This window comes from Schistocerca piceifrons, chromosome 1 (assembly GCF_021461385.2).
Source record: "Schistocerca piceifrons isolate TAMUIC-IGC-003096 chromosome 1, iqSchPice1.1, whole genome shotgun sequence".
NCBI lineage: Eukaryota > Metazoa > Arthropoda > Insecta > Orthoptera > Acrididae > Schistocerca > Schistocerca piceifrons.
In genome coordinates, this window is record NC_060138.1 from 114,295,958 (window position 1) to 114,368,046 (window position 72,089).

Sequence of the window (72,089 nt, forward strand, 5' to 3'; positions counted from 1 at the left end):
TCGAACTGTTCGTGCAGATGGTTGTTGTCTTGCAAACGTCCCCATCTGTTGACTCAGGGTCGAGACGTGGCTGCACGATCCGTTACAGCCATGCGGATAAGATGCTTGTCATCTCGACTGCTAGTGATACGAGGCCGTTGGGATCCAGCACGGCGTTCCGTATTACCCTCCTCAACCCACCAATTCCATATTCTGCTAACAGTCTTTGGATCTCGACCAACGCGATCAGCAATGTCGCGATACGATAAACCGCAATCGCGATAGGCTACAATCCGACCTTTATCAATGACGGAAACGTGACAGTACGCATTTCACCTTCTTACACGAGGCATCACAACAACGTTTCACCAGGCAACGCCGGTCAACTGCTGTTTGTGTATGAGAAATCGGTTGGAAACTTTCCTCATGTCAGCACGTTGTAGGTGTCGCCACCGGCGCCAACCTTGTGTGAATGCTCTGAAACGCTAATCATTTGCGTATCACAGCATCTTCTTCCTGTCAGTTGAATTTCGCGTCTGTAGCACGTCATCTTCGTGGTGTAGCATTTTTAATGGCCAGTAGTGTAGGTTATGCTAAGAACAACGCACCCATCCATGCCCGAGGCAGGACTCAAACCTCCGGCGGAAAGGACCGCGCAAACCCTGCCGCCGTTGGATAAGCAGCTGCCAGCAGCAAGTCGTATACTCCTAGCTTACTTATTTGTTACATAGTCTAATTCTTAATTTCTTTGCGTGTTTTTAGGTACTTGCATTGTTTAATTCATAAATTTTAGGCGTATTATAGTACTTGAGAGTTGTAGCATCGCGCTTTAGTGTTTACTTCGTACATTCTCACTTAAATTGCGTGTGAGTTTCGTATAGGAGGTGTAATTTCGAGTTTTAGTTACTGTAACCGTAAATCCAGGCAGATTGTAGCGCAGTCGTTAGGCATTTTTACACGTTAGTTCATAGATTCTTTCTGTGTTATCTAGGCACGGACTCGTGTGTCAGTAACTGTTGTTCAACATCGATTAGAATGGACAGGGACTGTGATTGCTGTGTTCGGATGAGGGCTGAGTTGGCTTCCCTTCGCTCACAGCTGCAAGCGGCGCTGACTTCGGTCGCGCAGCTTGAGCCTGTTGCCAATGGGCACCACTGTGGTGAGCCGGCCTTGGGTATCACGGGGATGTCAACCTCGTCCCGTCTGTCCCCAGATCTGTCTGCCGCTGTGGTTTCCCCGGTTGATGCCCGCAGTGGGGCTGAGCCCTCGCCTGTGGTTGATTGGGAGGTCGTTCCAAGGCGTGGCAGGCAGCGAAAGACATCCCCAGAGGCTGCTCAGAAGGCCTCCCCGGTGCGTCTGAGAAACAGGTTTCAGGTACTGTCTCTGGCTGAGTCAGATGCAGCTGCCTGCCCTGTTTCAGAGGATGATTCTCAGCCTTCAAGGTCCGGGCTATCGCAGAGGGTGGGCTTATTGGTAGTTGGGAGCTCCAGTGTTAGGCGCGTAATGGGGGCCGTTAGTGATATGGCGGCTAAGGAGGGAAAGAAATCCAGTGTGCACTCCGTGCATTCCGGGTGGAGTCATTCCTGATGTGGAAACGGTCCTTCTGGATGCCGTGAAGAGCACAGGGTGCAGCCAGCTGCATGTGGAGGCACGTGTTGGAAATAATGACGTGTGTCGCTTTGGGTCTGAGGAAATTCTCTCTCGATTCCAGCGGCTATCTGATTTGGTGAAGGCTGCCGGTCTTGCTTACGAGATGAATGCAGAGCTCACCATCTGCGGCATCGTTGACACAACCGACTGCGGACCTTTGGTGCAGAGCCAGGTGGAAGGTCTGAATCAGAGGCTCAGACGGTTTTGCGACCGTGTTGGCTGCAGATTCCTTGACTTGCGCCATAGGGTGGTGGGGTTCGGGTTCCGCTGAATAGGTCAGGAGTTCACTACACTCAGCTGGCGGCTACACGGGTAGCGGAGGCTGTGTGGCGTGGACTGGGCGGTTTTTAGGTTAGAAGGCCTCGGGAAAGTACGGGGTGGGCTGCAATCTCAAAGGGTGCATGGCAAATACAGGACGTGCTTGGATCAAGGAACAGTCGGAATTGTAGTAGTAAATTGTTGTAGTTGTGCTGGGAAAGTCCCCGAGCTTGAAGCGCTAATAGAAAGCACAGAAGCTGAAATCGTTATAGGTACAGAAAGCTGGCTAAAGCCTGAAATAAGTTCTGCAGTAATTTTTACGAAATCTCAGACGGTGTTCAGGAAAGATAGATTAGGCAGAATTGGTGGTGGAGTATTTGTGTCTGTCCGTAGTGGTTTATCTTGTAGTGAAGTCGAATTGGTATGGGTGGAGGTTATACTCAACAGCCGAACTAGGTTAATAATTGGCTCCTTCTACCGACCCCCAGACTCCGATGATATAGTTGCTGAACAGTTCAGAGAAAATAAGAGTCTCGTAACAAATAAATACCCCACTCATACGGTTATAGTTGGTGGGGACTTCAACCTTCCCTCCATATGTTGGCAAAAATACTTGTTCAAAACCGGTGGTAGGCAGAAAACATCTTTCGAGATTGTCCTAAATGGCTTCTCCGAAAATTATTTCGAGCAGTTCGTAGTAATAGACGGCAAATCATCGAGTAAAATCGAAGTGATATCAGGTGTTCCCCAGGGAAGCGTCCTGGGACCTCTGCTGTTCCTAATCTATATAAATGACCTGGGTGACAATCTGAGCAGTTGTCTTAGGTTGTTCGCAGATGATGCTGTAATTTACCGTCTAGTAAGGTCATCCGAAGACCAAATTCAGTTGCAAAGCGATTTAGAAAAGATTGCTGTATGGTGTGGCAGGGTCGCAGTTGACGCTAAATAACGAAAAGTGTGAGGAGATCCACATGAGTTCCAAAAGAAATCCGTTGGAATTCGATCACTCGATAAATAGTAAAATTCTCAACGCTGTCAATTCAACTAAGTACCTGGGTGTTAAAATTACGAACAACTTCAGTTGGAAAGACCACATAGACAATATTGTGGGGAAGGCGAGCCAAAGGTTGCGTTTCATTGGCAGGACACTTAGAAGATGCAACAAGTCCACTAAAGAGACAGCTTACACTACACTCTTTCGTCTTCTGTTAGAATATTGCTGTGCGGTGTGGGATCCTTACCATGGGGGCATTAACGTAGGACATCGAAAGGGTGCAAAAAAGGGCAGCTCGTTTTGTATTATCACGTAATAGGGGAGAGAGTGTGGCAGATATGATACGCGAGTTGGGATGGAAGTCATTAAAACAAAGACGTTTTTCGTCGTGGCGAGATCTATTTACGAAATTTCAGTCACCAACTTTCTCTTCCGCATGCGAAAATATTTTGTTGAGTCCACCCACATAGGTAGGAATGATCATCAAAATGAAATAAGAGAAATCAGGGCTCGAACATAAAGGTTTAGGTGTTCGTTTTTCCCGCGCGCTGTTCGGGAGTTTAATGGTAGAGAGATAGTATGATTGTGGTTCGATGAACCCTCTGCCAAGCACTTAAATGTGAATTGCAGAGTAATCATGTAGATGTAGATGTAGATGTAGATGGCGCTTCTAACCGAGCGGCCACTCCTCGCGGCTCACTTTCCGAGAAACGCAGGAAACGGTGGACGGAAAAAGCCTTTCCTTTTTTTGAATTATCAGTCTTCTGACTGATTTGACCCAGCCCCCCACGAATTCCTCTCATGTGCCAACCTCTTCATTCCAGAATAGCACTTGCAGCCTAACTCCTCAATTATTTACTGGATGTATCCCAGTCTCTGTCTTGCCGTACAGTTTTTACCTACTACATCTCCAGCTAGTACCGTGGAAGTTATTCCCCGATGTCTTAAGAAATGTCCTAGTATCTTGTCCCTTCTTATTGCCAGTGTTTTCCATATATTCCTTTCCTCTCCGATTCCCTGCACAGAACCACCTCATTCTTAGCCTTACCAGTCCATCTAAATTTCAACATTCGTCTGTAACACTACACCGTTATTCCACAGTCCATGTTTCACTAATATATCTCTCTACCATTCCACTCCCGAACAGCGCGGGGGGAAAACGAACACCTAAACCTTTCTGTTCGAGCCCTGATTTCTCTTATTTTATTTTGATGATCATTCCCACCTATGTAGGTTAGGCTCAACAAAAGTGCTCCAAACTCAAGTTCTCAGAAATTTCTTCCTCATATTGAGGCCTATTATTCAGATTAACAGACTTCCTCTTGGCCAGAAACGCCGTTTTTGGCAGTGTTGGTCTGCCTTTCACGTCCTTCTTGCCCAGTCCATCATGGGTTATTGTGTTGTCTTGGTAGCAAAATTCCTAAACATTGCCTACTTCATGATCACCAGTTTTGATGCTAATTTACTTGCTGCTCTATTTTGGTTACTTCTCATTACTTTCGTTTTTCTTCGATTTACTCTCAATCTCTGTTCTCTACTTAGTAGACAATTAATTCTATTCGGCAGATCCTGCAGTTCTTCTTCAATTTCACTGAGGTTAGCAATGTCATTATCGAATCTTATTGCTGATGTCCTTGAATTTTAATTCCACTCTTGTGCCTTTCTTTTATTTCTATCATTGCTTCTTCGATGTACAGAATGAACAGCAGGGACGAAAGACCAACCCCGGTCTCACAACCCTTTCATTCCGAGCACCTCATTCTTGGTCTTCTACTCTTATTATACCCTCTTGGCTCTTGTACAAGTTGTATGTTATTTCTCTCTCTATAACGTGCCCTCATTTTCCTCAGAATTTTGAGCATCTTGCACCATTTGACACTGTCGAACGCTTTTCTCAGGTCGACAAATCCTATGAGCGTGTCTTGATTTTTTTTAGCCGTGCTTCCATTATCAACCGCAACATCAGAATTGCCTCTCTGGTCCCTTTACATTTCCTAAAGCCAAACCAATCATCATCTAACATATCCTCAATTTTCTTTTCTATTTTTCTATATATTATTCTTGTCAGCAACTTCGATGCATGAGCTGTTAAGCTGATTGTGCGATAATTTTTGGACTTGTCAGCTCTTGCAGTCATCGGAATTGTGAGGATAATATTTTTCCGAGTGTGTGATGGTACATCGCCAGACTCATGTATTCTACACATCAACGTGAACAGTCGTTTTCTTGCTACTTCCCCCAATGATTTTAGAAATTCCGCCTTATTTGATGTTAAGACTACCAAATATCGTTTAAATTCTGATTCTAATACTAGATCCAATACTTCTTCCCTATCGCCTTCTGTTTCTTCTTCTGTCGCATCAGACAAATCGACCCCCTCATAAAGGCCTTCAACGTACTACACTCCTGGAAATGGAAAAAAAATCACATTGGCACCGGTGTGTCAGACCCACCATACTTGCTCCGGACACTGCGAGAGGGCTGTACAAGCAATGATCACACGCACGGCACAGCGGACACACCAGGAACCGCAGCATTTGTGCACCGCCGCCGTCAGTGTCTGCCAGTTTGCCGTGGCATACGGAGCTCCATCGCAGTCTTTAACACTGGTAGCATGCCGCGACAGCGTGGACGTGAACCGTATGTGCAGTTGACGGACTTTGAGCGAGGGCGTATAGTGGGCATGCGGGAGGCCGGGTGGACGTACCGCCGAATTGCTCAACACGTGGGGCGTGAGGTCTTCACAGTACATCGATGTTGTCGCCAGTGGTCGGCGGAAGGTGCACGTGCCCGTCGACCTGGGACCGGACCGCAGCGACGCACGGATGCACGCCAAGACCGTAGGATCCTACGCAGTGCCGTAGGGGACCGCATCGCCACTTCCCAGCAAATTAGGGACACTGTTGCTCCTGGGGTATCGGCGAGGACCATTCCCAACCGTCTCCATGAAGCTGGGCTACGGTCCCGCACACCGTTAGGCCGTCTTCCGCTCACGCCCCAACATCGTGCAGCCCGCCTCCAGTGGTGTCGCGACAGGCGTGAATGGAGGGACGAATGGAGACGTGTCGTCTTCAGCGATGAGAGACGCTTCTGCCTAGGTGCCAATGATGGTCGTATGCGTGTTTGGCGCCGTGCAGGTGAGCGCCACAATCAGGACTGCATACGACCGAGGCACACAGGGCCAACACCCGGCATCATGGTGTGGGGAGCGATCTCCTACACTGGCCGTACACCACTGGTGATCGTCGAGGGGACACTGAATAGTGCACGGTACATCCAAACCGTCATCGAACCCATCGTTCTACCATTCCTAGACCGGCAAGGGAACTTGCTGTTCCAACAGGACAATGCACGTCCGCATGTATCCCGTGCCACCCAACGTGCTCTAGAAGGTGTAAGTCAACTACCCTGGCCAGCAAGATCTCCGGATCTGTCCCCCATTGAGCATGTTTGGGACTGGATGAAGCGTCGTCTCACGCGGTCTGCACGTCCAGCACGAACGCTGGTCCAACTGAGGCGCCAGGTGGAAATGGCATGGCAAGCCGTTCCACAGGACTACATCCAGCATCTCTACGATCGTCTCCATGGGAGAATAGCAGCCTGCATTGCTGCGAAAGGTGGATATACACTGTACAAGTGCCGACATTGTGCATGCTCTGTTGGCTGTGTCTATGTGCCTGTGGTTCTGTCAGTGTGATCATGTGATGTATCTGACCCCAGGAATGTGTCAATAAAGTTTCCCCTTCCTGGGACAATGAATTCACGGTGTTCTTATTTCAATTTCCAGGAGTGTATTTCCACCTACCCCCTGTCTCCTCTGCATTTAACAGTGAAATTCCCACTGCACTCTTACTGTTACCATCACTGCATTTACCTTCACCGAAGGTTGTTCTGACTTTTCTGTATGCTGAGTCAGTCCTTCCGACAGTCATTTCTTTTTCGATTTCTTCACATTTTTGAAGCAGCCATTTTGCTTTATCTTCCCTGCACTTCCTTTATATTTCGTTCCTAAGTGACACAGAGTGTATTTCCCGGAAATTTTTTTTATTTCCTTCTTACGTCGATCAAATGAAGTATTTCTTCTGTTACCCAAGGTTTCGTCACCGTGCCGTTATCTTCGTTATAAACATGTTTCTCTTTCCAACTTCTGTGATTGACCTTTTTAGAACTATCAATTCCTCTTCAACAGAACTGCCTACTGGACTATACCTCGTCGCAGTATCGATAGCCTAAGATAAATTCAAGCATTCCTCGTTATTCCTTAGTACTTCCGTATCCCAGTTCTTTGCGTATTGCAGAACTCGATTAGTCTTCCTCCTCTCTCGTTCCTACTACCAAGCCCATATTCTCCCGAATCCTTTCTTCTACTCCTTCCCCTACAACCGCGTTCCAGTCCTCCAAGACTATTAGATTTTCCTCTCTCTTTACGTAGTGAATTACGCTTTCAATACCCTAATATACTATCGTTATCTCTTCATCCTCTCCTTGTGACATCGGAATGAATAGCGGAATTATTGTTGTCGGCGTTGATTTGCTGTCGATTCCGATGAGAACAACCCTGTCACTGAAATGTTGACAACGACACACTCTCTGCCATTCCTTCCTATTCGTAACGAATCCTACTCCCGTTCTTCCATTTCTGCCGCTGTTTACATTGCCCTGTACTCGTCTGGCCAGATGTTCTTGTATTCACTTCACTGACCAGATATAACCTTTGTATTTCCATTTTTCAGGTTTTGTACGCTCCTACCAAGCGTCTGACATTCCCCCCCCCCCCCCCCCCCCCCCCCGATTCGTAGAACGGTAGCCTTCCGTTGCTTATCCAGTATTTTTCTCATGGCCACCTCCCCATTGGCAGGCCCCTCCCAAATATACGGATGGGGTAATATTCCGGTGTTCAGCGTTCCAAGCGACTGAGGAAAAAAACTCAGATGGCTCCTGTATACAAGAACGGCAAAAATATGGACCAATAAAATTGCAGATCCCTAACTTCGGTTTGCTCCAGTATCCGTGAACATATTCTCAGTTCCAATGTAACAGATTTCTTTGAGACTGAGAAGCTTATGCCCATGAATCAGCATAGTTTTAGAAAGCATCGCTCGTGCGAATCTCAGCTTACCCTTTTATCACATGATGTCCTGCAACTATGGATGAAGGGCAACAGGAAAATTCCATATTTCTAGATTTCCGGGAAGCATTTGACACGGTACCTCATTGCAGGCTGTTAACGAAGGTACAAGCATGTGGAATAAGTTCATACACACTCCTGGAAATGGAAAAAAGAACACATTGACACCGGTGTGTCAGACCCACCATACTTGCTCCGGACACTGCGAGAGGGCTGTACAAGCAATGATCACACGCACGGCACAGGGGACACACCAGGAACCGCGGTGTTGGCCGTCGAATGGCGCTAGCTGCGCAGCATTTGTGCACCGCCGCCGTCAGTGTCAGCCAGTTTGCCGTGGCATACGGAGCTCCATCGCAGTCTTTAACACTGGTAGCATGCCGCGACAGCGTGGACGTGAACCGTATGTGCAGTTGACGGACTTTGAGCGAGGGCGTATAGTGGGCATGCGGGAGGCCAGGTGGACGTACCGCCGAATTGCTCAACACGTGGGGCGTGAGGTCTCCACAGTACATCGATGTTGTCACCAGTGGTCGGCGGAAGGTGCACGTGCCCGTCGACCTGGGACCGGACCGCAGCGACGCACGGATGCACGCCAAGACCGTAGGATCCTACGCAGTGCCGTAGAGGACCGCACCGCCACTTCCCAGCAAATTAGGGACACTGTTGCTCCTGGGGTATCGGCGAGGACCATTCGCAACCGTCTCCATGAAGCTGGGCTACGGTCCCGCACGCCGTTAGGCCGTCTTCCGCTCACGCCCCAACATCGTGCAGCCCGCCTCCAGTGGTGTCGCGACAGGCGTGAATGGAGGGACGAATGGAGACGTGTCGTCTTCAGCGATGAGAGTCGCTTCTGCCTTGGTGCCAATGATGGTCGTATGTGTATTTGGCGCCGTGCAGGTGAGCGCCACAATCAGGACTGCATACGACCGAGGCACACAGGGCCAACATCCGGCATCATGGTGTGGGGAGCGATCTCCTACACTGGCCGTACACCACTGGTGATCGTCGAGGGGACACTGAATAGTGCACGGTACATCCAAACCGTCATCGAACCCATCGTTCTACCATTCCTAGACCGGCAAGGGAACTTGCTGTTCCAACAGGACAATGCACGTCCGCATGTATCCCGTGCCACCCAACGTGCTCTAGAAGGTGTAAGTCAACTACCCTGGCCAGCAAGATCTCCGGATCTGTCCCCCATTGAGTATGTTTGGGACTGGATGAAGCGTCGTCTCACGCGGTTTGCACGTCCAGCACGAACGCTGGTCCAACTGAGGCGCCAGGTGGAAATGGCATGGCAAGCCGTTCCACAGGACTACATCCAGCATCTCTACGATCGTCTCCATGGGAGAATAGCAGCCTGCATTGCTCCGAAAGGTGGATATACACTGTACTAGTGCCGACATTGTGCATGCTCTGTTGCCTGTGTCTATGTGCCTGTGGGTCTGTCAGTGTGATCATGTGATGTATCTGACCCCAGGAATGTGTCAATAAAGTTTCCCCTTCCTGGGACAATGAATTCACGGTGTTCTTATTTCAATTTCCAGGAGTGTATATACGAATGGTTCAAAGACTTCTGAAGTAATAAAACCCAGCATGCTCATGAGAGACAAGGGTATCCTCAGGAATGCTTGAGGCTAGCGTGATAGGACCCCTTGGCGGACAGGGTGGACAGCAATCTGCGGCTGTTTGCTGTTGATGCTGTGGTGTCTGGTAAAGTGTCGAAGTTGAGTGACTGTAGGAACGTACAAGACAAATTAGAAAAAAATTGTTGTTAGTGTGATGAATGCCACCTTGTTCTAAAGGTGGCAAAATGTAAGAGACTTGCACAGGATATAGTACCATGGGGAGCTGCAACAAACCAATCTTTCGACTGAAGACCACAACGACAACAAGAACAGAAAATCCAAAAATCGTTTATTTCAGAAGACGGTCGCAGATTCAAATCCTGCCTCGGGCATGGAAGTGTGTGATGTCCTTAGGTTAGTTAGGTTTAAGTAGTTCCAAGTCTCGGGGACTGATGACCTCAGATGTTAAGTCCCATAGTGCTTAGAGCCATTTGAACCTTTTTGATAGTTACTCCATTTTACGGCAGACACCGTCTCCAGCTGTTTGTCATCAAGAGTGCAGCTGTACAGTAGTGGATTTCCTTTTCTGTGTATGCGCAATATGTTACATTTATCTGTGAAAGGCTATGGTCGTCGTGGGAATGAAGTACGACGTGCGGATGTGAATTTAACTACACAGAGGAGGCATGGTTCGGCCACAAACTCCTCCGTTCGAAGTTACTCAAATAAAGAGTCCGTTCGTGAGTTAAGACAATCTGCTTTTACACTTGCGAGAAACAGACATGTGACTCAAGTGTACGCTTGTAAATGAGCAATCCGGAATGCCTAAGGCTCCATGGAGAACCAGCGATTTGCTCCTCTGCTCACAGAGAAACAACATGATGCTGCTTCAAGTGGCACAGTCGGAATTTTCTCAGACTAAGCAATGGCTCAAATAAATTATATGCTCTCCAGTGATGTATGTCAGCTGGACACGAGCCTTGCAACGTAGTTGTTGACACTGCTCTATGTGGCTGTAGTAACTTGGACACACGTCTGCTAAACGAATGGCTTGGAGAGTGCGACAGTCAAGTGCATAGTGATGGAGGAAAGCTACTGGAGTGGGGACCACTTATACTCTCTCCAGATACGTGTTTTATGACAGGAGATAGGCAAGTAACATGCAGCCGACAGTGGGAATGATGTGCTGTGCTGCAGCATGTAGCAGTCTAGTCTATTACTAATATTGGAACGACAGATTGCCCTGTGCTACGTCAATGCTACTACAGTGCCCAACTACTGAGTTGATTTGGTAAATGGGTAAACAGCGAAAGAAACAGGTGAAAAAAGAATGCAGACACCATTCCCAGGAGGAGAAACATCTTAATGGTATATCTTCTACAGTATCGAAGAACAGTTAACACAGTGCTGCAAGGAGCAGCGCTGGAAAAATTACTGGGAACATACATAAACATACAAAAATGAATTAGGAGGGTGTCAGGTGTTAAGAGTTACGGAAAATCTGAATTTGGTAGCATTGTCGGAATGCCACTGATGAATCCAGATCGTGCTCTCAGCTGAATTTCATTGAGGTTGTATTGTGACACTACATGAGTGTGAATTGTATTTCCAAACAACTGAACAACATATGGGATGTGAGATGTCACTTGTGTATCGATTTTAGTGTCATTGTTGCAAAGAACCTGCACATACTAATCTTCCCGGTTTCAGAAAGTAGCGCCGGCCGCGGTGGCCGTGCGGTTCTAGGCACTTCAGTCCGGAACCACGTGACTGCTACGGTCGCAGGTTCGAATCCTGCCTCGGGCATGGATGTGTGTGATGTCCTTAGGTTAGTTAGGTTTAATTAGTTCTAAGTTCTAGGGGACTGACGAGCTCAGATGTTGAGCCCCATAGTGCTCAGAGCCATTTGAACCAGAAAGTAGCAAGCTACAGATTTATCTCCGCATTCCAAAAAAGAGGAATGTGCACCACTGATCATGGATTGTCTGCAGCAGAATTTTGCATAGAGAAAATGAGTCAGATAAAAACCCGTTTGCAGGAAGCTGATCTATAAGTAAACGTGGTTCTACTCAGGGTTCTCATCACACCTCACTGCTATGCATCCTGCCTCTGCTTCTATAGCTATAGACACAACTGGGAAATCTACATTCTTAGTCTACCTTAGAATCAGTGACAGATCCTTCTCGACAGCTGAGTAGTCAGTGTGACTGCCATGCTGATGATCAGGATTCAACACCCAATACTACCAGGGATTTTCCTTCTTGAGACACGTAGAACAGGATTTGCTGAGCCTCGTGATGCCATTGGAGAAGCTACTGTAAGGCTCTTAAATCTGAGAACTGCAGTGAAAGTTCTGTGTTGACCACATGCCTCTCCATACAGCATCTAAATAACAACAGGCATCTGTGTAGTCTCCTTAGTAATATGCTAAGCTCTTGGATTCTAATCTATGTCCATTTTAATGGGTTGTATTGGACAAGCATTTGAAAACTGTGCAGTGATCGAAATAAAATAAAGTGATGTTTGAATCCAACCTATGACAATCAGTAAAGAAAAATGTTATTTCAGGCATTTTGTGCTATCTGTGAATCCTGATGCACCTAAAATATTCCTTGTTTTTCATAGTCATTTGTTAATTTCGCGCTGACAATGTGAGAAGTAACTGCTGGAATTAAATCAACCGGCGAACCAGAACAGCTCAAAACTGTGTGAGAAGCCACAGCATCATTGAATGTACGTGTATTGTGTATGTGGAATGAAATCTGATTAGTGTGGAATGCATTCATAACACTATCCAGCCCATTATGTTGCTGGTCGTGGAGGATGTACGCCTTTGGAGAACAATGTTCTTTTTCACACTTCTCAAGCGCCCACCATCATTCAGACAATGTTCACTACCCCGCCCCAAATGGTATAGACAGTACATCTGTCCACCACTGAGCATATTTGGGAAATGATGGGGAAGCATCTTGCCCACAATCTAGGCAATGAATCTTAATGAGATACGGCAACATATGGAATTAGTGAGGAATGCTCTCTCCCACCAAAATGTCACCCAGAAGCTCCATGGCCTACACACTACAGCTAGAGGAAGCTATACAAGACACTGATTTTGATTTTAAAAACCATCTATCCATATTTGCTGATATAACATATACATGTATAATATCAATCAATATTATTCATTATTAGTAACCATTCAATCCATCAACAATATGGGCTTTCTTAATCACTTTTTTCTTGCAGTTCATATTAGAGCATTTTGTGTGGCAGGTCTGTTCTCTGGTATCCTAACGTGCTGATCACACATCATTTATTTCTTTTGCTTTTATCCCTTCTCTATCTTTCTCGCAAAGTTCGCCCATTTACGATGAGTAAAAATCTCTTCTGTGCATTATTTAGTTTGGCTTATTCATTTTGGTAATTAGTCCAACATTCACATCCAAATAGAAGTGCCGGATTTGTTGTGACATTGTGAAATCAATGTTGTTTTTCTCATTTTCTTACGTTTTCATATTCAGTTAATTTTCACACTATATTGTATTCTACTCCATGCCTCTTTGTTTTGAAAACATCTAAATGCAGCGAACCAAATAAATAAAACTGTGATTTCTTGTATTATTTTATTACTGATGAAATTTTTACTGCAAATGACTGTTTCAATTTCTGAAATTTTCATATTATACTGTATTTTGTGTGAATATTCCGAAGTTTGACTTTTGTATATCATATTTTATTTTGACCCATCAGTGTCTTGTCTTCAAGAGGGAATGTCCACAGCACTGTGTTTTTGTCAATTTTTACACCAATTGGATTGCTTTGTTTTTTTAGACCACTTGGATTGCTTCTTTCTATTCTTGGGCTAGTTGGTACAAGTACATAATAAATAATAGCAGTCCTGGGTGTCACACTTGTATAATAAGTTAATAAACTCCTTTCCTATAGAACTTGTTTAATAGTGCTCAGTTTGTATTTCTCGCTAGTGTAGACACAATTATCTATCATTTTTTTGTCATTTTCTCATAGGTAGCTTTCTTGTCTGTCTGTGTGTTAAGTAAAAAATTTGCAGTTGATTTTAAAGTAGCTTCCTAATCAGCTAGAGACTCGAAATTTTAAAGATTTCTCAGAACTGGATGACAATGCAATATTAACTCGCTTCCTCGCTGGTCCGTTTGATAGTGGTGGAGGGTGGTAATGCCTTACATCTAAGCTGCTCTGAATTACCAGCATGTTGTGCAGTCAGGGAATACAATTGCAAATGGGCAAGGCTGAGCAGAAAGATGAGGAAGATGGGGGGGGGGGGGGGGAGGGGGGGCGGAGTAATGGACAGTGGCAGGCAGAGGAGGAGATGGAGAGAGAGAGAGAGAGAGAGAGAGAGAGAGAGAGAGAGAGAGATGGAGACAGACAGAGGAAGGAAGTGGATGGAGAAAGGGGACAGGAAGATACAGCCAGAGGCAAGGGGAGAAGTAGACAGCTAGAGAGGCGAGCATGAGATGGACAAAGAGAGAGCAGGAGATGGCCAAAGAGGAGTGGTGGAGATATGAGCAGAGAGAGGGGAAGGAGGCGATGTGTGAAATATATGTGACTTGTACATATAAGGGCGTAGCTGTCGGTATAGAGCTAGTATTGAAATAAAAACCTTATAAAAATTGTGTTAAATTAACATTGCTCTCTTTTGTATTTTATTTTTTAGGAAAATAGCATTTAAACAGATTGATACAGTACTACGTTACATGACGCAGGTCGTTTTGTAAGTGTAAAATAACGAATTGTATCATTTCAGAGAAATGGATTGTGTATAACTACAAATAGAAAAGAAGTCTCTAGCGCTGTTAAACTTCAACAACGGGTGGGTGAACTTTCGCGTGACTTTCTTGTTAATATCTGAATAACTTGCGGCACTATACTCTCAATTCCTCCCAGCGAACAGCCCAATTAGTTTTACGAGATACCTTAAGTACGTTTGTCATGACGTGATGTACAATAATACTAAAACAAAAAAATAGGAATATGATACTTACTTTCTTATGCAATAAATGCTATCTGTGACTTAAAGTAAATGTAACAGTAGTGATTGGGAATGAAAGTTTTTCTATTTTTTCAGTCAGCAGTCTTCTGACTGATTTGATGCGAAGCGGCAGGAATTCCTCTCTTGTACCACCCTCTTCATCTCGAAGTAGCACTCACACCCAACCGCACGAATTTCAATATTTTTTTAAAATAAAAATAAGTAATATACCACGTTTTTAATTCAGACTTTAGATTTCTAACCCCATCCATGTAGTCGTGAAAATTAGTGACTGTGAATTTTTAGTAACTATGAAAACACCTTTCAATTACGTTCTTTGAGCAGTTCAGATAAGAAGAGGGTAGACGGTTTTGAAATCCGGTGGTACAGAAGAACGGATAGATCGAGTAACTAACGAGGGAGTACTGATTATGGCGATTATTGCTAATATAAGAGATGATCAAACAGTTTCTGTTGGAAGGTATGCCAGTCAGGCAAAATCGCCGTGAGCATTGAGGCAATCGCCCCACCGACACACCAGGTTGAAGATACCCGTTTGGAGGAACACCGCGTACTGCTGCGCGAAGAAGTCCGTAACTTCCTATTGTACATCCTCGCCCGACAGAAATCGTCGACACTTCAAGGCCTCTACCATGGGATCGAAGGCGTGATAATCGCGCGGGGAGAGATCACGAGTGCGGCTGGTCCCGGCGGAGGTTCGAGTACTCCCTCGGGCATGGGTGTGTGTGTGTGTGTTTGTCCTTAGGATAATTTAGCTTAAGTAGTGTGTAAGCTTAGGGACTGATGACCTTAGTAGTTAAGTCCCATAAGATTTCACACACATTTGAACATTTTGAAGAGATCAGGATTGTAAGGTGGGTACTCGGCTGTCTCCCACTTGGAGTTGGTGTAACTGTTGCGTAGCTCCCAAATCCACCGGCCTCTTGTGTCGAATCGCCGTCAGCACGGAACTTGGCGCATCTACATCTACATCTACATTTATACTCCGCAAGCCACCCAACGGTGTGTGGCGGAGGGAACTTTACGTGCCACTGTCATTACCTCCCTTTCCTGTTCCAGTCGCGTATGGTTCGCGGGAAGAACGACTGTCTGAAAGCCTCTGTGAGCACTCGAATCTCTCTAATTTTACATTCGTGATCTCCTCGGGAGGTATAAGTAGGGGGAAGCAATATATTCGATACCTCATCCAGAAACGCACCCTCTCGAAACCTGGCGAGCAAGCTACACCGCGATGCAGAGCGCCTCTCTTGCAGAGTCTGCCACTTGAGTTTATTAAACATCTCCGTAACGCTATCACGGTTGCCAAATAACCCTGTGACGAAACGCGCCGCTCTTCTGTGGATCTTCTCTATCTCCTCCGTCAGACCGATCTGGTACGGATCCCACACTGACGAGCAATACTCAAGTATAAGTCGAACGAGTGTTTTTAAGCCACCTCCTTTGTTGACGGACTACATTTTCTAAGCACTCTCTCAATGAATCTCAACCTGGTACCCGCCTTACCAACAATTAATTTTATATGATCATTCCACTTCAAATCGTTCCGCACGCATACTCCCAGATATTTTACAGAAGTAACTGCTACCAGTGTTTGTTCCGCTATCATATAATCATACAATAAAGGATCTTTCTTTCTATGTATTCGCAATACATTACATTTGTCTATGTTAAGGGTCAGTTGCCACTCCCTGCACCAAGTGCCTATCCGCTGCAGATCTTTCTGCATTTCGCTACAATTTTCTAATGCTGCAACTTCTCTGTATACTACAGCATCATCCGCGAAAAGCAGCATAATACCACAATAAGGGTTTTCGACAGATCTGCTGCCCCATACACATTCTTCATTCTCCAATGGATGTCTACCGATATTTGTTATCTACATCTACATCTACATCTACATGGTTACTCTGCAATTCACACTTAAGGCCTAGCAGAGAGTTCATCGAACCATTTTCATACTACTTCTCTACATTCCACTCTCGAATGGCACGTGGCAAAAAGGAACACCTAAACTTTTCCGTTTGAGCTCTGATTTCTCTCATTTTATTACGACACGATGGGTGTTAATAAAATATTTCGCATTCGGAAGAGAAAGTTAGTGATTGAAATTTCGTAAATAGATCTCGCCGCAAAGAGAACCGCCTTTGCTTCAGTGACTGCCACCCCAATTCGCGTATCATATTAGTTGCACTCTCACCCCTACTGCGCGATAACACGAAACGAGCTGCCCTTCTTTACACTTTTCGATGTCCTCCGTCAGTCCTACCTGGTAAGGATCCCATACCGAGCAGCGATATTCGAGCAGAGTACGGACAAGTGTAATGTAGGCTGTCTCTTTAGAGGGTTTGTCACGTCTTCTAAGTGTTCTGCCAACAAAGCGAAGTCTTTGTTTCGCCTTCCCCATAATATCATCTATGTGGTCTTTCCACTTTACGTTGCTCGTAATTGTAATACCTAGATATTTAGTCGAATTGACAGCCCTTAGATATGTGCGATTTATCGTATACCCAAAATTTATCGGATTTCTTTTAGTGCCCCTGTGGATGACGTCGCACTTTTCTTTGTTTAATGCCAATTGCCACTTTCCGCACCATACAGAAATTCTCTCTAGATAGTTTTGTAATTGGAAGTGATCGTCTAATGATTTTACTAGACGGTAAATTACAGCGTCATCTGCAAACAATCTAAGGGGGCTGCTCAGATTATCACCTAGATCATTTATGTAAATAAGGAACAGCAGAGGGCCTATGACACTACCTTGCGGAACGTCAGATATCACTTCTGTTCTACTCGACGATTTACCGTCTAACACTACGAACTGTGACCTTTCTGAGAGGAAATCACGAATCCAATCACACAACTAAGACGATACTCCCTATGCAAGTAATTTGGTTAATAGTCGCTTGTGAGGAACGGTATCAAAAGCCTTCTGGAAATTTAGAAATATGGAATCGATCTGAGATCTGTTGTCGACTGCACTCATTACTTCATGGGAATAAAGAGTTAGCTGTCTTGCACAAGACCGATATTTTCTGAATCCGTGTTGGTTATGTATCAGTAAGTCATTTTCTTCAAGGTGATTCATAATGTTCGAGTACAGCATATGCTCCAAAATCCTACTGTAAGTTGAGGTCAGTGATATGGGTCTGTAATTCAATGGGTTACTCCTATTTCCTTTATTGAATATTGGTGTAACCTGTGCTACTTTCCAATCTTTAGGAACAGACCCTTCGTCAAGTGAGCCAAGAAAATGATAACAGTATGTTGGTCCTGTCTGGACGCATTTGGTAATAGCGTCCGCATGTCGAAAAGGCAGGAATGTCGGAAAGACAGGAATGCCACACTCATTGCTTGCCTAGGACGTCGATCTTATATTCGGGCATCGGAATCGCGCTACGTTGCGTATATGCTTCAGCATCGCCCTCAAACGGAAAATTTTTGATCGCTCTTTGTACTTGATTCACATGGCAGCAAGACCCATCAGCGTTAGCATTGCAAACGTTCCGCATAAATCGTTTCAATTTTCAACCTCGTACTGATTCGTTACACAGGAAGAATCAAACTCACAGTCTCACAGTTGATGCCCGTTATTACTGACAACGAAAGTCTACTGGAAGTCATCTATATTTGAAGCGACGATATGATAAATTAAATGTTCAGATACCGAGGATCTTGACAGTACACTCACGTTACATACTACAGGCTGTGCCAGGCTTCACACTTCGTTTCGCCTGCTTTGAGGGCAGAAAAGCAAGGAATGAGAAACGGAAGTGGGCTTCAAAAATTCGATTTTTAGATTTTAGCATATTTGAAATGCCTGGTCTTTCCTGCCTGAAACAGTTTTTGTTTTATATAAACACAATTTTTTTGTGAGTTATGATGGTTTTCCTGACGCACTGTGCAACCTGGGGACGGTGACAGCAAGGCTTATGAACGGGTATGTGCAGAACAACCCTATGGTCCTAATGTCACAATTTCTAAATTAGAGTCCATTGAGCATATCAAATACCGACCTTAATTTGAGGAAGAAATTTCTGAGGATGTACGTCTGGAGTTCAGCATTGTATGGTAGTGAAACATGGACTGTGGGAAAACCGGAACAGAAGAGAATCGAAGCATTTGAGATGTGGTGCTATAGACGAATGTTGAAAATTAGGTGGACTGATAAGGTAAGGAATGAGGAGGTTCTACGCAGAATCAGAGAGGAAAGGAACATGTGGAAAACACTGATAAGGAGAAGGGACAGGATGATAGGACGTCTGCTAAGGCATGAGGGAATGACTTCCATGGTACTAGAGGGAGCTGTAGAGGGCAAGAACTGTAGAGGAAGACAGAGATTGGAATACGTCAAGCAAATAATTGAGGACGTAGGTGGCAAGTGCTACTCTGAGATGAAGAGGTTAGCACAGGAAAGGAATTCGTGGCGGGCCGCATCAAACCAGTCAGTAGACTGATGACCAAAAAAAAAAAAAAAGAGCATGTCCAGAAGAGAATGGGGTCCACGTTGAGAAGATTATTGAGAGAAAAGTCAAAAATAGTATTAGAAGATGGTAAGAAGATAGGTGGTAAAAGTCACCTGACAAATGTTGAAATAGATAGATTAGAGAATTATTATGACTTGGCCATAAGAAGAAATGTAGGGAATTTAGAAAACATGAAAGAAAGCTGTATTGGCTATCTTTTTCGATAAGCTTTCCGCAAATGAAAATCCAGTGCACTGTCTTTGCCCGAATGATCCTGACACTTGGTGCAAGTACAAGAAAAGTGCCAGATATAACCACAAACATTATTTACCTGCATCAGTAATGAATGAAATTAAACCCATATTTAGAGACCATTGTAAAGATACCTTGTTGAAGAAATGTCTTCATGGGAAAACCCAAAATTTAAATGAATGTGTGAATTCTGTCATTTGGAACCGGTTACCGAAAACTGTATTTGTTCAGCTTACAACCCTCAAATCTGTCGTTTATTTTATGCTTCATTGATAGTGTAATTAGAAAACTGGATGTTTTGGAATTATTGGGCACAAAATCTAGTGAAAATACTGCAAAATCCTTGGTGAAAATAGATAAAGAGAGAATCCGCAAAGCAGATATTGCTAATTTAAAATGCACAAAAGAAGCCAGACAGAAAAGAAGGGGGACCAAGAAAAGAAAAGACGATCAGTATGACTGAGATGATGCTCAGTATGGTGCAGGAAAATATTAGTAGTAAGTAATTCTTATCGATGACTATACTAGAATTGCAATAGTAAACTTTAAATGGATTTTTCTGAAAAGTACATTCAGTTACCATTATTTGATAAACTAATGGGGTTACAAACATGAAATTTGGTCAATTTATACGGCAGATGGTAATACGTTGTTACAAGTAAATTGAGAACCACCAAACAGTCAGAAACTGTTTTATAATAATTAATGTACAAAAAAGTTCAAATTTTACTAGTGAAAGAATAATTTTTTTCTTCAAAACCATAAGAAGTGTTATGTTCATTTTACTTGTTAATGGAGGCCTATATGTTATATATATGCAGTAAAAATTTCATTGTTTTATTACTTACAGTTGTTCTGAAACGTGTACCTATTCAAAGGTAAAATAGCATTGGCAGAATAGGGATAAAAATTTCCTTCCGTCTCCCCTTAACAACAATCATGATAACGAAGTTTTTGTGACATTCTGTAAATATTTTCCCTAGCCGTCAAAAAGAAACGACACGTTAGGCTACAACCTTCATTGGTGAAAGGAACACGAACTCTGGTTGTAGGATGTTGGTAAGGACATGGACGCTTATTTTTGCAGACGATCCACCCCTAAATTGTCTACAATAAATTCAGGAAACCGAAATATGGGTAGTGAAACGGAGAGTTGAACGTAGATCCCCTCGAATGCGAGTGCAGTGTCTCAAGTAATGAGCCACCTTGCTTAGTTACGCTGATCGTCACTTGGAATGAGAGATTTTGCTATGGAGGCTATGCACACAGGCGTTCAAATACTGGTTATATGTCAATGTTCAGGACTGTTGCCATATTTAACTTTTACGTTTAGTATTATCGTTTGATTATTGCAGAAGAATATTGTGCAACGTTTGATAGCCCCCCCCGCATCCAATATGCAAAGAGCCTGGTATAAATGTTTGTCTGGTGTCTATCACAACTAATTTAATCTCCTCACACTACTGTTTTTGACTATTATTAACAGTAAAGAAGTAACTGACTCTGATTACATTGAAACATGTACTTTAAGAAACCTGTCCTATAAAACAAAAACGAACTTGAAGTCATCGTGTTATAATCTGCATACCTTTTGACATTTGTGTCCGAGGAAACATGATAGGTCCCTCTCACTTCTCATCCTGCTGTCTTTCAGCCCATCGTTTCTGCCTTCCGCAAACTACTCCTTGTTTCTCTCTGAAGAAATAAGTAATAGTTTCAAACCTTAGATAGTTTTTTATAACAAGTGTGTACTTAAAATTTCGCCCTCATAAGGTAAATACAGCCATTCTGTCTGCTTGTAATCTGAATGTCACGCTATAGAATGGAGAATGGTTTGGTGAATCAAGACCGCTGGTTGTAGAAAGATGCTGTAATATGTTGGCACTGTGATTGACGACCTGGCGGATAAGGAAGCAAGAAAACGTAACTTTGGATTTTATTGATCCATACTCACGTTTGACCAAATTAACGAACGATACATAAATTTTCATACTTTTCCTAAGGTATTAAAAACTTTCGAGAGTTATATGTAATAGTGAAAAGAACGTCACAACTACGTCAACTAGGTTTACCGAGCGAAATGGCACAGTAGCTAAGACACTGGACTCGTATTCGGGTCGAGCAGGCCCATCTCACTGTTCGGACTTCATATTGTACGTTGTTTCTCTAAATTATTTAATACTGTAATGTTTCCTTCATAGAGGACACTGCCGAGTTTCTTACACACCCTGTCCAGTCCAAGCGTGTCCTTGGTGGCTCTAAGCACTATGGGACTTAACTTCTGAGGTCATCAGTCCCCTAGAACTTAGAACTACTTAAACCTAACCAACCTAAGGACATCGCACACATCCATGCCCGAAGCAGGATTCGAACCTGCGACCGTAGCGGTCGCGCGGTTCCTGACTGTAGCGTGTCCTTGGGTTGTAAATCCCAATCCTCATCCTGGCCAGGTATCGGTGTGTAGTGACTCCTCCAGAACCACCACAGCATCTAGTTCTCATAACTGAGAATAATTGGTCGGAACGTTCCACAATGGCAGAAATGAAATGAAATGATCGTATGTCATTGTTGGCCGGGAGGCCCCATCCGAGGTAGTTCGGCTGCCATATTGCAAGTCCTTTTTAGGTAACGCCACATCGGCGACTTGTGAGTCAATGACGATGAAGGACACACAACACCCAGTCCCCTGCCGGGAATCGAAACCGGGCGGCCTGCGTGGTAGGTGGTAACGCTACCGCTACGCTACGGAGGAGGACAATGGCAGAAATGGTAGTGTTCACGATGAAAGTCAGCGGAACGGGACGGACTGGGACGTCACCGTCAGTGATTCTCAGGAACAAAATTTTCATGTTGACGTCTTGTAGTATCTTTCTCTTCCTCCAACGTAGCAGTAAATTGTACCGATACCTAAATACTGAACAGATTTTTGCCAGCTGCGATATAAAGGACTGTGGTTCACATTATTCTCTATGCTTTCTTTTGTCTCCTTTTCGAAGACGGAGACGATGCCAGAAAAGTTAGATCTAGTTCATGATTGAAATCAATAAGACGGTTTTTGATAATTGGTCCCCCGTTACCAAATATCCTCACTTCCAAGAATGCCACATGAAAGTGGCAGCGCACGTAGCGTTATTGTAAGAGAAGAAATGTATTTCTACGGAAGTGTATACTCCGAATAATGTTGTCAGACAAGGAAAGTGAAATATGTAAGATAACTGAAAAGATATTCTATGTCTTCTGTGTGTTCTAAAAGAAAACAATTTAATGTTCGCAGAAGCATTTTCACAGAGGACTGTCCCAATACTGAGGCGGCACGGTACATAACTCTACAATTTATAAGAGGCAAATAAAATAGAAGAAAGTATTGCGAACTGTTCGCACGAAGGCAGAAAAAGAAAGAGAAATGAAGGAAAATTATAGTCATTTTTGAACTGTTCACACGAGGTAGAAAAAGAATGAGAAATGAAGGTAACAGGAAGGAGCGTGATATTGTCTGCCATCATCGACAGTCAGTCTACAGGGTGGTCATAATTAAACTTTCCGTGGTTGACAGGTCTCCCTTGAAAAACGATTGATCGTAGGGCAATGAAAGTTTGCGGAAACATTTGTAAGAACACGCAGAGAGAAATAAAGAAAAAAACCATTAAAAGAAACACACATTAGATTCCACATGACACGGTACTATCTGTTAACTGCGTACCATGTTTGCGTTCCAGGTTACAAAAATTGCTCATTGTGACGACCATCTGCGTCCATGACCACCTGGATCCCCACTAGAGATTTCTCTACCGCTGCCCGGAACATCTCAGGTAGGATGTTGGCTACCTCCCACGCTATGCCCATCTTCAGCCTCCAACGCGTGTTAGTGCCCCGTTGATAAACCCTGTCTTTCAGACAACACCACAGTCAGGGATCGCACTGGTTCAAATCTGGTAATCTTGGTGACCACACAGTTTGGAAAGATCGGTGAATGAAACGGTTTTCTCCAAACCTGTTACGGAGTGACCTCACGAACAATATGAGGTGGAGCTCCATCGAGTATCAGAACAACTGAGTCCAAATCACCTCCTTGCAGAGATCATATGTTGGCGAAACAGTTCACAGTAACGCGTGCCCTTCACGCAGCATGCAGTTGGTCTTTGGGGTTGGAGTTCCGAGTACCGGCGCCTAACTGCTAGTCATGACACTAACACTATTAACAACACAAATCCTGCAAAGCACATTCTGAAAACCATTCCGATAAAGTCGGGTACCCATACAGTAAATGGTTTTCCGTCTACGCTGACTCAAATAGCGGAAGTTCAATTAAAACCACCCTGTATTCTCGCCGCGCTCACTCGTGTCAAGCTGATCGATTTTGTGTCTTCTTACACAACTGACCATTAAAATTGCTACACCACGAAGATGACGTGCTACAGACGCGAAATTTAATCGACAGGAAGAAGATGCCGTGATATGCAAATGATTAGCTTTTCAGAGCATTCACACAAGGTTGGCGCCGGTGGCGACACCTACAACGTGCTGACATGAGGTCGCCAACCGATTTCTCATACACAAACAGCAGCTGACCGGCGTTGCCTGGTGAAACGTTGTTGTGATGCCTCGTGTAAGAAGGGGAAATGCGTACCATCACGTTTCCGACTTTGATAAAGGTCTCATTGCAGCCTGTGGCGATTGCGGTTTACCGTATCGCGACATTGCTGCTCGCGTTGGTCGTGATCCAATGACTGTTAGCATAATATGGAATCGGTCAGTTCAGGAGGGTAATACGGAACGCCGCGCTGGATCCCAACGGCCTCGTATCACTAGCAGTCGAGATGACAGGCATCTTATCCGCATGGCTGTAACGAATCGTGCAGCCACGTCTCGATCCCCGAGTCAACAGATGGGGACGTTTGCCAGACAACAACCATCTGAACGAACAGTTCGACGACGTTTGCAGCAGCTAGGAGACCATGGCTGCGGTTACCCTTGACGCTGCATCACAGACAGGAGCGCCTGCGATGGTGTACTCAACGACGAACCTGGGTGCACGAATGGCGAAACGTCATTTTTTCGGATGAATCCAGGTTCTGTTTACAGCATCATGATGGTTGCATCCGTGTTTGGCGACATCGCGGTGAACGTACATTGGAACCGTGTATTCGTCATCGGCATACTGGCGTATCACCCGGCCTGATGGTATGGGGTGCCATTTGTTACACGTCTCGGTCACCTCTTGTTCGCATTGACGACACTTTGAACAGTGGACATTACATTTCAAATGTGCTACGACCCGTGGCTCTACCATTCATTCGATCGCTGCGATACCCTACATTTCAGTAGAATAATGCACGACCGCATGTTGCAGGTCCTGTACGGGCCTTTCTCGATACAGAAAATGTTCAACTGCTGCCCTGGCCAGCACATTCTCCAGGTCTCTCACCAACTGAAAACCTCTGGTAAATGGTGGCCGAGCAACTGGCTCGTCACAATATGCCAGCCACTACTCTTGAACTGTGGTATCGTGTTGAAGCTGCATGGGCAGCTGTACCTGTACACACCATCGAAGCTCTGTTTGACTCAATGCCCAGGCGTATCAAGGCCGTTATTACGACCAGAGGTGGTTGTTCTGGGTACTGGTTTCTCAGGATCTATGCACACAAATTGCCTGAAAACGTAATCACAAGTCAGTTCTAGTATAATACATTTGTCCAACGAACACTCCTCTGTCATGTGAATTTTTTCTTGGTGTATCAATTTTAATGGCCACTAGCGTAATTTTAATTTTATTGCCTGCTTCGTTTTCTTGACACGTCGTGAAGATTACATGAAGACTTGGGTATTTCTCCTATAAGTGTTCTGCGACATAATAACAAAAAATGATTTAGTTTTTATAATACTTGGAGAAAGAAGAATCCTACAGTGTACATAATAAGTACAAAAACAGACGAAACAATATTCACTAAAAATTCCTCTTTTAGTGGCGAAATAGTCTGCTTTAATGATGGAGGAAATGTACATATATCGTGGGCAGAGAAATAACCTCGCTGGGAAAATTGAAAAGGCGCTATGTGTTTCCTTCTAAACATGTATTGATATATTTGTATGTCTATATTTTCTCGAGCTAATAAATAATGCCTGGACGAAAATTCATCGTATTCTTTCCCTTCGTAACACAGTGGAAAATTCACCATTCAACTGCTGTCGAGGATACACTTAATGAATTTCGATTTGGCCATTATCAAATCTCTCATTATTTCTTACTTCGTTCTGACAGTATGTTTTGACTCCTTTGTACCACGGGTGGCAACTCACCCTTTTGGTGCTTCGCTAAACAAGGTGACGTTGCACTGGCGTCCCGTCTAGTGTGAACAGACCACCTTTTCCCTACCGCTGACACCCAGGGCGAATCGACGTGTTTACAGCGCGGGGTATAGGCTGGACAAAGAACAGCTACTTTGCTTTCACGGCCGTAGGGCGCCCCGAATTGCTGAGCCGGCTGGCGACTGCTGCAGCGCGGCCCTCGCGAAGTTTCGGCTGCGGTGAGGGACGCCGGCGGCGGTCGACGCGAGCGCCCCGCTGACGTAAGCGGGGTCGTCCGTCCGGGGGAGGCTGGAGCTGGAGCTGGAGGCAGCCGCCGCTGTCGGGTGAAAGCCTCCAGGGGCGGCCGCGCTATAAAATGGCGGCGGCGCGGTCAGCGGGGCACAGTCTTCCCAGACAGCACAGCCGACGCACGACAATGGCCCTCAAGGTGAGTCGCCGGCCTGCGGTGGCGCGGACACACTGTACTCGAGGACCGGCAGAGCGCACCAGCCTCTACCTGCCGTTTGGCGTTGTTGTAGGGATCGCGTGTTGTGGTTGTTGACGCCACCCGAAAACCTACTGCCCACCGTTATTTCGTACATTCGTGAGGGTCACTTATGCTAACTGTTAAGTCTGTTAATGGACGTACTGACCAACCGTACCTTATATGACTTGTAGGGTTGACACACGTTTGGGACTATTCTTGCCGCTGCTGAGCAGCCCAGGCTCCAAATGGTTCAAATGGCTCTAAGCACTACGGGACTTAACATCTGAGGTCATCAGTCCCCTAGACTTAGAACTACTTGAACCTAACTAAGGACATCACACACATCCATTCGAACCTACGACCGTAGCAGCAGCTCGGTTCCAGACTGTAGCGCCTAGAACCGCTCGGCCACAGCGGCGGGCAGCTAAAGCTCCATAATTTATTTAGCACTGCGGGTTTGTGTGTCTACCACGCCCCATATTGTTACACTAGTAACACTCAAGGAATACTTACGAGGACCATTGGGAAAGGGAGAAACGATGGATTGCGAAATGGAAACCACACTAAAAATCAAAAATGTTTTAATTGAAACAGTTGTTGATAATTCTTCCGGGTTATAAAGCCGTGGTCCATGGAATTCTTCAATTCGTAACGTTTCGTCCAATACTACGTTGGACGTCTTCAGAGGTAATGGCTGGTCCTGCTGAGTCGGCAGCCATACCTCTGAAGATGTCCAACGTAGTATTGGACGAAACGTTAGGAATTGAAGAATTCCATGGACCACGGCCTTATAGCCCGGAAGAATTATCAACAACAGTACCATCCGGTCGGGAAAGCCTTCATTGTATGATTATTTGAAACAGCTACACCTTACAGCTACTTTTCTAGGCAGTTCCATCTCTGACTAAAACATTTGACGTTGTGTTGTACCAAATTACCAATAACCTCGTCACAGAAGGCAGCCTCCCGTGCTTTCTAACTCACTGTATGCACCAAAGTGTTGTAGCCAGCGGTTCATGTGCGCAGAGATGAAAGAGGAGCCAGGTCTGGGCTGTATGGTGGGTGATCAATAACTGCCCATCGAGAACGCTGCAGGAGCATCTTCATTGTTCCTGTAGAGTGCAGCCGAGAACTACTGTGAAGAAGCAACTGCATGGCAGTTAGTCATGTGGGTTTGTATGCAATCGGGCTAAATCTCTCGGTAGGCACGCATACCTGGTATTACATCTAGGCATCTTTGCGCACTCACTGTGCACTCAGATATGAGAAGAGGGACATGACGCTATCTATGGGCACACTAAAAACACTGCCAAACATATTTGTGCAAAGCTTCATCGAATTTTCACTGTAGTTTCCATTTCGTGACCTATTATTCCTTACTTTCCGCATAGCCCTCGTGTACAGGGCGTTCCGAAATTCCCATTTCAAACTTCTGGCACCTGTAGAGGGCCGTCTGTCGTAATATTTTAAATAGAAACCCACGCCCAGAAATGTATCTTTTCCGTTCTACGACTGTTTCAATTCAGATGTATAACTCATCCATTTCTGTTTGAGAAATTCAATTAGGTGTGACGCAGTAATACACGGGAAAACGAAGTTGACACTCTGTGCGATGTCTAATGGGAGCGACTGTATATGGGAAATGCTTTTGCGGTCGCTCCGAGCAGCCACCGCGCCGAGTGTCAACTTAGTTTGCGCATACAGTACAATTATTGGTAACAATTCGAAAGGAAATAGATCGAAACATCCATCTATACTTAACCACATTTGTTTGTATTGACACTTAAACATTACGTGTCTACATTATTCCAATACGAAAAAGAATCCAGCGTATTGTACGTACAGATCAATATGATGCATTACAACAGCGGCTCGATGTGACGCCCACCATCGTTTCTAGAACTCTGTACACGTCATCCTGCCTGCGCTATTGCATACCAGGAAAAGCGACTATGAGACTTATCTCTGTCCCTCAGCGAAAGTGGACGCGTTACATATCTGAACTGAAACCGCCGTAGAAAGGAAACGGTGCGTTTCTAGACAGGGGATCATATTCGAAATATTAGTGACCCGCCCCCCTTTACAAGTCCTAGAAGTCTGTAGCGGGAATTTCCGAACACGCTGTATGCAACGTACCGCGACCCGTATGCAGGTATGTAAGCACATAAAGGCGAAGGATTAGCGTGGCATTCCTGTCTTTTTCTAACGTGCGTACAGTAAATGCGCAAATGTGAACTATGGCGACGTTTTTACCAAATAGTCCAAATAGGACCAATGTGCTGTTACTCTTTTCTTGCCTGCCGAAGACAAACACCGTCAGCTATCCATCGGGGGCAGCAAGTGTGTCGAAAACCGCCGCTGTAGAATGGTACACCAAGGGGTGCTGCTGCGTAGTGACAACACACATCCGCATATCGCAAATGTCGTAACGCAGAAGTTATGCGAACTCAAGTGAGAGACACTCTAACACCGCCCTATAGTCACGGTATCTCTCCATGCGACTGTCACGCCTCCGGTCTCTTAGAAAAACGATTCTGGACTGTAGGACCTTGGAACTGTAACAATTTGCACAAGCTGCGACACGGTCGCGAATAAAACATTGACCCGTGTATATAATAAGTTTCCTTTACTTCACACCCTTGGTCACAAATTTTTTGGCACCAGACTACCGGTTTCGGTCTATAAAGTCCATCATCAGATCTGTTTTATAAACTATTTAATCGCAACTTACAGTAAAGCCATCATTGGTGTAAAAGACATAGGAAGCGTGCTAGGTGTGCCGCCGCTAGAAATCACCCAACACTTATTTCGATAATTTTTGAATGAAGCTTGAAGTAATTAGTTGTGTCACAGTTTGTAACGTTCCGTCCGTCGGATGAGAAAGTTCCCCTCGGCTTTCCCCCAACAGCTTTTTAAATATTTCATCGCTCAAGCACTCAGCACAGTAACCCATACGGTACAATACACATCTCACAGTTCATTCACGTTACAGTGTTCTCAAGTACGACCTTGCCGAACTGGCAGATTGGAATGTCTCACCCCCATACAGTCTCTAGTAATGGGAACAAGGTTACAGCCAGACAATAACTTAAAAGTGCACTGTTATATGACGTCACAGTTTCTCTATGGTCTACAATAAAATTTGAGCGCATTAATGCTGTGTTTGAATTTTATATTTCATTTGAGAACTTATTTAGTTTTCAATTATTTATTTACGTCAGTCTAGATGTACGGCGCAATAGATACAAATGAATACCAAAGCAGAATAAGAGTAGAGTACAATTGGTGATAGAGGATCAGAGATAGTGGAAGAATAGTCTTGGACTTGATGAAGAAAGCACCTTGTCATTCCGATGTACTCTTAGTACATTATGGAAACAACGCCCAGGCTGTGGCTAAGCCATGTCTCCGCAATATCCTTTCTACCAGGAGTGCTAGTTCTGCAAGGTTCGCAGAAGAGCTTCTGTGAAGTTTGGAAGGTAGGAGACGAGGTACTGGCAGAAATGAAGCTGTGAGGACGGGTCGTGAGTCGTGCTTGGGTAGCTCAGTTGGTAGAGCACTTGCCCGTGAAAGGCAAAGGTCCCGAGTTCGAGTCTCGGTCCGGCACACAGTTTTAATCTTCCAGTAAATTTCTTATTCTTAGTAGTTCGAGGAAAGTAAATGAATCGCAATAAACGGTAGCGTGGAGATATGAACGGCATTACTCTTCAATGCGGACGTTAATTACTGTGTCACCTCTCCCTCTCACTATGCCCTGTTTTAATTGGTGTCCAGGAATAGAGGAAGGTTTAGGAATACCATACGCAGTATACCATCAGTGTCACTTAATCAAATTCGTCTTTACGTCAGTGGAGAGGGAAGCATCGCTCCTCTCACACGGCATACGAACTTGATGGCGGTCCAGAAGGTCTTTAAAGTATTGCAACACCTGACGTGTTATCTTGCCAAGAGGCGTACACAGCGTTAGAATGGTTTGCAAGTATACTAGTGAACTGAAATCCAGGTGTAGAATACGATTTCAATCCGAACGAAATTACGCATGTTAATATTTAATATACTGAAGGGTAAATAAATAAATGTCATGTCACTAGGGCCTCCCGTCGGGTAGACCGTTCGCCAGGTGCAAGTCTTTCGATTTGACGCCACTTCGGCAACTTGCGCGTCGATGGGGATGAAATGATGATGATTAGGACAACACAACACCCACTGCCTGAGCGGAGAAAACCTCCAACAGAGCCAGGAATCGAACCTGGGCCCATAGGATTGACATTCTGTCGCGCTGCCAACTCAGCTACCGGTGGCGGACACTTAAGGGTAACAGTGAATATATGACAGTTTGCCTCTTAACTTGTCGATAACCTCACTTTGATCTATTATCACATACTTCATCTGACTTTCATTACCGGTATATGCTATTTAAAAAAAGTGTTAGTCTTTATAAATTTGATACCAGCAGAGAGCCATTGCACTGTTCGATTTTCCACATCTACTGTCCATCCAACTCGGTTGGGACAAAAGGAAAAATTGTTGAATGAAGCATGCCATCTCATACTACTCGTAAGCTCTCGAGAGAAAAGCCTCTCATTCAGAACAGACAGTAGGCTACATTTATGAAATAAGGGTGCTGATGATGGAATGGCGACTGAGCTATCGTTCACCAGTATTCCTGTTGCAGGAAAAGAGATATGGTTTCACAGATGTAATCTCTTGTAGACTACCCTCCGATCAATACCAAATGAACAGCGGAAGTTGTAGCATAACTATTGCAGCGCTTCAGGATTCATCGCGGTGTCCCGTGCTCGTTCGAGACTTTATTGTTAGTATTATACCTCTTGGAAAAAAATTCACCGAGCTCTTCACTGACTTAGAATGTTTGCTTATTTTCTTATGAAAAACGTATGCTTACTACTGCTTCATAAGCACTCTAATGCCAAGGAGAGGGCCGGCCGGGGTGGCCGAGCGGTTCTAGGCGCTACAGTTTGGAACCGTGCGGTCGCTACGGTCGCAGGTTCGAATCCTGCCTCGAGTATGGCTGTGTGTGATGTCCTTACGTTGGTTAGGTTTAAGTAGTTCTAAGTTCTACGGGACTGATGACCTCAGAAGTTGTCCCATGGTGCTCAGAGCCATTTGAACCATTTTTGAAGCCAAGGAGAGGAATAGAAAATACAAAGTGACTCTAACGAGAAACTTTAAACGTGTACATTTCAGTGAATTCGGTTAATATCTTCACTCGGTTAAAAACGGGATGGTTTCATTTCGCCTCGATCTAATATCGCTATGCTTAATTCCTGGAGTAGGTCTTATGGCGAAAGAAGAAGCTTGCACTTCCTTCAGAAGCTCTGAAGTACAACGACGGGCGTCCGAATTGAAAAACGTACATCGAAGCTTGTGAGATGACATTCTGTTGCCTATGTGTAGATGACAGTTGGTGGAATTAGGAAGACGAGATACTGAACAAGTTATAGGCATTGAAAAATAACATTTCAGCAGTAAGTCGGGCAACGCAAAGAAAATAAGTAGATAGATATGGAGATAGTGTGTTGTAATTGCCTACATGCGGATCGCAGGTTATGTCTCTGAAATCCGCAATGAGTGTTATTTTTCGAAGGAGTTACGCTCTTATAAAACTTGCTGACGGACTGAAAATGATGTAATAGATCAAGATTAGAACCACATTTTTCGACTTTGAAAGGGGTAACGGCAGATTTAAGCTACGAGAGGGTTCTGTTGTATAGCTAATTCCCTTAGAGCGTTGCGTCCAAATAGCAAGGTTCCCTGTTCGAGAACCATTCGTTTCACAGCTTTGATCTGCCAGTAAGTATCTTAACAGCGCTCATTCCCCTGCAGAGTGAGGGATTCACTACGGAAACGACTTTAAGGCTATGGATAACGCATTCTCCGCCGCCGCCTTTCTCTTGTGAGCAATATTCCAGTGAAAGCGTTCATGAGGCATTTTGTGAAAACTGAGAAGTAGGACACAGGTGCTGGCGAGTGGCAAGACTAAGGTGGGTGTTATGCCCTACCTGAATAGCCTATTTCGTTAGTGTATTCCAGTTTGCAGGCAATAGTCTGGAGTCAGGCAATTTAAATCATTTGCACTACTTACGGAAATCGCAACAGACAAATGAAATGGTAGCTCATCCGTGAGCGATTAGGCTTTCTTCAGCTACCTAGAGACGGAAGGCGTATTAAGTCTAGCTGGTGGTCAATAGTTTAGTAACTGATTCATTTACTGATGTACTGATTGTGCAAGGCCGCATGAATGAGAAATGAACAACCAAATAGGTAAAATTAATGTTCATACTGGGTTTTCTGTGGCACTAACTAGAATGCGAGAACAAAACATTTTAGTGTCCTCGGTTATGAAAGCATCCTGTCAAGACATAGAAAGATGATTTTGATGGCAAAGTGTTGTCTGAGAAAGTCACATAGCATCCGTACCACAGTAATATGAAGAATTGCCACGTATATAACGTCTTGCCACAAAGTAATCAAATTGCGGGGGCAAAGTACGAGAATTACCCTGTTTAACGACTCGCTCATTGAATTACTGCTTAAACTTAATCAGCGGTGGCACGATACCGTATTGTGCAGTCAGCCCTATGTCGCCTGTCTCGACGTTACCGCTTAAGAAGCCGTGGTTAACGGTGCCAAAACCACAATTTTAGGTTAGCAGGCCTATTGTCTGAGGTCCAAGTCAGCGCTTGCTGTTACCGCCGCGGGTTAGTCTCTGCTCTGTACACCGCCCGCGAACATGACACGCAGCTTTCACACTAGAGCAGCAAATGGCTGTCGAAACTTGTCATTCAATATTTGCCGGCTAACCGCAGGAGGCTGCGTTACGACACGCCCGGTCCACGTGGGGACGCATTGAGTAACGCCCTCGGTGTTCCGTCACTTGGCAGCAGAACTTGGCAGCCTCCCGCTGCGATTTAGTGCCGTAATCACTACGCTACACGGCAGTATTGTCACCCTATAGAGATATTGAGTCAGTAGCTTAACTATGTACGTCACGTTTCAAGTAAAGACCTTAAGGTAATTTATCCCATCATTAGCATGTTTCATGTTTTTCGAACACTAAACTAGAATCGAACAAAGTTAGGATGGTACAGAAGTGGAAAAACATGTATAATGTACGTGACAAATCGTATCCGCAAAGCAGTGAGCATGTTCGTGTTTACTGACTCAGATTGTTGGTATACGTAATCCGTTTCGAAGCTGAAATACACCACTGGCCATTAAATTGCTACACCAAGAAGAAATGCAGATGATAAACGGGTATTCATTGGACAAATATATTATACTAGAACTGACATGTGATTACATTTTCACGCAATTTGGGTGCATACATCCTGAGAAATCAGTACCCAGAACAACCACCCTTGGCCGTAATAACGGCCTTGATACACCTGGGCATTGAGTCAAACAGAGCTTGGATGACGTGTACAGGTACAGCCGCCCATGCAGCTTCAACACGATACCACAGTTCATCAACAGTAGTGACTGGCGTATTGTGACGAGCTAGTTGCTCGACCACCATTGACCAGACGCCTTAAATCGGTGAGAGATCTGGAGAATGTGCTGGCCAGGGCAGCAGTCGAACATTTTCTGTGTCCAGAAAGACCCGTACAAGACCTGCAACATGCGGTCGGGCATTATCCTGCCGAAATGTAGCGTTCCGCAGGGATCGAATCAAGGGTAGAGCCACGGGTCGTAACACATCTGAAATGTAACGTGCCGTCAATGCGAACTAGAGGTGACCGAGACGTATAGCCAATGGCACCCCATACCATCACGCCGGGTGATACGCCAGTATGGCGATGACGAATACACGCTTCCAATGTGCGTTCACCGCGATGTCGCCAAACACGGATGCGACCATAATGATGCTGTAAACGGAACCTTGATTCATCCGAAAAAATGACATTTTGCCATTCGTGCACCCAGGTTCGTCGTCGCAGGCGCTCCTGTCTGTGATGCAGCGTCAAGGGTAACTCTCTTCATGTCAGCACGTAGTATGTGTCGCCACAACCTTGTGTGAATGCTCTGAAAAGCTAATCCTTTGCATATCACAGCATCTTCTTCCTGTCGGTTATATTTCGCGTCTGTAGCACGTCATCTTCGTGGTGTAGCAATTGTAGTGGCCAGCAGTGCATTATCGTTTCTGGAACCGATACATTGGTACAAACAATTATTCTAGCTGAAAACACTATATAAGATTAAATTCTACATCTGATAGTAATTCTGTAGTAAAACTACTTCTGGTGTGTCCTGTAATACACAGAGACTGTACCTGCAACACTTCATAAGTTGATCTTGTAAAGGTAGCCTCATAAATAGCCCTAGCAGCCATCAACGGAGCAATTCAGGCGCTGAGAATATCGTTGCATTTCTAAACTTCGTGCAGCTTACTGTCGGTTCGTACTGGGATTTTGGTCAGTAAAGAAGAGGAGAGGGGAGTTAATTACGGAACCTTACCAAGAGCAGACAGGTATCGTACGCACGGCGTGTGACAGCAATTGGCGGGAAGAAATTATATCAGTGAATCTTGTATAAGTGTCGTGAACAGTGATTTACTTTGTACTAATCTGCATGAATTTCGTTAAAGCGAATTTACTCATGGCAAGACTAATAATGTGCTTCCGGGTGTACTATCAAACTGCTATTTCTATTTTACGTACAATATTTCGAACAGCGAACCACATATCTTCTTCAGACACTGCGAGATTTGCTGTTGCGTGTACTCCAACCAGTTTCGAGTCTAGGGAGACAGTATAGATAAGAGCAAAACTCGCAGCACCTGGAGTATACGGATGGGACGGTTCTAGGCGTACTGTACGCGAAATGAAAGTAACTCGGAAGAACACCCGAAGCACGCCATTAATCAGTCGCGCCGAGAAAAATGAGAAAACACAATGAAAGTACTAGGACAGAATTGCGACTATTGTAAGAATTAATGTAATTCGAGCAAGAACTATTGTTTCAAACGAATGAGAGTGAATTGAGCTATTAAATTGGCTGATTTCGTGAATTACGATGAACCAAAGTAAAATTACACATACTGCACTAATGTATTTCATGCTACAGCCAGGGAAATTGGACTAGAGAACACAAGTCCCTCCCTAAGCGGGAATCACATAAATATGCGAGCACTACGGAAAGCTGACACTGGGACGTATGAAGATCTGAGTCCTCGATGTGTGCTCGGGTAGTCGGCATTGTTAACTGCTCACGACAAGTGGGAAATCCCGGTTCGAGTCCTGGTACGACCCTAATTTTCATATGTTTCCAGTAAACTGTATAGCTGTTGCGGTACCGTATTCGCAGTTTATGAATAGATTTCGCGATGAGATCGCACACACTGGAGTATTTGTAGTTGCATAGCAGAGAAGACAGATACCTATACGTGGCAAGAAAATTTACCACCTGTGGTTCTGGTGTAATAAGTACATTACCTAACCGATCACCGCATTTTATATGTATGTTAAGGCAGGTAGAGGTTCAGCCCGCTTCTCTTTTTTATTCGTATTCTGTGTGGTTACTCTGCTTGGCAGTCAGTAACAATTCGTAGCATTACTTACGTGAACATAGGGGTATGATACTGTCAGAGGCGAAACCGTTAGGCATCAGCACGAAGAATGATCATTACACTTGGTCCTTCACACGTTAAAAGTAATTTCCAGCAGCTCTCCAAATGACCGGAACATTTACACTCATGTGGCTCTGCTGCCACGCCGCTCAATGACGCTCCTGTCCCATTTTCAGATCGCAGTCTTCGCCGCCGTCCTGGCCGTGGCACGCGCCGGCTACCTGGGCGCCCCTGCCGTGGCCTACGGCGCCGCCCCCGCCTACGCCGCCCCCGCCTACGCCACCCACGCCGTCGCCCCCGCGGCCATCACCTCCCAGCACTCCAACATCCTGAGGAGCTACGGCAACCTGGGACAGGTGTCCACCTACTCCAAGACCATCGACACCCCCTACTCCAGCGTCAGCAAGTCTGACGTGCGCGTGAGCAACGATGCGCTGGCCCACGTGGCCGCCCCCGTGGCCTATGCCGCCCACGCCGCCCCCGTCGCCTACGCCGCCCACGCCGGCCCTGTGGCCTACGCCGCCCACGCCGCACCTGTGGCCTACGCCGCCCCCGCCGTCCACGCCGCCCCCGCCGTCGTCAAGGCCGCCGCCCCCGCCGTCGGTCTGCTGGGAGTGGCCTACTCCGCCGCCCCTGCTGTCGCCCACATGACCTACTCCAACGGTCTTGGTCTCAGTTACGCCTGGTAATTCCCATGCGCAATCCTGACCTTGTCTCCATCTCTCTCTCTCTCTCTCTCAAACAAACTTTCATCTGTACATAAACTATTTATACTCTAATAAATGTACTGAAATATAAAATGTTTTGTTCCATTATTGGACCTTATCAGACACTGATGTAATCTGACAGCTCCAAAAAGTCTGACAAATGGGATCATACAACAAAGAAATAGGGAAGACAAACAAAATTATTCCTCTTAAAAATCACAGCCCACTACTGACAGTTTTTATGAATTATGTGTTTTGAAGGTGGAGAGAGGAAAGGGAGGGAACTGATGATATCAGCAGCAACGAGACTACGTGCAGAATCAGCAACGACGAGTGAAAGTGTGTCCCACACTAGGACTCGAACGTGGGATCTCAGACTTACTAGGCATTTGCGTTAACCACTGCCCCACCAGGACACTTTAGTGACTGCAAATTCGTAGACTGTCTTGCCACTCTAGCTGGTCGACTCACATTCCCACCTTGCACCACCTATCCGCATTCCTCACCCACGTCCTCCATGCTCGTTAATTTTAGATTCTCGCTCGAGGTCGAACGTAAATGTGCATCTGCACCGAAGCGAGTGAATTCATCGCCCATCGAGGCGAATCAGTGATATGAATGCGTGGTGTCAGCTCTTTCTGTTAAATCCTGCCTAGTCGTCGAATATGGAGTGTCTAGGGAACCTGCTTCCTCGGATCGCTAGACAACATTCAAACAAACCGTATTGATACGCCCGCTAAAATCGCTGGGCAAAACAGGTGGTTAGGATTGTGGAAAGGGCCAAGTAAGGTGTCGGTCAGTTTCACCTCAAAGTTTTAATTTACTGGAATTTAATAACACATTTACAACCAAAGCGACAGATAGCCGAACGTTTAAAACTACGAGTTTCAAACTCCAAATCTTTCACGGCAGAAGGCCTCCAAACAAGAGATCTTAAAAATCAACAAGGTAAATTTCAAGTGACTAACGACACGCAGTTACAGTTACAAATAAAATTATATATATATATATATATATATATATATATATATATATATATATATATCACAGATAGGCTGAAAGCCTCAAGGCAAAAGTGGATAGATAAACATAAACAAAATGCAATATAAATAGCTGAATCCCACAATAAAATTTTCAAGATTTTAAAATAAATTACCATAAACTTTCAAAGGCAGAAGGCCGCAATGTTTTGCTTGAAGGATAATTTTAAGAATAAATTTTTAAGCGGCTGAAGGCCCACAATTGATTTTCCAAAATTCAAAAAATGGTTCAAATGGCTCTGAGCACTATGGGAGTTCACAGCGGAGATCATCAGTCCCCTAGAACTTAGAACTACTTAAACCTAACTAACCTAAGAACATCACACACATCCATGCCCGAGGCAGGATTCGAACCTGCGACCGTAGCAGTCACGCGGTTCCGGACTGAAGCGCCTAGAACCGCTTGGCCACCGCGGCCGGCAAAGGTAGTTTTAAGAATAAGGTTCCAAGCGGCTGAAGGCCCACAATTAATTTTCCAAATTTTTAAAAAAAATATAAGCTTAAGCCTTAAGTTTTAAGTAGCTGAAACCGCACTAAAAGAAAAGACAACACAACGGCAATAACCTTTCAGCAAATATCCACATGATGGAATTCAAACTTACTTATACGCAGGTGAAGACCTTTAATTTACATAAAACACAGTAAAACCAAGAATTTTTTAAATTATTGGCTATGGTAGACTACATATACAGACAATTAAACACCGGTGAGTAAGACAGTAAAGACAACGGCATCCAGAAGCCTCCAGAGGGTTCAGTCTGCCCTCGTTCCCTTAGGTGAGAGCTCAACTACACTTGATCCGCCGGAACTCAAGCAAGGGACAGCTATGGACCGACCGATAAAACGACTTGCTTGCCACCAATCGGTACATGCGATCTCAAACACAAAATGTTACGGACATAATTATCCACAATCAGATATGTATATGTATTAAGCTTTCAAAACTACACACCGTGTTGGACAGCGACAGTAGGTGAGGAAAGGACACTGCCTGAAATTACGTTAGTGACCAGGACAGGTAACCGGAACACTAACGGCCACAAGGCACAAAATTCCGCTAGTGTACTTGAATTGTAGTCAACCAATATAGTTAATTCCACCGCATGGCAGCTAAATTTCAGAAATACAAACACTCGGTGTTGCTCACAGGGAAACCCCTCCAATAGCGAACCACCGAAACGAACCACACAACATGAATAAACGTGGCTTGGGTTCTTAAAACACCACTCAACTTTGACGTCCTGGGTCGGTGAGCCACGGAGCTCGTAGCGATCGGACAGCTCCACACACGCTCCGACACTGCGCAGGGACCGCCAGCGGACCCAGCCGACTGCACCGCACGGAGATATCCTCCCTGGTCCTCACCAACCGACAGACTGCCCGCAGACCCCCTAGCCAGAAACTCTACGCACAAGACCAAAGATGGTACACAGTGCAAATATCGATACACATCGTGCTGCCACACATAGAATGAAGAAGAATGACGGCATATCTGCAACAAGGGCGGGAAACCAAACACAGATAGCCAACTTCTAGAAAACGCATAGTTGGGAAGGAGCACGGTTCGCGTACTAATGAGTTTTATTACAAAATGAGCAATTAAAATACTTCACTTTGTGTTACACGGGTGTGTCATAAGCAAAGGACGACATACGAAATAATCAAGTCTCTTCAGTATAACAATTCCTGTCTGATATAGAGGGTTCAAGCCAAGTAAAGAGCTTTGCCGCTTCTACGCAAGTCGATAGTCATGAGGCTGCTGTTCGAATGGGCCGCGACCAGTCGGGTGTGGCGCTTACGTCCACTCCACATATGGGCCGCTGGTGTCGCGTTGTCGTCCTGGATAGGGGCCGGTCGGCGTGCAATTGGCTGACGTCTTTTCACAGCCCTCTCTGCTCTCTCCATTCCGACTGCAATGCCGGCGCTGGACTTTGCGCCGTTCAGGATATGACAGAAATAAGAGACACTACACATTCCTATCAATAAATCATAAAGCTTCAGGGAACTGTCACAAAATGGAACAAAGTGAACCTTACGGTGGCGAAAAGGTGAAACAGATAACTGTGCACCACGATCAAGATTGTAACTTACCTAAATCGTGATGCCAGGGAAAGCAGTTCTTTCTTATGTGTTTCTTTAAGTGAAAGTACAAATTCTGTGTTGACTATGGTTTCAAGAATCATTTCACTGAGCCGGCCGGAGTGGCCGAGCGGTTCTAGGCGGTTTATTCTGGACCCGCGCGACTGCTGCGGTCGCAGGTTCGAATCCTGCCTCGGGCATGGATGTGTGTGATGTCCTTAGGTTAGTTAGGTTTAAGTAGTTCTAAGTTCTAGGGAACTGATGACCTCAGACGTTAAGTCTCTTAGTGCTCAGAACCATTTGAACCATTTGAACCATTACACTGAGAATCTGACTGCCAAAATCCACGCACGGAACTCCGGCATTTTAACAGAGAATAGGAGTATGGTGCATATTGCGAAGAATTTCAGGAGACCCCTATTGCTTAATCTTATCGTTTATCTGGCCAATAACCTGAAACCAAACTTCATTACAGTGTCACGTCAAGTTCGCCAGTCATGATATTTTTCATCAACAATTTGTTATACCCTGCCTGACAAAATGAGAGAACCCCAGTAGGCGAAGGGCAGACGTAATGAAAATTCACGGGATATGTGATGTTACGAGGAGCAGTCAACTGAAAACGTTAACATCCGCCTCAATGGAACCTTGGATGGTTCCATTCAAAAGTAATCATTAAACGCGTTAAAACGTTCATCCCACTGGGAGACGAGACGTTAGTTGCTGTTTCATAGAACGCGATCGGCCGCTGACGTATCCACAACCATGCGGCATTCCGACAACCCTAGGGGAAACGGCAAAGCCAACACTTGAAACAACCGACATCTCCGTCGACAAAGAATCCAGAGCTGTCCATACAAGTTTCGGTGAGATCATGATGAGCTTTTCCTTCGACTACAGGGGCCCTCTGCTCGTCAAGCTCCTCTAGCTGAAAACATAATCAGTGCACAGCACTATGAAGACACTTTGCAGAAACTGCGGAGCGTCGTAAACCCAAAACGCCGAAGAATGCTGTCAGACGGAACTATCGTGTTGCACGATATCGCCCGCCTCCACACTGCCAAGTGGACGAAAAGTACACTTCAGCGACTTGGTTGAGAGACACTGGAACATACTATGTATAAAGCCCGGATCTTTTGCCGTGTGATTTTCACGTCTTCAGTGATCTGAAGAAAGACATGCGTGGAGGTCGGTCGGACGAGGAATTGCAAGAGCGGGTGCTATTGTGGATCCGTCAGTGGTCGGCCGCGGTACTACGAAATCGGGATTGATTGTCTCGTCTACCAGTGGGATAAACATATTAACGCGTGTGGTAAATACTTTTGAATGAAACCAATCCGTGGTCCCATTGAGGAGGGTGTTCGGTTTTCATTTGACTGCCCCTTATATTTCAGTGAAGTCAATTTTCAAAGAACGCTGTAGGATGGGGCCACATATCACTATGAACGTTGCATCCCCTCTGGCATGCAGCCATACACTGATTCACTTAGGAAGGGTGTCATAAAGTCGTTGTCCTCTCTCCTGAGGCAAGCTGCCCAAAACAGTGCTGTAACTGATCCTTGACACCACGGATAGGACACTGGGTGGGAGTTGACATCCCAACTGGTCAAACACGTGTTTTATTGGGGCAGACCTGGGGATATTGCTAGTGGTGGGAGTATCTCAGCAGCAAGTAGACAGCTCTTGAAGACACGTGCCATGTAAGGACGATCATTGTGCCCTCAGTCACTACCAGTCATGACCTGAAGCTATACCCAGTAAGGCTCCTCACACCACGAGACTTGGGCTAACACTACTGTGCTTCTACAAAACATTGGAAGAATGGTACCTCTCAATGATTCGCCACCATACTGGCCAACGAGAATCATCCAGGGTCGTGTGGAATCTCTATTTGTTGCTCAAAATTGTGTGACACCATTTATCAGAAGCCCATAAGTCTCGGTCACTGCACCAAACGCAGCCATATGTGTTGTGATGTTAACTACAGCCTACGAATTTGATGGTAATTCTTTAGTCCATCTGCTGCTACTCTCCGACCAGTGATGGGTGCGAAACAGAATGTTGCAAGGGGTCTGTTATGTACTATATGGTGATCCTCCTTTTTGATGGTCAGACGTAATCGACCGGACAATTGACGACGAATATGCCTGCCCTTACAGCCCAAGAAGTCCAGCATCGGGCCATTGTCACATCTGAATGTTCCACAAATCTGGATATTGCACAATTCGACCAGCTGCCAAAATGGAGATCCACCGTTTCGCCACCAGATCTGGTAACAACGCTAACCACAAACAACACTGATCCAACCTTGTGTCAGTTTTACCTGTCACAGAGAATTTCCACTCTATAATCTTTTATATGCCTACAGGCAGTGAATACGTCTACGATGTTATGGTGACATCCCGCCATGTCTTCTGGCACGCAGTGAACTAAATATTTTTTCTTTATTAGTTGAAAATAAGGCCTGAAGACCTCAAACTCGGTAAGGAATACAAGATGTATGTCTAGATGACTGTTGCGAAAAGGAACTGATTTCTTTCGGGTCAGCATCTGCAGAATGTTACCAATCGCTTCCGGTGTTCGAAATGAAGGTTTATGACTTCTCTTAGACTCACATAAATTGCCACTGTGCTGTCATTTTGTTATCAGCGTATTAGCATTAGTTCCTTTCAGTAAACTGGAGTTCGGGTACTGTACATGAAAGGCTTCAAAACGTCTAAAATGAACCAGTAGCGGTTATAAGTAGCAATTATCCACATACACTCATGTTCAGAAAAAACAGGACACCACGAACGATTATAGATAGGACATTCGCATTCACAGGACATGTGCATTAGCATGTTCTGCAGAAATGATTAGTAATTTAACCATACAGGTTCGCGGATTCAAGGACAACGTCGGGGTTGCGGCGCAACACCAATAGCGCTAAAACGTGTCTGCGGCTCTCGTTGTCGCTATAAATCAAAGGTAATGGTTCAGTGTGACTTGAGCAGATGTGCAGTATGCTCCGCAGACTTATGAGCGAACCGTACCGTCAACTCAGTGCGTTTCACGGAGGGCGCCTTATTGTCGTGAAAGAATGTGATGCATACATCCGGGAAATTTCTGATCGTGTGGGACGAAGTGTTTCGGCAGTGCAGCGGCTGTGTGCAGAATGGTTCACGGAAGGCAGTAGAACACTACGAGATGGGTCAAGTTGCATGAACCAAACCAACCGCCGAGAAGTTCGACGCCTCGTCCGAATGGCACTGCAGGACAACACTTCTCCGCGTACCTTTGACGAATGTGCATAAATATCCTACATGGCAAAGGTGTTTGAAACGACGTCACTTAGGTTAGGAGTGACAACTGATAGTGTTTTCGGACGAATCCAGATTCTGTTAGTTTGAAAATATGGCCGCACTTTGATTCGCTGCAGACAGGAGGAGCGGCATTCGCACAAGAGATGCAGCGCCAGCTCAAGTCCTAATGGTGTGCTGTCCGGGGCATTGAGACCAGTGTCACCTACGTGAGCGTCACCGTCCGACCCATAGCCACGCCCTTCCTGCGCAACATCCCAGACCACATTCTCCAGCTAGACAATGCACAGCCACATGTTGCTACCCCTTCTTGGTGTCACAGGATGTCAACCTTTTGCCCTGGCCATGCAGGTCGTCATACTTGTCGCCAATCGAAAATGCGTGGGATCTGGTGAAACGATTGGTGTGGCGCTGTAAGCCAATGCCAACCACCATAGATGAACTTTGAACCCAAGATAGCATGGATGGCTATACCACAGAACGCCATCACGCATAGAACAAGGTATTAGGGCTCTTGGCGGACGCTGTGCCTACTAGTCGACAGGACACATTCTGAAACGAGGTGACTGAAATGGTAATCATTTCTGCATAATATACTAATATGCATGGCCTGTGAATATGAACGTCCTATCTCTAGTTGATCACGGCCTTCTGCTTTTCTGAATATGAGTGTACTTTGGTACACAGAATACAGAATCGCCCATTCAAACCAGCAGCTGAACCTGTGAATGGACTAACTGATGGATCTGCTCGAAGTACACTACCTTATCAGAAACATCCGGACGCCTGTCAGTGGATATTTATTTGGAATGTTACCGCCTTCGTCTTTACGAAGGTTTCGGCTCTGCTGGGAACACTTTCAGTGAGGTGTCTAAATGTCTATGGGTGGATGGTAGCCCATTATTTCTCAAGAGCCGAAACCAACGATTGGTTGCTGCGATCTGCAAGGACGTCGATGTTTCAATTCGCTTCAAAGGTGTTCCATTGGATTCAGGTCTGGAGTCTGGGCAGGCCAGTCGTTTCAGGAACATTATTGTCCACAAACCATTGCCCAATAGATGATACCGTCATCGCGTCGAATATTAATCTTGTCTATTGTTCGTATACTGAGATGGGTGCAATGCAAGCCCCTCGAGCTCTTGCCTTCAAGAACAGTGGGAGCCCTTCTCCAACTCTCCTGTCTTGTAGAGCTTCTACTGGAGCTTTCAGTGACGATGTTCTCTGTGAGTACACCTGGTAAGACAACCACCTTCATTTCTGGCAGTCTGGTCACTTAATTCATCACTTCCAGTGGAAAAAGTTTGGGCGCTGCCGCAGGGAGCGTATGGCAGTCTTTAAGGGTATCTAGCTGCACAGTACGATCATTTCGTACTGCGCCGTTTCGACGAATTTACCACTCACAGAATAGGTGACAGTCATCTTAAATGCTTCACGAGTTCATCAAACCACCATTACTGAGATTTAATTGACATAAATGAATCACACAAACCTTTTAAACATGCTTCATGACTTACATAGAAACTGGCTTTCACGTAACTCATATCAAATTCTAAAACTGCTTGCAACAACTAAGACATCTTCCATGGACTGATCTCAAGCAATTCTAACAAATTTAAAGTATTATCAGGTTAATACACTCAACTAGGCTTCTCTTTAATATTGCTTAAAGTTACGAGGTTCACATACCTTTCATCCCCAGAATATCATAATAGCATATTAAGTAGTCTTAAAATGGGGCCATTTCAATTTTACGTTGAAAATTAGTCACTGACGCGAGCAGACCGAAAGTTTCTAACAGATAAAAGAGATTCACGGACCAGAAGGTGAACTATAGTCAACTTTAAGCTACAATTAGACTTCCGGAAAACCACAACGCTTCACCGGAAAGATGGAATTGCAGGACACTAACAACGTAACCATAGACACCGACCCAGGTCCTTAAATTTCCCTCTTCCACCGTTATCGGAGATTGCTCGCGCCGACCACTGCCAATTATCTGAAACATAAGCACATCAGCGGCAGACAACATTCTAGAGCATCAGATACACTAAACATATCTGCCCAACTAGTTATAAATAAACCTTTAATTATGCACAACACAAAAGAAACCCAAGCAGAACTAACCTACGTGACCACTTGCCCAGTGACGACTCTTACAATTTGACTAGCGAGTTCTCTAGAACAAACAAATAAAATAGAAAAAGGAAGTAGGGAAAATTATTTCGGTCCCCTCTCGAACGCCAGGCACAGACTTACGCACTACTTGGTATGACCTCTAGCTACGCATTAAGTAACCACGGCTTCACGTCTATTTGTTGTGCGTAGCTAGCACTCCCTTAAATGCCGTCAACATATCAGGCGGCCGGACCAAATACAGTGACAAGTAACTGAAACAATCAAGATAGTTTTCGGTGCACTCGGGTATTCAATTAACATGAACACAACCCACCAAGGAATAATTCGACGACTCCAGTTCGTTCACTTTGAGTAACATGTAACAGACGCAAAGGAAATCTGTTCTTCAAATCTCAAGGAGATCCCAATCATCGTCGGCAGCGGATCTGCATTCAAACGGCGAAACACGCCGCAGCAGCTGGCCACGCTCCTCCGTCGTCCGACTCTGCCACTCGCCACGCTGCATACATCCACAGCGCCTCACGTCTCTGTCGCTCACACAGCTGATACCCTAACGCCAGCCCCAGCAGAGCGCGCGCGCCGCAGTTAAACAGCCATCCGCCAAAGCTGCGAAGAAGACAAGCAGGCATCGAACATCGACTCACAACGATCGGGATGACAATTGATGGAGACTGGCGCCAGCAGCGCACCAGCTCACAATGTTTTGAGGTCACCGGGGCTGTTTTCGTAAATGTCACCCTGGAAAAAAGTAAAATAAGCCACACACTTGAATCAGTTATCCATTTTAATATAGTTTCGGGCCTGGGACTCTCAAGCAGACGGCAGCGGGTTGATGAGCATCCACGTGAGATTGACAAAGACATGGCTCCAATTTATTAAATTTAGATTTATATCCCTATGGAATTTTGATTCACTCTTAACGATTAAGACTGATGTACTTCATTTTTTAATATTGTTGTTGTTGTTGTGGTCTTCAGCCCTGAGACTGGTTTGATGCAGCTCTCCATGCTACTCTACCCTGTGCAAGCTTCATCATCTCCCAGTACCTACTGCAACCTACACCCTTCTGAATCTGCTTAGTGTATTCATCTCTTGGTCTCCCTCTACGATTTTTACCCTCCACGCTGCCCTCCAATACTAAATTGGTGATTCCTTGATGCCTCAGAACATGTCCTACCAACCGGTCCCTTCTTCTGGTCAAGTTGTGCCACAAACTTCTCTTCTCCCCAGTCCTATTCAATACTTCCTCATTAGTTATGTGATCTACCCATCTAATCTTCAGCATTCTTCTGTAGCACCACATTTCGAAAGCTTCTATTCTCTTCTTGTCCAAACTATTTATCGTCCACGTTTCACTTTCATACATGGCTACACTCCATACAAATACTTTCAGAAATGACTTCCTGACACTTAAATCTATACTCGATGTTAACAAATTTCTCTTCTTCAGAAACGCTTTCCTTGCCATTGCCAGTCTCCATTTTATGTCCTCTCTACTTCGACCATCATCAGTAATTTTGCTCCCCAAATAGCAAAACTCCTTTACTACTTTAAGTGTCTCATTTCCTACTCTAATTCCCTCAGCATCACCTGACTTAATTCGACTACATTCCATTATCCTCGTTTTGCTTTTGTTGATGTTCATCTCATATCCTCCTTTCAAGACACTATCCATTCCGTTCAATTGCTCTTCCAAGTCCTTTGCTGTCTCTGACAGAATTACGAAGTCACTGGCGAACCTCAAAGTTTTTATTTCTTCTCCATGGATTTTAATACCTACTCCGAATTTTTCTTTTGTTTCCTTCACTGCTTGCTCAATATACAGATTGAATAACATCGGCGAGAGACTACAACCTTGTCTCACTCCCTTCCTAACCACTGCTTCCCTTTCATGTTCCTCGACTCTTATAACTGCCATCTGGTGTCTGTACAAATTGTAAATAGCCTTTCTCTCCCTGTATTTTACCCCTGCCATCTTCAGAATTTGAAAGAGAGTATTCCAGTCAACATTGTCAAAAGCTTTCTCTAAGTCTAAAAATGCTAGAAACGTAGGTTTACCCTTCCCTAATCTAGCTTCTAAGACAAGTCGTAGGGTCAGTATTGCCTCACGTGTTCCAACATTTCTACGGAATTCAAACTGATCTTCCCCGAGGTCGGCTTCTACTAGTTTTTCCATTCGTCTGTAAAGAATTCGCGTTAGTATTTTACAGCCGTGACTTATTAAACTGATAGTTCGGTAATTTTCGCATCTGTCAACACCTGGTTTCTTTGGGATTGGAATTATTATATACTTCTTGAAGTCTGTGGGTATTTCGCCTGTTTCATACATCTTGCTCACCAGTTGGTAGAGTTTTGTCAGGACTGGCTCTCCCAAGGCCGTCAGTAGTTCCAATGGAATGTTGTCTACTCCGGGGTCCTTGTTTCGACTCAGGTCTTTCAGTGCTCTGTCAAACTCTTCACGCAGTATCATATCTCCCATTTCATCTTCATCTACATCCTCTTCCATTTCCATAATATTGTCCTCAAGTACATCGCCCTTGTAAAGACCCTCTATATACTCCTTCCATCTTTCTGCTTTCCCTTCTTTGCTTAGAACTGGGTTTCCATCTGAGCTCTTGATGTTCATACAAGTGGTTCTCTTATCTCCAAAGGTCTCTTTAATTTTTCCTGTAGGCGGTATCTATCTCACCCCCAGTGAGGTAAGCCTCTACATCCTTACATTTGTCCTCTAGCCCTCCCTGCTTAGCCATTTTGCACTTCCTGTCGATCTCATTTTTGAGACATTTGTATTCCTTTTTGCCTGCTTCATTTACTGCATTTTTGTATTTTCTCCTTTCATCAATTAAATTCAATATTTCTTCTGTTACTCAAGGATTTCTACTAGCCCTCGTCTTTTTAACTACTTTATCCTCTGCTGCCTTCAATACTTCATCCCTCAAAGCTACCCATTCTTCTTCTACCGTATTTCTTTCCCCCATTCCTGTCAATTGTTCCCTTATGCTCTCCCTGAAACTCTGTACAACCTCTGGTTTAGTCAGTTTATCCAGGTACCATCTCCTTAAACTCCCACCTTTTTGCAGTTTCTTCAGTTTTAATCTACAGTTCATAACCAATAGATTGTGGTCAGAGTCCACATCTGCCCCTGGAAATGTCTTACAATTTAAAACCTGGTTCCTAAATCTCTGTCTTACCTCTATGTAATCTATCTGAAACCTGACAGTATCTCCAGGCTTCTTCCATGTATGCAGCCTTCTTTTATGATTCTTGAACCAAGTGTTAGCTATGATTAAGTTATGCTCTATGCAAAATTCTACCAGGCGGCTTCCTCTTTCATTTCTTAGCCCCAATCCATATTCACCTACTACGTTTCCTTCTCTCCCTTTTCCTATTACCGAATTCCAGTCACCCATGACTATTAAATTTTCGTCACCCTTCACTATCTGAGTAATTTCTTTTGTTCATCATACATTTCTTCAATTTCTTCGTCATCTGCAGAGCTAGTTGGCATATAAACTTGTACTGCTGTAGTAGGTGTGGGCTTCGTATCTATCTTGGCCACAATAATGCGTTCACTATGCTGTTTTTAGTAGCTTACCCGATTTCCTATTTTCCTATTCATTACTAAACCTACTCCTGCATTACCCCTATTTGATTTTATGTTTATAACCCTGTAGTCACCTGACCAGAAGTCTTGTTCCTCCTGCCACCGAACTTCACTAATTCCCACTATATCTAACTTTAACCTATCCATTTCCCTTTTTAAATTTTCTAACCTACCTGCCCGATTAAGGGATTTGACATTCCACGCTCCGATCCGTAGAACGCCAGTTTTCTTTCTCCTGATAACGACATCCTCTTGAGTAATCCCCGCCCAGAGATCCGAATGGGGGACTATTTTACCTACGGAATATTTTACCCAAGAGGACGCCATCATCATTTAATCATACAGTAAAGCTGCATGCCCTTGGGAAAAATTACGGCAGTAGTTTCCCCTTGCTTTCAGCCGTTCGCAGTACCAGCGCAGTAAGGCCGTTTTGGTTGTTGTTACAAGGCCAGATCAGTCAATCATCCAGACTGTTGCCCTTGCAACTACTGAAAAGGCTGCTGCCCCTCTTCAGGAACCACACGTTTGTCTGGCCTCTCAACAGATACCCCTCCGTTGTGGTTGCACCTACGGTACGGCCATCTGTATCGCTGAGGCACGCAAGCCTCCCCACCAACGGCAAGGTCCATATATCGATATACACTGGTGAGCCAGAACATTACGACCACTGCCCACCACGAGAATCCACGCCACCTGGTATTGTTGCGTGTACGTGACGCAGTAAGGGATGAATGTAAGCGAAAGAGAGACGAATGGGGAGTCATTATAGCGAAGATACGGGCCTCAAATGCGGAAATCCACTGGTGACAAAGGCTAGATTATTGTGTCGCTGCAGCTGAAAACGAGAATCTTTGAAACGGCGGTGCTGGTCGCCTACTGGCGTACTGCTGTCGTGAGCACAAATGGAAAGTGGTTGAAGAATGGCGAAATAACCACTGGCCGTATGATACTGGTTGACCACGTCTCATCACAAAACGTAGAGAATGGAGGACCCACCACTGTGTAATCCAGGATAGAATGTGGTCTGTGGCAAGTCTGACGACAGAGGACAATACTGGTGTAGGTACAAGCGTTTCAGAGCACACCTTTCAAAGGCTTCCATTAAACATGCAGCTCCACATCACACGACGCCTACATATTCTTGTGCTGACCCAACGACATTGTCAGTTACGTTTGCAGTGGGTACAGCATCACTGAGTTCTCACCGTGGATCGCCTGTCGAATGAATCACATTTCTTGTTACACTGACGACTGGGTCCTTTCTCGCCATCATCCAGGCAAATGGCTGCACGAAACGTGCTCCGCGCCACAGATCCAGGCCGGAGAGGACAAAATTATGCTATGGGGTACATTGATTTCGTCTTCCATAGGATCCGTGGTGGTAACAGAAGGCATCATGACAGGACTGGACTAACAACGGGAGGCCACGACGTTTGTAACGCCGATTTACTGCAGACTTCGGACACTCGTAGTACTCCACGAGGACAACAAAATGTGTAAGCAGTAGCTCGAACTTCTCAAGCGTTACTGAGAAAATCGGAAGATAATTTCGGTAGTCAAATATATACCTGTGCCTGGCCATTTTTACCATGAAGTGGTGGCAGCCGTGTGGTTAGCGTTCTAGCCCCGTAATCGCTGGATCATTGCATCGAATCCCGTTCGTCAGTTTTTTTTTAATTTCTAACACTGTCATTTTCTTTACTATTTATACTACAATTGATATAATGGGAAAAATACGTGTAATCGGATGAACTTTTATTAAATTTACAACGTTATTTGTCAGTCGACAAATTTTTATTATCACAAATAATACAGGGTGTTACAAAAATGTACGGCCAAACTTTCAGGAAACATTCCTCACACACAAAGAAAGAAAATATGTTATGTGGACATGTGTCCAGAAACGCTTACTTTCCATGTTAGAGCTCATTTTATTACTTCTCTTCAAATCACATTAATCATGGAATGGAAACACACAGCAACAGAACGTACCAGAGTGACTTCAAACACTTTGCTACTGGAAATGTTCAAAACGTCCTCCGTTAGCGAGGATACATGCATCCACCCTCCGTCGCATGGAATCCCTGATGCGCTGATGCAGCCCTGGAGAATGGCGTATTGTATCACAGCCGTCCACAATACGAGCACGAAGAGTCTCAACATTTGGTACCGGGGTTGCGTAGACAAGAGCTTTCAAATGCCCCCATAAATGAAAGTCAAGAGGGTTGAAGTCAGGAGAGCGTGGAGGCCATGGAATTGATCCGCCTTTACCAATCCATCGGTCACCGAATCTGTTGTTGAGAAGCGTACGAACACTTCGACTGAAATGTGCAGGAGCTCCATCGTGCATGAACCACATGTTGTGTCGTAAAGGCACATGTTCTAGCAGCACAGGTAGAGTATCCCGTATGAAATCATGATAATGTGCTCCACTGAGCATAGGTGGACGAAACTAAAATGAGCTCTAACATGGAAATTAAGCGTTTCCAGACACATGTCCACATAACATCTTTTCTTTATTTGTGTGTGTGGAATGTTTCCTGAAAGTTTGGCCGTACCTTTTTGTAACACCCTGTATAATATTCAAGCACACATTTTCAGTATCCCTTCATGCGTTTGGTCGTTTGCTAGTCGATAGTTATGAATATTATATTATTTGTGATAATAACAATTTGTAAATTGCCAAATAACATTGAAAATTTAATCAAAGTTCATCCGATTATACGTATTTTTCCCATTATATCAATTGTAATATAAATAGTAAAGAAAATGACAGTGTTAGAAATAAAAAAAAGACTGACGAACGGGACTCGATCCAGCGATCACGGGGCTTGAACGCTAACCACTCGGTTGCCGCCACGCACAGGTATATATTCGACGACCGAAATTTTTTGCGATTTTCTTAATAACGCTTGAGAATTGCGCGCTACTGCTTACACGTTTTGTTGTCAGCATTGAGTTCTACGAGTGTCCGAAGTTTACAGTAAATCCGCCGTACAAACGTCGAGGCCTCTCTTTGTAAGTGAACATTACTGCGGACTACCTGAACTGCTTTATGCTTGAAATCTCATCCTACAGCGGTGACATTTTCCAGCTGGGTAACTGTCCGCGTTGTAAGGTCAGAATCGCGCTACAGTGGTTTAAGGGGGATTATAGTGAACTCACAATGATGTCTTGGCCAGCAATTGTGCCTGACCTGTACCCATTGGAACACATATCAGGTGCTAGTTGCTTGCCCGTAAACCACCATCCGGTAATTTGCGGCAATTGCTTGACCTGTACGTAGAAATCTGGTGCCAAATACTTCTGGAATCCTGTCACGGACTTATAGAATCCATGCCAAGCAGAACATCCGTTGTATTGTGTTTCGAAAGTAGAACAACGCACTAGTAAACAGGTGGTCATAATGTTTTCGATGTAAGTCTGACCTTATTTGTAGATTTCTCAGTCAAAGGGAAATCGGTAACACATTGGAACCCACGAGTGATTCCTTCCGCTGTTTTCGTGTGATGTTTCGCAACCACTCTCCGCAATGATTGACGATCCCTGTCCGTCAGTACTGTGATAGAAAGATTTGTTACTTACTGCAGAACAGTAGTATCCTACGATAGTCGTAGGAGAACTTAGGGAATTCTCCAAAATGGGGATATCTGTTTGAATCCACTACAAATTTGAACATCTGCTTCTCCTTGAAGGAGACGTCTACCTTCGTTACGGTTGTCTCCTAGACAGGATGGGGAACATCTGAAGAACGCATCATCTGCTTTCATTGTCATAGCAGATAGTACTTGGTCCTTGACCATTGCCTTCCTCAGCAGCTGGCTGGAGACTCAAGCTTACAGTTTTTATTGTTGTATAACAATGCTAGCAGTTCATAAAAGTAGTATGGTGAAGGGTGCATACTGCTCTGTAAATGCTACAGGGCAGTATGTGCTGTTCTAGAGTCCAGTAACAAGACTGAGTTCTCCTCTTGTTGTTAAGCACATCGAATACCCAGTCGGACGTGTTGATACTCAAGTGTTAGAATAGAGGTGTCTGCTGGAAGTGTAAGTACTTCTTAGTACTTATCAGTGGTGTTCTTTGTAACAATTTCGTCATAAAGTGATGAAGTTCATGAAATATGACAATAAAGGACCTCACACTGAATATTCCTAATTTGAAGAACTTCACGGTGTTCCATATCGATTGTGTCTGGAATCGTCGATTGCATCAGGTTCTCGTTGTTTAAACTGGCTGCTGTGTTCAGTTTTACTAACAAAAGTACAGTTTGGGTCGATATGACCTGACACTACAAGAAACTTACAACACACATTTTTTGTGGAGTTGTTGACGTTGTGGAATATCAGTTAGTTGTTGAAAATAATAATAATAACAGTAAAAATAATTCAGAATTTTATCTTAAAAAGTTCTTATAACAATAGTTACTATAATAATAACTAGCTATACCCGACGAACTTCGTTCCGCCTCTAAAAATCTTTATATGTTATAGCTGACACGGCAAACGTTGTTTTGCCATATAAATTATCTCTAGTCTATAAGAATAATGTTTACGTGTAACACAATGTATACTTTTAACACAATAGCCGTTGTTGGTGGGAGTTCGTGACACAAACAATAATAAAAGCCGAAAACTGTGTAGGGAGTGAGAAAAGGCTTAGGGGAAGTCCGACAGTATCGGCCACCATTAGTTCTACGTTTTTCGGTGGATCGCGCGTATGTAACAACTGCAGCGTATACACGGCTCGTCCATGAGCATACAAACATAGCGGCAAATTCATGTCGAAACGTGTTCGCCAGCATTACGAATAAGGCCAAGCGCACATGCATTGATTTTTATCGTACGTAAAAATATTGTACGATTACATTCTTTTAGAGGAACAAAGGAGAGCATAGGAACTTCTTTGTTTCACTAAAAGAATTTGATCGTACGATATATTTCCGTACGATAAAAATCGATGCGTGTGCGCTAGGGCTAAATGTCGGTTTGGCGAATGACGCGTGCTACCTAGTTAAACTTCTCGGTCTACTTACGTCGATTGAAAGTGGGATATTCGAGTCGTTGTTTTTGGTACGTTTTCTTCAATTACCTATCTATCGAATAGTGAAAGACTATCACCGGTAGACACCTGGTGGGTGAAAATTATGATTGCGTGTATTTTTTAATGCCACATCATAAAAAAATAAAAATAAAAAGGTCGGTCCAAAAAATAAGAAAAAAGTTTTGGGGTGGACCACCCTTATCACTTAGGGGTATGAAAAATAGATTATAACCGATTCTCAGACGTACCGAATATACATGTAAAATTTCATGAGATTAAATCGAACCGTTGATCAATTGATCAGTTATCGACCAGGTTTGAAAATTATTTAATTACTAAAATCGCTATTAAAAATAGGGGTTGGTGGTAGAAGGGTGAAAATTTAGCGTTGCGTGTATTTTTTAATGCCACATCATAAAAAAATAAAAATAAAAAGTTCTGTCCAAAAAAATAAGACAAAAAATTTGGGGTGGACCACCCTTATCACTTAGGGGTATGAAAAATAGATTACGACCGATTCTCAGACCTACGAATATACATGTAAAATTTCATCAGAATCGATCGAGCCGTTTCGGAGGAGTATGGCAACTAACACTGTGACACGAGAATTTTATATTTGAGATAAGATAAGGATATACAGAACTTTTTTTAAGAAAATTTTATATTTTCGATATTTAAATGGGAGGAATTTGGAACAATAGACAATTTTAAATAAAGCATGCTTCTTAGAAAGCATGATATTATTTTTCTTTTCATTGCTTTTTTGTTACTTTACTGATTGTGTAGAATACCAACCTCATCGCCACTGTAGAGCCTTGTACCGCAATGAGCAAGCGAGAGGATGTTGTTATGGGTGGCTGGTATTCTATCTCTACAACAGCTATGCACACATGAATTAATACGGTTCTTTATTTACATGAGCTGGAAACTTAACTTGAATAGAGTCCATGTGTTGTGGTACAAGCTCCTCCGCAATAGTCCTCTTGCATGAAATATCGGTAATCTTGCTATTACAAACTTCAGTGTCGCTATAGTCACTAATCTGCGTGCTATGTACTGTCGTAACCTGTGATTGAACTGACTCTGCTTTGGGAACGAAACTGCCAGACGCCACCTGGAAGAATGTGACAGTGAGGCCCTCCAGTCAGTGCGGCTGCCTAAAAACTTGTTGTCGAGAAGGCGTTGGCGGCGTGTTGCTTGTCGGTGTGTCTCTGGCCTCTCTCGAGATAGGGGCGCTTGATCCAGTGCCGACCACCGATCTTCGCGCTACGTCTTCGCCGACCGTTGTGCTGGCGACAACTTATGCCAGCATAGATTGCACTTTGGAGACAAGTAGTTACATATATTTCGAGATAATCATGAACATGAAATAACAGTACAGGAAATTAAGTTTGAAAGCATTTATATTCATTTCTATCTTTTACTCTTACCCATTGCAGTTTGGACACATGTGGGTGACATGCATTTTGCAAATGTGTTTATTACATTTTCTACACAATCTGTTAGTTTTACTATCATTGCTTTCTGGACAAATCTTAGAGCGTGCACATGCAGTAGTTTCCTTGTTGCCACTGATTCTGACACACTTGCCACACCTTCAGAGTTTTGAATGCACGTGGCCACTGACAGTCTTCTATTCTTGAAAAATGCTTCCTTGAAACAGTGTGTTCTGCGCCCAGTGAATTTCCAAGTTTTCCAAAGAATATTCTTCCCCTCAATATCTGACGTCTCTGTTATTTCATTCTGAAGCACAGTACAAAATACTACTTCAAATCAACTATTTACATCACTTATTCTGCTGGATGGATGCCTGGCACTCTTGATGGTATCCGAAACTGATAGGCGACCACTTTGTTCAGAGGGTGTAACTGCCATTCCATATTCCCATTTCTCGAAGGGAATACTGTACACTATTTTGTACAGGCTGTGGACAGTCGTCATTACTAACAGAATACTTGCTTTCCAATGCATTACTTCCTTGATCTTCAACTTGGAAAATGTTCCCTCATCTGTTGCGTAATTTACTAATTCTTCCAGCTGAACATGCGCACCCGTCGCCTCGCAGTTCGCATACCAAAACAAAAACAACAGTGAATGATCTAACGCCATGCTGTCAATATTCAAACTGAGCAGAAAAATAATTGAGGAGTGCTAAACAGTTAGTTAGAAAAAGTTGGAAAGATGAACATTGTTAATGCAGAGGTTTTGTTGACTGTTCATAGTAGACTGGAACGATAACAATCATTATTACCGTAAAGTATTACGGAGAAAAGGGAAATTTGATATTAGAGCAATAATATTCACTCTGAGTCGTTATGACCCGAAAATTACATAAGTAACTATTAAGGTTTACGACCAAACTACATAACATACACCGAAGCCCCAAAGGAACTGATATGCGCAAGGGTAGGCAAATACAGAGATACGCAAAGGCGCAGAATACGGCGCTGCAGTCGGCAATGCCTATACAAGACAGCAAGGTCTGGCGCAGTTGTTAGATCGATTTCTGTTGCTAGAATGGTAGGTTATCAAGATTTAAGTGACTTTGAATGTGGTGTTACAGTCGGCGTACGAGCGATGGAACACAGCATCTCCGAAGTAACGATGAAGTGGGGATTTTGCCGTACGACCATTTCAATAGTGTTCCGTGAATATCAGGAATTCGGTAAAACATCAAATCTCCTACATCTCTGCTGCCAGAAAAAGATCCTGCAAGAACGGGACCTACGACGACTGAAGAGAATCTTTCAACGTGACAGAAACGCAACCCTTCCGCAAATTGCTGCAGATTTCAATGCTGGGCCATCAACAAGCGTCAGCGTGCAAACCATTAAACGAAACGTAATCGATATGGGCTTTCGGAGCCGAAGGCCCACTCTTTTACCCTTGATGACTGCACTGGTGGAAATTCTGTCATGGTACGTCGCGTGTGCAGTTGGAATGATATGAGACCCTTGATACGTCTAGGTACCACTCTGACGGGTGACACGTACGTAAGCATGCTCTCTGATCACCTGCATTCCGAAGGACTTGGGCAATTCCAGCAAGACAATGCGATGCCCCACACGTCCAGAACTGCTACATAGCGGCTCCAGGAACACTTTTCTGAATTTAAACACTTCCGCCGGTCGCCAAACTCCTCAGACATGAACATTATTGAGCCTGTCTGGGATGCCTTGCAACGTGCTGTTCCGAAGAGATCTCCAACCCCTCGTACTCTTACGGATTTATGGACAGCCCTGTAGGATTCGTGGTGACAATGTCCTCCAGCACTACTTCAGACATTATTCGAGTCCATCCCAGGTCGTTTCTTTGGCTCTTCAGTGTATTTTCAAATATTGTTCTACAAATATTGCTTATGCATTTTCAGACAATATGACAAAATTTCGTAAAGTTGTGTTAGTGTTTAACATTGAGAGTATTGAGCAGAGTCCCAAGCCTGGCGCCCAGCGGTGAAACATGCATCTTTATGCGTGCAGCGGTCAGCGTTTTAATGATCGGGAAATATCGTCGTACAATTAGTGTCATTACCCTCTGTGGCAACGCTGCACCCTGCACTCATGTAATCTGAAATTTAACCTTTCACACTTCGAAACATATTTCAAGTTAGTTGTTGCACGTGTTGCTGCCCTTCGAGATCTCAACGGGTAGCATCACAAACGGGCGCTGTCTGTACGAGTGTAATCGCGCTCCTAAAAGCTTCGGAATAAGTTAGTCCCATACCCAGCAAAGCGACATTCGTAAGCAACGCTGCAACGTTCGTAGGTTCCCCATGGCAGAGATACGCAGTTCATGGGATTTTGCAAGGTGGAGCGACGTGTTTCACAGTTTGTGAAACATTTACGATTCTTCAGGCTCAGACGAGAATTTTGAAAGGTAAGTGATTACTTTAGAATTCGTTTCCTCGAGGTATTTTTAGGCGCAATTTCTCGAAAGTCTTATGGTTCTGTCAACAGACGTTTACCTTAAAACGGACAGGAAGCAGGGTGTTCTCATCTGGACTTCTGATAACAATCATTTTGCAGAGTTTTATGCTCGCCTTTGCGTGGCACTATCTGTGTATCGGCCATAAAATAGATTAAAAGCGTATCTACGCTGAATATCGTAACTCTCAAATTCTCCAAAAATAAACGAAAAATACGTCTACTCAGAAAAACGGATAAAATTCGCTTTACACCTTCCTGAGAGACAATCTCCACTCCTTACGAATTAAAAATGTAAGTGTAGACCAAATGAAGCTTCAATTCAAAGATATAGTGTCGACAGCAATTGAGAAATTTACATCAATAGAATTAACAAACAACGGAGTTGATACCCCATGGGACGCAAAACGGGTCTGAACACTGTTGTGCGACCGCTACGGTCGCAGGTTCGAATCCTGCCTCGGGCATGGATGTGTGTGATGTCCTTAGGTTAGTTAGGTTTAAGTAGTTCTAAGTTCTAGGGGACTTATGACCACAGCAGTTGAGTCCCATAGTGCTCAGAGCCATTTGAACCATTTGAACACTGTTGCAGAAACAACGAAACAAGCATGCCAAATGTAAACGAATACAAAAATCCCAAGACTGGCGATCTTTTACGCTCAAAATTTAGCGCCGACTTCTATGTGAGATGCTTACAATATTTTCCACAAAGAAACTTTGTCTCGACAATTGACACAAAATAAAAAGAGATTCTGATCTTACGTAAAGTATGCTAGCGGATGTCCACAATCAGTGCCATCTCTGCGGAAACAGCAGTGGAAATACTATCTATGACAATACCGCTAAATAAAAGTTACCAAACACGGCCTTCTTAAATTCCTTCGCCAAAGAAGACGAAGTAAATATTACTAACTCGAATGAAGAACAACTGTCAACATTAGTAACTTCGAAGTAGATATCCTCGGATGAGTGAAGAAACTTAAATCACCATTTCACAGTAGACTACTGCATTAGATCCATACTTAACAATCATGTACAACCGTTCGCTCGACGAGAGATCCGTACCCAAAGACTGCAAAGTTGCACAGGTCGCATCAGTATTCAAGAAAGGCAACAGGAGTAGTCCACTAAATTACAGGCTCATATAGTTAATGTCGATATGCAGCAGGATTTTGGAACATATGTTGTGTTCGAACATTATGAATTACCTCGAAAAGAACAGGCTATTGACACACAGTCAACATGGATTTAGACAACATCGTTCTTGTGAAACACAATTAGCTCTTTACTCACACGAAATGCTGAGTGCTACTGACAAGGGATTTCAAACTGATTCCGTATTTATAGATTTCCAGAAGGCTTTTGCCACTGTACCTCATAAGCGGCCTGTTATTAAATTACGTGCTTATGGAATATCGTCTCAGTTATGTGACGGGATTCGTGAATTTCTGTCTCAGAGGCCACAGTTCATAGTAATTGACGGAAAGTCATCGAGTAAAACAGAAGTGATTTCTGGCGTTCGCCAAGGTAGTGTTAGAGGCCCTCTGTTGTTCCTTATCTATATAAACGATTTGGGAGCCAATCTGAGCAGCCGTCATTGGTTGTTTGCAGATGATGCAGTCGTTCATCGTCTATTACAGTCATCAGAAGATCAGCATAAATTGCAAAACGATGTAGAAAAGATCTCCGTGTGGTGCGAAGATGAGCAATTGACACTAAGTAATGAAATGTGTGAGAGCATCCACATCATTGCTAAAAGGAACCCGTTAAACTTTGGCAACACGACAAATGAATCAATTCTAAAGGCCATAAGTTTAGCTAAATACCTAGGAATTATAATTACGGACAACTTAAATTGGAAAGAACACATAGAAAATGTTGCGGGGAAGGCGAACGAAAGACTCAGATTTATTGGCAGAAGACTTAGAAGATGCAACAGGTCTGCTAAAAGAGATTACATACACTACGCTTGTCCGTCCTTTTTTGGGTTACTGCTGCGTGTTGTCGGATCCTTACTGGACATAATTAACGAAGTACATAGGAAAAGGTCAAAGAAGAGCAGCACGTTTCGTGTTATCGAGAAATAGGGGCGAGTGTGTCATGGACATGATGTAGAATTTGGAGTGGACAACAATAAAACAAACGCGTTTCTCGTTGCACATCATCTCAAGAAATTTCAATCACCATATTTCTCCCACGACTGTGCAAATATTTTGTTGTAGCCGGCCTACATAAGGAGGAAGGATCATCATAATAAAAAAAATCAAAGCTTGCACGGAAAGATACGGGGTTGGTTTTTTCTGGGTGCTGTACGAGAGTGGAATAACAGAGAACTATTATGAAGGTGGTTTGATGAACGCTCTGCCAGACACTTCAGTGTTATTTGCGGAGTATCCACGTAGATGTAGATATAGATGTAAAATAACACGCAAGTCCTGATGAAAATATTAAGCCTCTGATAATCTGTCACTGAAGATCCAATCGAAATTCAAATTACCATAAGATCGTGCACCATGCTGTGGTTAAAATAAGTATGGAAGTGGTTTGTACTGCACTAATGACAGAAAACCAATTACTGTCGCCGCCGGGGTCGCCTGGATGTTATGCAACCTGTTGGGACAAATCTAAAGTTATTGGGACAGCGCGATTTCATACGGAAACACCTTCAAGGGCTTTCTTTTGTAGTAATGTCATTCCTGAAGCCTTACCGAAAGCTATTTCTGGTGAAGTATTATATACCAGAAACAATGAGAAATGGACTGCAGTGGAAGGTACACTACTAACTCTACATTTTTGTCATTGACACAGAATAAAACGTATGACAAGCGCTAACGCATGTTTTGGAACTAGTGGCATGAACGTCAGTGTCACATAGATTATTTGATTCTACAATAACTAACAGTTATTAGCTGCTTAATAAATCCCAGTGATCTGTCAAAATAACGGCAGTTTTCCATCTAAGGTTATTACATGTATAAATGTGAGGTAATAATAAAATACGTAAATAAAATCTGAATGTTTATAACTAGGCTGGTACGAGTATTCAGGTTCAACAAAATTCTGATGACGATGTCACTAGAGATGACGCTCAAGATTGGATTGGACGAAGGTGTGGAAGGAAATCGGCCGTGTCCAAAGAATCATCCCGTCATTCATATTACGCAGTATAAGTAAACCAAGGAATATATAAATGTGGAGGGGAGTACAGACCAATACCAAGCCTGACCCTCGAGGACGTAAAGTTACATGGGCGCAATGAGATTAGGAAAATGCACAGTTCATCAACACCAGTCGCAGTCAATACGCTGTTTCATTCGTGTAAATTGTCTATGGTATACAATGGATTAAAGTGCGGCGTGTTTTCGTTGTTCAACCATGACTCGTGATAGGTCTAAATGTCACATGAGAGCTGAAACCCTAGATTTAAGGAAGGTAAGACGGAGAAGCAGGAGTAGACAGACGGCTTACTCGGTACATACGCCACCACTATATGTACTGGACTTATCACCCACCATAAACACGGAGAGGAAGCGCAATTAGTACTGTTGTACTATACTACTACATAGCTGAGCCATACATGGTTCGTGTTCATGCTATTTATTGTGTGTCATCTTCCATTATGGTACTGCCGCCTCGTTTTCTTACTCCATTTAATGGCGTCACTAACTTCCTGCCTTGTTTGCCCTTGAGCGGCAGCAGCAGCGTGTATCGATAAGTGCCCTGTCATACAATCTCTGGAGCGACCGATAGTATTTCCGGGTCGTCGTGTGTCTGGCAGTCAGTTTGGGACGGGCCAGCAGTGCTGTCGGGACGCAGCAGCAGTGAATTCGGGGACGGAGCGCCGGTGAGGCGCCGACAGCCAGTGCTCGCTGACTGCTGGCGACGCACATGAACAGTCCAATGGAGGGAGATTGGAACGGGACGACCATTGGTTGGTCGTTTGGTTGGACGTCTCGTCGGCCGACGTATATTTGGTCCTTTCACCGTTTCCGGGCCTGGGCAGTTGGTCGGTTGGTGTGGAGCAGCGAGGAAATTTCAGCGGTGCATAGTTTGGCCAGGCTCGCTGGCGGCCTCTATGAGGTGTCGGAGTATGTGGTGCTGTTCCCATGGCTCACTGATCCTGGACATGAAGGTTGAGTTTTGACTTAATCTACCAGCAACTCACGACCGTCCACATTGTGTCATTTGGAGTTCGTTGTTATCTTGTCGGTGGGTACATTGACTGTCTGCCAGTTGGGTTGTCGTTGGATCGACAACGATTGGGCCGACTGCCTGTCTCACCTAAGCGAGCTATAGCGTGTGAATTCCAGGCCGACCATCGGAAATTCTAAGCATCCTTCAGTGTACTGCCTTTTTTTGTTGTTCTTGTTGTTTGTACTTGTATGGCATGTAGCCATTTTTTAATTAAAGTTGTTTTGCCCTTAAGGCGTAAGATTCTTTAGGCCTTCATCCTAATTTAAAGAACTGTTTCACGTAAGACCTTTGGCATTTTAAAGGTTTTAATGATGTTGAATTTTGAAGGTTTGGGCTTCAGCCAATTTTGAGCTTGAGTTGTTTTGCTCTTATGGCCTTCAGCCTAAATTAAAGAACTATTTCACGTAAGGCCTTTGGTATTTAAAAAATTAATGTTATGGAGTTTTAAGTGTTAGGCCTTCAGCCTATTTGAATTTAACTTGTTTGCTCTTAAAGTGTCTGATTCTTTGGGCCTTCAGCCCAACTAAAGAACTGTTTTAAGATAAGGTTTTGTCTTTTGAATTTCGGTTTTGGTTGAGTTTGTCTAATTAAGAACTGTTTTACGTAAGACCTTTGTTTTTTTTTTAAAAAAAAAATAATTTTGTTTAGACTTAAATGTTGGGCTTTCAGCCGATTTTGAATTCAAATTGTTTGCTCTGAAAATCTCAGATTCTTTGGGCCTTCAGCCTAAATAAAGAACTGTCGTAAGATAAGGCTTCCTTTTTTATTTCTGATTACGCCTGGGTTTTAAGTTATTGGCCTTCAGCCGTTTTTAAGTTAAAGTGGCTTTTCAGCCGGTAATTAAGTCCCAAACATTAAAGCTGTGTGTTTAAAAAACTTTTTTGGGCTCTTGTAATATTTGGTCAAACACTAAAGTTGTATGTTCGAGTGTAACTGACAGCCCCTTATTGTGGCCCCTTTCCACAAATTAAACTACCTGTCCTGTTCTGCGGGTTCAGCAGGGCGTCTCAATAGCACTTGTATTGATGCTCATCAATTAAAGTTGCTGACGGGAATAACATAAAAGAGAATCGAAGGCGAAATTCGAGAACCATTAGTTGACCATCGCTTTGGCTTTAGGAAGGGTTAAGCCTCCAGACGTTGCGGTTGCTAGCGGAAGGAAACCTTACATAGAACTGTAGAGCTACAAAAGGCTTTTTTGAGTCATCAGTATCCCAACGGGTTTAATGTGCCCCCCCTACGAATTCCTCTCCTGTGCCAACCTTTTCATCTCAGAGTAGCACTTCCAACCCGTATACTCAGTTATTTACTGGATGTATTCCAGTATCTGTCTTCCTCTGCAGTTTTTACCCCCTACAGCTCACTGTAGGACCATGGAAGTCATTAACTGGTGTCTTAACGGATGTCCTATAATCCTGGCCCTTCTTGTCAGTGCTTTCCACAGTCTCGTTTCCTCTGCGATTCTGCGCAGCACCTCCTCATTCCTTACCTCACCCGTCCACCTTATTTTCAATATTCGTCTGTAGCATCACATCTCCAACACTTCGATTCTCTTCTGTTCCGGTTTTCCCACAGTCCATGTTTCACTACCTTCAATGCTGTGCTTCAAATTTACATCCTCAGAAATTTCTTCCCCAGATTAAGTCCTTTGTTTCATGCTAATAGACTTCTCTTGGCCAGGAAAGCCTTTTTGCCTCTGCTAATTTGTCTTTTATATTCTTCTTGTTCTGTCCATCATGGGTTATATTGCTACCTACGTAGCAGAATTCCTTAAATTCGTCTACTTCGTGATCACCATTTTCGATGTTCCCATTTCTGCTACTTCTCATTACTTTCGTCTTTCTTCGATTTACTCTCAATCCATATTTTCACTCAGCAGATTCCGTACCTCTTCTTCACTTTCACTGAGGATAGCAATATCATCAACAAATCTTATTGTTGGTATACTTTCACCTTGAATTTTAGCTCCACTCCTGAAACTTCCTTTTATTTCCGTCATTGCTTATTCGATGTAACAGCAGACGCGAAAAGCTACATCCCTGTTCTACAAATAGTTTAATTCGAGCACTTCGTTCTTGGTCTTCCACAATTATTTATCCCTCTTGGCTCTTGTACATGTGGCATATTACCCGTCTCTCCCTATAGCATACCCCTAATTTCCTCAAAATTTCGATCTTCTTGTACCATTTGACACTGATGAATCCTTTATTCAAGGTTCACAAGTCCTATGAATGTGTCTCGATTTTTCGACGGTCTTGCTTCCATTATCAACCGCAATATCAGATTGCCTCTCTGGTGCCTTTATCTTTCCTAAAACGAAACAGATCGTCTTCTAACCCATCCTCAATTTTCTTTTACATTATTCTGTATATTATTCTTGTCAGCGACTTGGATGACTGTGCGATAATTCTCGCACCGAAGCTGAAATCGTTATAGGTACAGAAAGCTGGCTTAAGCCAAAGATAAATTCTGCCGAAATTTTTACAAAGGTACAGACGGTGTTTAGAAAGAGATTGCATGCAACCGGTGGTGGAGTGTTCGTCGCTGTTAGTAGTAGTTTATCCTGTAGTGAAGTAGAAGTGGATAGTTCCTGTGAATTATTATGGGTGGAGGTTACACTCAACAACCGAGCTAGGTTAATAATTGGCTCCTTTTACCGACCTCCCGACTCAGCAGCATTAGTGGCAGAACAACTGAGAGAAAATTTGGAATACATTTCACATAAATTTTCTCAGCATGTTACAGTCTTAGGTGATTCAATTTACCAGATATAGACTGGGACACTCAGATGTTTAGGACGGGTGGTAGGGACAGAGCATCGAGTGACATTATACTGAGTGCATTATCCGAAAATTACCTCGAGCAATTAAACAGAGAACCGACTCTTGGAGATAACATCTTCGACCTACTGATAACAAACAGACTCGAACTTTTCGACTCTTTAAGTGCAGAACAGGGCATCAGTGATCATAAGGCCGTTGCAGCATCCCTGAATATGGAAGTTAATAGGAATATAAAAAAAGGGAGGAAGGTTTATCTGTTTAGCAAGAGTAATAGAAGGCAGATTTCAGACTACCTAACAGATCAAAACGAAAATTTCTGTTCCGACACTGACAATGTTGAGTGTTTATGGAAGAAGTTCAAGGCAATCGTAAAATGCGTTTTAGACAGGTACGTGCCGAGTAAAACTGTGAGGGACGGGAAAAACCCACCGTGGTACGACAACAAAGTTAGGAAACTACTGCGAAAGCAAAGAGAGCTTCACTCCAAGTTTAAACGCAGCCAAAACCTCTCAGACAAACAGAAGCTAAACGATGTCAAAGTTAGCGTAAGGAGGGCTATGCGTGAAGCGTTCAGTGAATTCGAAAGTAAAACTCTATGTACCGACTTGACAGAAAATCCTAGGAAGTTCTGGTCTTACGTTAAATCAGTAAGTGGCTCGAAACAGCATATCCAGACACTCCTGGATGATGATGGCATTGAAACAGAGGATGACACGCGTAAAGCTGAAATACTAAACACCTTTTTCCAAAGCTGTTTCACAGAGGAAGACCGCACGGCAGTTCCTTCTCTAAATCCTCGCACAAACGAGAAAATGGCTGACATCGAAATAAGTGTCCAAGGAATAGAAAAGCAACTGGAATCACTCAACAGAGGAAAGTCCACTGGACCTGACGGGATACCAATTCCATTCTACACAGAGTACGCGAAAGAACTTGCCCCCCTTCTAACGGCCGTGTACCGCAAGTCTCTAGAGGAACGGAGGGTTCCAAATGATTGGAAAAGAGCACAGATACTCCCAGTCTTCAAGAAGGGTCGTCGAGCAGATGCGCAAAACTATAGACCTATATCTCTGACGTCGATCTGTTGTAGAATTTTAGAACATGTTTTTTGCTCGAGTATCATGTCGTTTTTGGAAACCCAGAATCTACTATGTAGGAATCAACATGGATTCCGGAAACAGCGATCGTGTGAGACCCAACTCGCTTTATTTGTTCATGAGACCCAGAAAATATTAGATACAGGCTCCCAGGTAGATGCTATTTTTCTTGACTTCCGGAAGGCGTTCGATACAGTTCCGCACTGTCGCCTGATAAACAAAGTAAGAGCCTACGGAATACGAGACCAGCTGTGTGGCTGGATTGAAGAGTTTTTAGCAAACAGAACACAGCATGTTGTTATCAATGGAGAGACGTCTACAGACGTTAAAGTAATCTCTGGCGTGCCACAGGGGAGTGTTATGGGACCATTGCTTTTCACAATATATATAAATGACCTAGTAGATAGTGTCGGAAGTTCCATGCGGCTTTTCGCGGATGATGCTGTAGTATACAGAGAAGTTGCAGCATTAGAAAATTGTAGCGAAATGCAGGAAGATCTGCAGCGGATAGGCACTTGGTGCAGGGAGTGGCAACTGTCCCTTAACATAGACAAATGTAATGTATTGCGAATACATAGAAAGAAGGATCCTTTATTGTATGATTATATGATAGCGGAACAAACACTGGTAGCAGTTACTTCTGTAAAATATCTGGGAGTATGCGTGCGGAACGATTTGAAGTGGAATGATCACATAAAATTAATTGTTGGTAAGGCGGGTACCAGGTTGAGATTCATTGGGAGAGTCCTTAGAAAATGTAGTCCATCAACAAAGGAGGTGGCTTACAAAACACTCGTTCGACCTATACTTGAGTATTGCCCATCAGTGTCGGATCCGTACCAGAGCGGGTTGACAGAGGAGACAAAGAAGATCCAAAGAAGAGCGGCGCGTTTCGTCACAGGGTTATTTAGTAACCGTGATAGCGTTACGGAGATGTTTAGCAAACTCAAGTGGCAGACTCTGCAAGAGAGGCGCTCTGCATCGCGTTGTAGATTGCTCGCCAGTTTTCGAGAGGGTGCGTTTCTGGATGAGGTATCGAATATATTGCTTCCCCCTACTTATACCTCCCGAGGAGATCACGAAAGTAAAATTAGAGAGATTAGAGCGCGCACGGAGGCTTTCAGACAGTCGTTCTTCCCGCGAACCATACGCGACTGGAACAGGAAAGGGAGTTAACGACAGTGGCACGTAAAGTGCCCTCCGCCACACACCGTTGGGTGGCTTGTGGAGTATAAATGTAAATGCAAATGTAAACTTGTCAGCTGTTGTAGTCTTCGGAATTGTGGGGCTGATATTTTCCGAAATTCAAATGTTATATAGCCAGACTCATACATGCTACAAACCAACGTGTATGGTCGTTATGTTGCCATTTCTCCCAATGATTTTAGAAATTCTAATGGAATGTTATCTGTAGCTTCTGCCTTATTTGGTCTTATGTCTTCCAAAGCTCTTTTACATTCTGATTTTAATACTGGATCCCCTATCTCTTCTAAATCTATTCCCGCCTCTTCTTTTGTCACATCAGACAAATCTTCCACTTAACAGAGACCTTCAGTGTACTCTTTCCACCTATCCAATCTCTCCTCTGCACATAACTTTAGAATTCCCGTTGCACTTTTAATATTACTACCTTTGCTTTTAATTTCACCGAAGGTTGTTTTGACTTTTCTATCTGCTAAGTGTGTTCTCCCTACAATCATTTCTTTTTCGATTTTTTCACATTTTTACTACAGACATTTCGTCTTAGGCTCCCTGAACTTCCTATTTATCTCATTCCTCAGCGACTTGTATTTCCGTATTCCTGAATTTCCCTGAACATTTTGTACTTCTTTCGCTCATCGATCAACTGAAGCACTGCTTCGGTTGCGCATGGTTTCTTCACAGTTACCTTCTTTGTACCTCTGTTTTTCTTTCCAAATTCCGTGATTGCCCTTTTTAGTCTTGCCCATTCCTCTTCAGCTTAACTGCCTACTGAACTCTTTTATTGATCAGCTGAAGTATTTCTTCTGTTATCCATGGTTTCTTCACAGTTGCCTCCTTGTATCTACGGTTTCTTTTACAGTTTCTGTGGTTGCCCTTTGTAGAGTTGCCCATTCCTCTTCAATCTCCCACTGAGCTGTTCGTTATCGCGGTATCAACAGCCTCAGAGAACTTCAACTGTATGTCTTCATTCCTTAGTACTTCTGTATCCCACTTCTTTGCGAATGGATTCTTCCTGAATAACCTCTTAAATTTCAGCTTATCCTTCATCGCTACTACATTGTGATCTGAGTCTCTATCTGCTCTTGGGTACAGCGTACTCTCTGATTGTGGAATCTCCCCCTGACGATGACGTAATCCAACTGAAATCTTCCCGCATCTCCCGGCCTTTTCCCGGTATACCTCCTTTTCTTGTGATTGTTGAACAGAGTAATCGCTAGTACTAGCTGAAATTTATTGTGCAAATCATTTAGTCTTCCTCCTCTCTGATTCCTAGTAACCCTTTCTCCTACTCCTACCCCTACAACGGTTTTCCAGTTCCCCAAGACTATTAGATTCTCATCTCCCTTTACGCGCTGAATTACCCGTTCAGTATCCTCATATACGTTCTCTGTCTCTATTTCTTCATCTTCGGCTTGCGACGTCGCCATGTGTACACGAACTCTCTTTGTCGGTATTGATTTGCTGTCATTACGATGACAACACCCCTATCTCTGAACTGTTCAGAATAACTCGCTTTCTGCCCTACCTTCCTATTCTTCCTATTCATAACGAATCCTACTCTCGTTATATCATTTTCTGCTGCTGTTGATGTTATCCTATACTCATTTGACCAGAAATCCTTGTCTTCTTTCCATTTCACTTAACTGATCCGTGCTATATCTAGAATGAGCCTTTGCATTTCCCTTTTCAGATTTTATAGCGCTCTACCTCGTTGAAGCTTCTGACATTCCACGCCCCGACTCGTAGAACGTTATCCTTCAGTTGGTTATTCAATATTTTTCTCGTAGTCATTTCCCCCTTGGCAGTCCCCTCCGGGAGATACGAATGGGGGATTATTCCGGAATCTTTTGCCAATGAAGAGTTCATAATGACACTTTTTCAATTACAGGCCACATGTCCTGTGGATCACGTTATGTGTGGTTAATGCAGCCGTTTCCATTTCCTCCTGCATCCTCATGCTGTTGACCATTGCTGATTATTTTGCCTTTAGGGGCAGTTTTCCACTCAGTGGCCAAGAGAGCGCCCTGAGCCTCTGTTCGCCCCTCCTTCCTCTTAGACAAGGTCGTATCAAGAATGAGCGTGACTCCTTCTGCCGGAAGCCTTCGACCACCAATGAAGATTTTAATTCGAATTTTAAGCGGCGGCACGGTTCGAATCTGGTACCGAGGACGTTTTGATTACCAATCGAAGACGCTACCCCCAAGCCATCTACCACCAAGGCTTACGACAACGTGAAATAGTACGATGTTAAAGAAATCCTCTGAAAATAGTTATAAGCTACTAGGATATACGGGCGGTATATGATACTGATGGGAATCAAAAGGAAAGAATAAAAATCGTATCGAGAGAGACGTACGTGAATTATAAAGGGTACAAGAGGGGGATCTATTCTTCCTCCGCTACAGTTCAACCTGTACAACGAAAAGACAATAACTGCACATAAAATGTTCAGGAGTTGGTCTAAGATTCACGATAAAAGGACAAAGATTCGCTGTAAAAATGGTTCAAATTGCTGTGAGCACTATGGGACTTAACATCTTAGGTCATCAGTCCCCTAGAACTTAGAACTACTTAAACCTAACTAACCTAAGGACATCACACACATCCATGCCCGAGGCAGGATTCGAACCTGCGACCGTAGCAGTCGCGCGGCTCCGGACTGAGCACCTACAACCGCTAGACCACCGCGGCCGGCAGATTCGCTGCAGATACTGCTGCCCACTGAAGAAATAAAGAAGACTCACACGACATGCTGAAAAGAGTGTACAGTCTACTGAGCACGAAGATGTACTGAGTGTATACCAATACCGGAAGAAAGTACTAAAGTATAGCAGAAATGAGATTATGGATATACTTTAGATCAAAGCTGGCGACCACGTAATAGACGAAGTGAGAGAATTCACATACCTTTGATCAAAACGAGATATGTACAGGAGGGTGTAAAAAGGATGGAAAAACTCGAAAAAGCAAAAGAGTATGCGTCATTAAAAAACGTCTACTGGTATTAAATGCAAGTCACGAAGTAAGGAAGAAAGTTCAGTGAGCGACAAGAGCACAGCACAGCACGATAGTGGATCGTGAACTGTGGGAAAAACAGAAAATAGGAGACTCAAAATCTTTGGGGTGTGATGCTGAAGAAGAAATTCGAAAATTAGGTGGACAGGTACAATAAGGAATGAGGAGGTTCTCAGCAGAATTGGAGAGGAAAGGAACATTAGGAAAAGACTTACTATGAGAAGGGACAGAAAGATACGACATATATTTAGTTACGAGAGAATAACTTCCGTGTCACTAGAGGGAGCTGTAGTGGGTAAAAAATGTTGGACAAGTAGAGATGAAAAATATACAACGAAAAATTGAGGATGTAGGGTGGAAGTGCCACTTTGAGATGAAAAGGTTAGCAAAGGAGAGAAAATTGGGCAGGCCGCCTCAGTCAGGAGACATGACAAAGCGTTACACACATGATTCTAACATAAAACTACTAAAAACGTAAAGAATGACTCAGCTACATTTGTAAACATTAGGGGAGTATGGGCAACCATCGTGTTCTTTTTGTAGGAACAGTTACTGAATTTCTCTTAATGATTTTGGGAAAGTATGCGAAACCTAAATTGGATGCCATGGCAGGGAGTTGAACCACTGACCTCCTGAATATGAGCGCAGTGTTTTAGCACTGCGGCAGCTCACTCGGTGCCACGATACTCTCCGTCCGCAATACTGTCATGGTTGTAACGTGTCCTTGAGGCTCGCCAGGATAAACTGAAGACTCACCCATGAACGGGGCTGTACCCCATAGTTGCTAGGTCACCTGACAGTCCACTGACGCTTGCCTAGTTAAGCGGTTTCATTATGTGAGAAAATGCTTATGCCGAGCCGTCGAGCAACTTCTAGAAACCGACCAAACAGGGTCTGACGGATAGCGTGTGACCCAGAGCTTTGCCGCAAGGTCTCAAGGTGGCGCACGTGCCATGCATGTTGGTCGTGTTCGGACACTTAAAAAGCACCTCTCGTGCTGAGTAGTAACACGAGGTATACTTGACCGTTACAGTTAGCCAACGTCTCTCCTTTCCAGCAATCTTCTCAGTACTTGTGCTGTGACACTGTGGTCACCATTTAACTCCCGGTGCAATTTTTGATGTGGTTGCTAAATACGTTAACTGAACGTCGCTACTTCTTCACAATTCCCATCTTACGAGTCACAAGTACCCAGCATGCATCTATAATCACAATGAATAGGACTTCTGCGTACACAGTCTTTGACATGCCTGCTAAGCAATCTCACACTGGCGTGCCACATCAAATGCAAAGTTAAAGAGTACATAGCTTCACAGACGACATAGTTCTTTTGTTTGGAACTAAGGAAGGCTTAGAAGATTGCGGAAAGGAATGGATAACATACATAGCGCGCCCTATGGCCACCGACTATGTCATAAACAAAGTAAAAAACAAAACATGAAGCTCATGAAGCGTAGTGAGACGTGGTACTTAGGGAAAGGCAGGATTCAGTGTGGGGTTGTACTCAAAAATGGCTCTGAGCACTATGGGACTCAACTTCTGAGGTCATTAGTCCCCTAGAACTTAGAACTAGTTAAACCTAACAAACCTAAGGACATCACAAACATCCATGCCCGAGGCAGGATTCGAACCTTCGACCGCAGCGGTCTTGCGGTTCCAGACTGCAGCGCCTTTAACCGCACGGCAACTTCGGCCGGCGGCTGACTCAGTTACCATTGGTTGCTCAGTTGTTGTTTTTTTTTTTAATCACGTACACTTTATTTGAAAACAATTGAAAATAAGGTTAACAATAAGGAACAATTATCAAATTTGACTTAAGACGCAATGTCTAATAGAAAATTTTCTAAGTAAGTCGCACTCACGGCTGAAGGCCTTATTGAGCAGAAATTCAACTTATTTGTCAGCTGAGGGCCCAAATAGTAATAACTCAGAAACAATTTGACTGCTGAAGGCCTGGATATCAAATTCTTAAGAACGAGTTAAATTTCTCCAAGAGATACTAAAATATTATAAAAAGGAACACTCAGCAAATTCTCACTATTAACAGTCAAAATTAAAAATTCTTAAGACAAATTGCATTCAGGACTGAAGGCCCTATTGACAATCAAATTATTTGTTGGCTGAAAGCTCCAATAGTAATAATTCTAAATTAAAATATTAAAAAAATCATCACACTCTGACCAAATCAAGAGAGAAGTGAACCTCAGACAACGCTCCAAGGATCGACCTGGGAAATTCGCTCAGCTTTATAAACGATGAGACAGGCAGCTAGGAGTTGTATTTA

The 72,089-nt window shown here is 44.0% G+C and overlaps 1 protein-coding gene and 1 non-coding gene across 2 annotated transcripts; both read left to right on the top strand.

Moving 5' to 3' along the window:
• Positions 1-29,628: 29,628 nt before the first annotated feature.
• Trnas-uga lies at positions 29,629-29,703 on the top strand. Its single transcript has one exon. It is a non-coding gene; the product is annotated as a tRNA-Ser (tRNA).
• A 6,134-nt stretch (positions 29,704-35,837) lies between these two features.
• Positions 35,838-36,408, top strand: LOC124785638 (cuticle protein 67-like). The gene has a single exon (XM_047254201.1). It carries the CDS (start codon positions 35,838-35,840, stop codon positions 36,372-36,374), a length of 537 nt encoding a protein of 178 aa, XP_047110157.1. The 3' UTR covers positions 36,375-36,408.
• Positions 36,409-72,089: the final 35,681 nt, after the last annotated feature.

Coding starts and splice junctions, on each gene's coding strand:
- LOC124785638 (XM_047254201.1), top strand. CDS start 35,838: ATGACGCTCCTGTCCCATTTTCAGATCGCAGTCTTCGCCGCCGTCCTG.